The sequence below is a fragment of the Lontra canadensis genome, unplaced genomic scaffold (assembly GCF_010015895.1).
Source record: "Lontra canadensis isolate GAN:19392208 unplaced genomic scaffold, GSC_riverotter_1.0 scaffold125, whole genome shotgun sequence".
Lineage (NCBI taxonomy): Eukaryota > Metazoa > Chordata > Mammalia > Carnivora > Mustelidae > Lontra > Lontra canadensis.
This window is the reverse complement of record NW_022631119.1, coordinates 3,725,385-3,797,473: the sequence shown is the minus strand read 5'-3', so window position 1 is coordinate 3,797,473 and position 72,089 is coordinate 3,725,385. Positions and strand designations below refer to the sequence as shown.

The window sequence follows — 72,089 nt, the reverse complement described above, 5'->3', positions numbered from 1 at the left end:
GGTAGCCCTGCCCGAGGTAGGCTTCTGGAAAGGAGAAGGTATTGGCGATGGGGTCTGGTACTCTGTGTTATATTTAGAAAAGCTAATTTCCCTCTAAGGATATGGAGCTCTGCTGAGAGCCATTATCTACTGGGAGAAACCACCAGGGATGAGGGGAGCCAGGAAGGAAAAATCACTAAGGGAGAAGGACAGACGTCTTATATGTTACTGTTGAATCTTGGGAGGAGTCATCGGCGGATGAGGGGGAGAAGTCAAGACAGTACAGTCTACTCTTTGGAAAAACCGCTCAGGGAGAATATGGAGACGTTAGAATGGGAGCCCCACCCTGGACGAAACCACCCGGCAAGACAGATGTCAGAATGGGCAGTCGGCTGCAGAAAGGGTAGTTTAGCCTTTATGGGAGGAACCACCTGGGGAAATAGGGTACAAGTTGAAGTGGTTCAGACCTCTCCTGAGGGATACCACCAGGGCAAGAAGGCACTTTCTGAAGGGCTGGTGGAGGGAAATGGAGCCTTGAATTCCCATCAATCTCCGTTAGTAGACAACAATTATAAAAATAATAATGGTTTTTAATACGGTCAACGTGTGACAAAAAGTACCGAAGGAAAAATGCTATTTTTGTTTTAATTTACAAATTAAGTTTGTAAATTAAAATCTAGGTAATAATAATGTCCTTGGGATATGAATGAAGCCTAAAGTCCAAGGGGCAAGGTGCTGGGGGGGAGAAGGGGGTTGCGCTGTGGAGACACAATTCCTTTCATCTGGTGAACTCCTAAACATTCTTCAAAACCCCCCCAAATATTGCCTCTGCCAGAAAGTTCTGCCTGACAGTGGTAGGAGGTTCTATGACCTTCTGAAAGTCTATGTCATCCCAGAAGTCGGGAAAGTGTTTTGAGGGAACTAGACCTAGGCCCTGGTGTGGGCCCGCTGGGTATCTTCAGGCCAGTTATGTCCCTCTCTGGGATTCAGCTGAAAAATAGGGCCAGTTAGAGGGCTGGACTATGCTTACACCAGATCTTCCTTCTTTTCCCAAAGCCTGGTTGAAGGAATAAAATCTGTGGAAGTCTATTAGTGAACACACATTTTTACCAGAGGTCTAAGAATTACTGTTAACTTTGTTGGTAATGTGATTTTGTTATAAGACTTACCTTTTAGAGATTTATATAGAAATACTAACGAGCAAAACGATAGCTTAAAAAACATCACTGAGGGGGCGCCTGGGTGGCTCAGTGGCTTAAGCCTCTGCCTTCGGCTCAGGTCATGATCTCAGGGTCCTGGGATCGAGCCCCGCATCGGGCTCTCTGCTCAGCAGGGAGCCTGCTTCCCTTCCTCTCTCTCTGCCTGCCTGTCTGCCTACTTGTGATCTCTGTCTGTCAAATAAATAAATAAAATCTTAAAAAAAAAAAAATCACTGAGGATGGGTAGATGGATAAAACAAAAATAACAGAACGTTGGTAAATGTTGAAAGCAGGTGATAGGTACATTATGTTCGTTATGATGTTTTCTTCAGTATTTGTGTGAAAATCTCACAGTAAAAATTTAACACAAAAGGAATGTAAAAATAATTTACAAGGGAATATTATCAAGAAGAAAGCAGGTGTGTTGATAGTATCAGATTATGCAGATTTCAAAGCAAACAATATTAACAGAGATGTTCCATATTTTAATAAGATGGCGCTACCAACAGCATACAACACTAGTAACATTTATCTAACCATAGCTCTGAAATATATAAAGCAAAAAGTGGTAAAATAGGGAAATTTTGAGGAACTAACAATCATAGTAATAAATTAATGTATCTTTCAGAAACAGGTCAAATAAAAGAAAGGTAGGTATAAGTATATATTGGGATAACATAAGTAATTTGCTTGATATATGTCTACATTTTCTTTTATTTTTAACCAGAAAAAGAACATTTTTTTCAAATATACATAGGTCATAAAAATTCTCCAAAAAGTAGGACGTAAAAGACATTATAAAGCCCTCAAAATGATATCACATATGCCATACTCTCAGACTACATAAAAATGAAAATAGGGGGGCACCTGGGTGGCTCAGTGGGTTAAGCCTCTGCCTTCGGCTCAGGTCATGATCTCAGGGTTTTGGGTTCGAGTCCTATGTCGGGCTCTCTGCTGAGCAGGGAGCCTGCTTCCCCCGCACCCTCTGCTCCTCCCCTATTCCCTCTGCTGCTCCCCCATGCTTGTGCTCTCTCTCCTTCTATCACTCTCTGTCAAATAAATTCTTAAAAAAGAAAAAAAAAAGAAAATAGGAACCAACAACAGACAATAAAATATATAAAATGTTCCAAATGCATGTACATTAAAATACACACATTTGGGGCGCCTGGGTGGCTCAGTGGGTTAAGCCTCTGCCTTTGGCCCAGGTCATGGTCTCAGGGTCCTGGGATCAAGCCCCACATCAGGCTCTCTGCTCAGTGGGGAGCCTGCTTCCTCCTCTCTCTCTGCCTGCCTCTCTGCCTACTTGTGATCTCTCTCTCTGTGTCAAATAAATGAATAAAATCTTTAAAAAAAATTTTTTTTAAATGAAAATAAAAAATAAACTACACACATCTGAATAATCCTTGGGTTAAGGACAACATAACACTGGCTATTGCAAACTATTTAAATGAAGAGAAAAATGATAGATAGTACTTCCATATGAAAACTCCAAGAGATGGGCCACAGTGTGATACCCAGAAGAAAATCTCACCTAAAATTAGGATATTAGGAAGAGTGAAAACAAATTACTTAAGCTTTAATTTAATCACCTTCTACCAAAGTCCTAATAAATACTCCCAATAAAACTGGAAAAGAGGAATTGATATAAACAAATGTTAATAAAATAAGTAGGAACAAAATCCTAGTAGAGATAATTAATAAATACATGAGCTGTTTCTCTGTAAACGAGTGCAGTCATTTTTTAAAAGACTTTATTTTAGGGGCACCTGGGTGGCTCAGTCATTAAGCATCTGCCTTTGGCTCAGGTCATGAACCCAGGGTCCTGGGATTGAGCCCAGGACCTCCTGCTAGGCAGGAGGCCTACTTCTCCCTCTTCCACTCCCCCTGCTTGTGTTCCCTCTCTCACTGTATCTCTCTCTGTCAAGTAAATAATCCTTCTCCCACTCCCCCTGCTTGTGTTCCCTCTTCCCACTGCTTGTGTTCCCTCTCTCACTGTATCTCTCTCTGTCAAATAGGGGACGGAGAGAGATAGAGTGAGAGAGGGAACACAAGCAGGGGGAGTGAGAGAGGGAAAAGCAGGCTACCCACCAAGCAGGGTTTGATCCCAGGACCCTGGGGTCATGACCTGAGCCGAAGGCAGACACTTAATGACTGAGCTACCCAGGCGCCCCAAAAGTGTAGTCACTTTTTAAGAAGATTAAAAAAAAAATAGAGAAAATACACATAAACAACATTACAAAGAATATGGGACAAAATAAAATTTTAAACTCAAGAGATTTCTATGGTTATTTTGAGTAATGTGTTTGAAAGCCTTTCTAAGAAGACCTAAAGGAAGAAATTGCCACACGAAGGAAAGCTGGATAGGCCAAAAACCACAAAAGAAATGGAATTGGCACCACATACAAAAACCAACCCTAGAAAGATTAATGATTCATATGTCAAAACATAACTTTAATAAAACTGTTAGTAAAAAATATATCAGCAAATATATTTTAGACTTCATGGTAAAAGATTTCTTAAACAGAACACAAAAGAAATATAAAAGAGTGATACATTTTACTATATTAAAATTAGCACTTTTGTTCATCAAATGACAGTAAAAAAAATGAAAAGATAAGTTATAAACAGGAACAGGTAAACAAAACATGAGCCTGCAGGAACAACTCTAAATCATTAGGTAAAGCATTAACAGGGGCACCTGGGTGGCTCAGTGGGTTAAGGCCTCTGCCTTCGGCTCAGGTCATGATCCCAGGGTCCTGGGATCGAGCCCCGAATCGGGCTCTCTGCTCAGCTGGGAGCCTGCTTCCCTCTCTCTCTGCCTGCCTCTCTGCCTACTTGTGATCTCTGTCTGTCAAATAAATAAATAAAAGCTTAAAAATAAATAAAGCATAACAAAGCCCATACATATATGACAAGAGATACAAAGAGGCATTTCATAGAAGAGGAAACTCATGGAGCCAATAACATGAATATTATAAAATATGAATATTATATGAATAAAATGAATGTTTAGAGAGAGAGGGTCCAGAAAGAAGGAACTGCAGATGCAAAGACTTTTAGGGATATCAGAGAATCCAATGGAGTGTGGGAGTAGAGTGAGCCAAGATAAAAATGATAAGGAGATGAGATCAAAGAGGTGATCAGGGGGCCAGGTTGCAGACCTTGGAGACCATTCTAAAGACATCAGCTCTTACTGTGTGAGTGAGAGTCACGGAAGGATTTTAAGAAGAGGAGTGACATCATCTGATTTATTTTTTAACAGGACCCCCTTTGCTGCTTTTTGAGAACTGGTGGGAAGAAGACAAAGGAAAAAGCATGAAGATCATTTGGGAAGATTCTGCAATAGCCCACATTGCCTACGGCTGCCTCTATCTCCATTTTGCACAGGTACCACAGTTTGTACTCCTAACAGAGTTATGGTACATAGCAATCAGGACCATGGCCTCTAGTGCATCTCTTTGACACTCATCAGAATCAATTCTATGTATGTCTTTATTCTCCACATCACTCTTCTCTGAGTCAAGGGTACCTTACTTTGAGGGGAGTTTCTAGTTAGGAACCTTGGGCTCCATAATGTAGCAAACCCCTGGATATAGGGTGGGCGGAATATGCCAGGAAGCCATAAAGCATGGGAAATACCCACGACAGTCTATCTCTTGTTGCCCAGCATCAGCATGTACTCTCCTTCCCAACATAAAACAAACAAACAAGCAAATAAACAAAAATGCTCCCTCACATAATGCAACTGTAACCTGTACAGGTCAAAATATGCAGTCTCCACAAGAGTGAATCCAAGATAACATTAGTGAATGTATCCAACTTCACATTTAGAATTTCTAGGTGATGTTCTTTCATTTTCTGGTTCTGTCACAATCCCATCTTGATGTCCCGTATCTTGGGGAATAATTGGTAGAGATATCTATGAACAGTATGCCCCTTAGAAAATAACAGAGGGATGGGTGACAGGGAAAAAAATGTTCTAATAGATTATGAATAAATAAGACAAAGTAAGAAAGAAAATATAGGTAGCCAACAGCCTTTTAAAAACTCCCCCTGAGGCACCTGGGTGACTCAGTCTGTTGGGCAACTGATTCTTGGTTTCAGCTCAGGTTGTGTTCTCAGGGTCCTGGGATTGAGCCCTCAGCTTGGGCTTCTCATTCAGCTGAGAGTCTACTTGAGACTTTTTTCTCCCTCTCCCTCTGCATCTGCCCACCCCCTCAAATAAATTAGTGAAATCTTCTAAAAAAAAAAATTAAACTTCACCTGGAAAATCTGTTACCTGCCTTGTGAGTAGCAGGAACCTTATTTCCTTGTGAAAATCAGAATTTATCATTAAATACAAAACCCTCGTTATATCACGTTATTCAGTGATTTGAGGAATACCAAAATGGCTATGTGGTACTCACAATTTCTAATTCAATGGAATGAATCTGATGGAATAGTTTCTCCGTCAACATTAAGACTTCCAAACCAGCAATGCCCAGAGATGGTAATTTTTTAAATAAGAGGGAACAAATATTTTGGTAGGAGATCATTAGGTTTAATACTAATATGTGCTATCCCAGTCTCCATTTTGGGTACCCAGACCCTAAAAAACTACCATTTATTGGTTCTGATGAGACCATGTACTAGATGTGAGGACAATACCAAACTTTATAAAGTATGGTCTTGTAGATGGCACTCTCATTCAGTTTTTAAGTTTTAGAATACTGTAGAGTTCTAAAATGTCTGAACTTTGTGGGTGATGAGGTATAGAATAAAACCAGCAAATCTCAAGAGCATCAACCCATTGCTTTACTGTTTTCACTATAAAAGAAGTCCTTTGGTCCAAAGCAATGTTATGTGGGAAGTGTGATTATGAATAAGGAGTCCCTAATATCCATAGCTGGTCTTGTTGCCATAAGCATGTCAGGTAAATTTAATCCCCATGGAGTATCTATCCCAATTAAAAAAAAAAAGTATTACCTCTCTTATAATGGAAGAAATCTAGCTAACTGGTCAACCTGGTGATGGCACAATCCTGTTGCTCATGGTTGGATACTGTGGTAAACTGCTTGGGTACCAACAATTGTGAAGCAATCCCTAGTGAGGGTAGATCCACATTGTTAATACTGTGAATAACTACATGGTTCATGAGCTAGTGAACAAACATTGGGTGGCTGGGTAAAGCTAATATCCATAGAGCTTGTCATCTTAATCTCTTAATCTCAAAGTACTTCTAGAGGGGTAAGACAAAGAGAATAGGTACAAATATTCTCACTCTCTGGATACATTTCAAGGGGTCCTTCTACATACTTCTTTCCAGGCCTACTTGCTATCAATACTCCAAGTGTACCATTTTCAAATCCTTGTCCCTCAGTGCTAACCACTGGATAAGAATCAGTGTAGATATCTTGTGCTATCTTTCTTAACATAGAGCACGCATGAGGTTTAGATTTTAAGTTCTGGCCATAGGGTGAATTTTAAGTTCTGGCCATAAGGTGAATTTTCCTTCCCGATCAGTCCATAAAGCCCCCTGTGAGAGGTTATAAAGCTCCAGCAGTGTATTTCCAGTGGCCGCCAGCATTCTGCACAGCTATTTAGAAATCAGGCAACTGTTTTTTTGCAACTGGTCATACCGAACTTTCCATGAATCTGGAGTTCTGAGGGTCGTAGAAGTGCCAATGAGAGTAATATACACTGGGGATATGAGACGTCTAGGACTTTCTTGAGCCTGTCGTATTTATAGCCCTCCATTCAATGAAGAAATGTTGATCCTGCATGACTTAATAACCTGGTAGCCCAGGTGACATTCTAGTTGTAATGGGGACCCAGGTTGTAGTTGTTTGTGTAACCATAATCAGGTGTGTAGTCTCTACCAGGAACCCATAGCAAGGGAAGAGCTAGTTCATAAAAAGGATGATGATTTCTTATCAAAGTGAGTGTATCTACTCCAAAATCCTAGGGCCCTCTGCCATAGTTTATCCTACCAGGCTTTCCACAAACTCCTTACAGCATTCTGACTGGCCACAGACACTCTCAGTACTGTTGGATCCTTGGTTAAGAATCAAATGGTCAAAGGGCTTCACTCAGACCATACAGCCTTCTAAAGCACAGACTAAATAGACCCAAGACTTAAAATATGATGCATGCTCGTCTCCAGTATCCAAAGAGAACACGTATTGCCCCTCTTATGTATCTTAACTGATACATGGTGTGAAGTTCAGCAACTTGTCTTTCACCTTTGGAGGAGAGATACCCTAACATCTCGCAGATCATTGAATCTCGGAAAGTCCATGAATACAAGTCCCCGTGTAATTGGGGGCTTTATTTCCTACACTTTTGCATGCATTTAACTTACCAATGCATCTAAAATGCTTTTATTTCCTACTCTCTGGGTGTTATTGGCATGCTTTAAACTGGGAAAAGCCTTTACTGCCAGATCTAGATTTTTTTTAAAAGATTTTACTTATTTATTTGACAGACAGAGATCACAAGTAGGCAGAGAGGCAGGCAGAGAGAAGGGAGGAAGCAGGTTCCCTGACAGGCAGAGAGCCTGACCTGGGGCTCAATCCCAGGACCCTGGGATCATGACCTGAGCTGAAGGCAGAGGCTTTAACCCACTGAGCCACCCAGGCATCCCCGGATCTAGATTTTGATGGCTCTAGGGGTCAATTTGGATTAAGTGGTCTGTTCAGTGCTAATGATCCCTATGGATCAAATCTATGACTGAGAGTAGGATGCAAAAATATATATAAAATAGTTTTTAAGTGGACTCCATGGTGGGGCTTGAACTCATGAACCTGAGATCAAGACCTGAACTGAGATCAAGAGATCGATGCTCAACCCAGTGCTGGGTACACAGTGTGAAGCTGGTACCACAGAGACCTGCCACACTTGAATGCTGAAAGCCTCTCCATCCATCTCACAAGGATCAATTCTGCATGGCATGACATGCCCCAGTGGGAGATGAAAGGGAGACTGTGTGGAAGTACAGGGTAGGATGTTGCCTAAGAAAGAGGGGGTAAAAAAAAAAGCCACAATTACTGCCTGGGGATTTGGAGACAGGGTATAAGAGTAATTTCACACTAAGGATGGCAGAGCAGAATGGTGGAGCCTGGGACACAGATGACATCATGGTCATATAGAAGAAAAGGCACCATGATTTGATGAAGTATTCTTAACTGATGACTGACCAAGATAAAGTCATTCTTTTTTTTTTTTTTAAGATTTATGTATTTATTTATTTGAAAGAACACAAGTGGGAGGGCCAGAGGGAGAGAGAATCCCAAGCAGACCCAACACCAAGCATGGAGTCCCATGCAAGGCTTGATCTCATGACCCCGAGATTATGACCTGAGCCGAAACCAAGAGTTGGACACTTAACTGACTGTGCCACCCAGGCACCTTGAGAAGGGCATTCTGAGGAGGTGAGAGCAAAATCCTGACTTTGAAGAACCAAGTTATAAGGATACTGTGGGTGAGGAATATACTAGGTAAAGGACAAGTGTGAAGGAACAAGAAACAACAAGTGCAAGAAGAAGAAACAAGAGAAACCAGGAAGAACTCATGCAAGAAATAATAAGCATAGAAATTTACAAGATATTTTGTTAAGTTTAACTGCAGACTAAAAAATAATGTCTGTTTAATGCATGACTTTTTTAAAAGGTAGAACTAACATTCTTTATCTGTGCTGTCCAATATAGTAGCCACTAGCAATATGTGGCTATTGTAATTGCGCACCTAGACATGGCTAGTCCAAACTGCGATGTCCTGTTAGTACAGAAGGCATAGAACTTAATAGAATATCTTCCTAACAATTTTGTATTAATTACATGTTGAAATGATAATATCTTGGACATGTTGCATTAAAATATATTATTAAAACTTATTGCACCTGTTTCTTTTAACTTTTTAAATATCTCCACACAAAAAAAATTTAAAGTCACCTGTGGCTCACATTGTATTTTCACTGGCGCACTGTTTAGACACTGACAGTTTGGAGAGGGTGTTCAGAAGGTAGTTAAAGCACACTCAAGCCCTTGACTTCTTTATTTGGGAGGAGGATAAAGATACTGAATATCAATAAGTGTTGTTAGAAATTTTCGTGATTGATTTTTGCAGGTCAGAAATACAACAGTAATCATTAAAATTCAGTGGGGCAATACCACTTCCTATGGGGTGTTTTGGAAATTTATGGGGTGATTGATTGATTGATTGATTGATTTTAGAGAAAAAGCATGCAAGTGAGGAGGAAAGGGAGAAGGAGACAATCTCAAGCAGACTCTCCCCTGAGTGTAGAGCCGGTAGTGGGGCTCACTCCTACTCCATGCTCTCCATGGAGTCTGCTTCTATCCCTTCCCCTGACCCTCCCCCAACTCACCTATCTTTTCCTCTCTCTTGCTATCAAATAAATAAAATCTTAAAAAAAAAAAAATAGGAGTGCCTGGGTGGCCAGTCGGTTAGGTGTCTGCCTTTGGCTCAGGTTATGATCCCAGGGTCCTGGGATTAAGCCCCACATTGGGCTCTCTGCTCCACGGGGAGCCCGTTTCCTCCTCTCTCTCTCTCTCTCTCTCTCTCTGCCTGCCTCTCTGCCTGCTTGTGATCTCTGTCTGTCAAATAAAGAAATAAAATCTTAAAAAAAAAGACAAGAGATTATAGAATGGGTAACAAAACAAAATCTAGGTATATGGTGCTTATAAGAGATAAACCGTAAGAAAGTATTGAAAAAAAAAAAAAGGACTGAAAATAAAGGAAAAAATGTCTCATGCAAACTCTTGGCAAAATAAAGTAAATACGGCAATGTTAATACCACTCAAATAGTACATTAGACCAAGCACATTTATAGGAATGAAGAGTGAATACTAAATAATAATAATAAAAAACATGCCATGAAGATTTAACAGTGAAGAACCTGTATGGCTCTAGTAATATAGTCTCAAAATATGTAAGTTACAACTTGAGAAGGAATTATAAGGAGAAGTTAACAAATCTACAATCATAGATTTTTTAACATAACAGTACATAAATTGATTCATTAGTTAAAAACAGTAAGAATATATTAAAATTTAACAACACAACTATCTTGATTTACAAGGTGTATTGTGAAAGCTTCTCTGCAAAAATACTTTTTTTTAAAAGTATTTATTTGACACAGAGAGAGAGATCACAGGTAGGCAGAGAGGTAGGCAGAGAGAGAGGGAAGCAGGCTCCCTGCTGAGCAGAGAGCCTGATGTGAACCTGATTCGGGGCTTGATCCCAGGACCCTGAGATCAGCCTCGATCCCAGGACCCTGCGATCAGGACCTGAGCCGAAGGCAGAGGCTTAACCCACTGAGCTGCCCAGGCGCCCCCCTTTTTTTTATACTTCTTTACAAGCACAAACATAATATTTCCCATGCTTCAAAGACTGAATATCCTATAGTCCACCTGCTGGACTACAAGGTAATTAAATTACAAGCAATAAAGAAAGGAAGGGAGGGAGGGAGGGAAGAAGGAAGGAAGGAAAGAATGAAGGAAGGAAGGAAGGAAGGAAGGAAGGAAGGAAATCAAAGCATGTTTGGAGACCCAAAACAATCTTAAATTTTGTATAGGTCAAAAAGCAATTATAATGGAAATCAGGAAACATTAAAAACTAAAAAATAAGGAACTTTATATCAAAATGGGGATCTAAAATTAATAGCTTTAAATGCATTAACTACAAGAAAAATTGAAAATACAGCAGTTTTCTATTCAAGTGGTTTCAAAAAATAAACTCAAAGAAAGAAAAAATGAAATAAACATCAGACTCTAATGAGATAAGCAGCAAACAAAAACACCAAAGATACATTTATAACAGTGAAAACTTGTTTGGGGGAGAAACAAAGTAAAACTTTTAAAAAAAATATTTTGTTATTTATGAGAGAGACAGAGAAAATGAGCTTAAGTGAGGGCAGGGGGAGAGAGAAGAAGATTCTCCACTGAGCAGGGAGCCTGATGCAGGGCTCTATCCCAGGACCCTGAGATCATAACCTGAGCCAAAGGCTGAACAGTTAACCCAGGTGCCCCTGAACAAAACTTTAGTATAATTCATCAAGAAAAAGGAAATGCATAAAAATTAGGACTATCAGAGATTTAACTTTAGATACAGTAGGCATTAAAAATCAGTAAATAGATTTAATGCTAGCATTTTAAATACTTAGATTAAATTATCAACTTTTTCAAATTAACAAAATTTTCTTGAAAAGAAACAGGAAATTTCAATAGGCCATTAGCCATTTAAGAAAAGTAATAATGGAGTGCCTTGGTGGCTGCGATGGTTAAGTGTCTGCCTTCAGCTCAGGTCATGATCCCAAGGTCCTGGGATCAATCCCCATGTTGGGCTCCCTGCTCAGTGGGGGGTCTGCTTCCCCCTCTGCCTCTGTCCCTTCCCCCTGCTCCTTCTCTCGTTCTCTCTCTCTCAGCTAAGTAAATAAAATCTTTTTTAAAATGTATTAATAGTCTAAGAACTCTCCAGCCAAAAGACACTTTGAACAAATGATTAAAAGGGCTTTTTTTTTAAGATTTTATTTTTAAGTAATCTCTACACCCAATGTGTGGCTCAAACCCACAATCCAGAGACAGGAGTAGCATGCTCCATGGACTAAGCCAGCCAGGGATCCCAATTATAAGTAAGTTTTTAACCTTCAAGGAAAAAGTAATTTATGTCTTAAAAAAACTGTTAACACTGTTCCACTGACTAGAAAAAGAAGACTACTAATTGTACTTTGAGATTACTATAACCATAACAGCTAAAACAAAGAAAATCCAAGGAATAAAAAAAACATACACTGATCTCATTTATTATCATATAAACAAAAATCCTACATAAAATATTAAGAAATAAATTATATCTGTGAGTTAAAAGAAGGGATATTGTGACAAAGTGGTGTTTATTCCAGAAATGCAAAGATAAATTTATTTATTTATTTATTTTAAAGATTTTATTTATTTATTTGACAGACAGAGATCACAAGTAGGCAGAGAGAGAGGAGGAAGCAGTCTCCCTGCTGAGCAGAAAGCCCAATGCAGGGCTTGATCCCAGGACCCTGGGATCATGACCCAAGCCGAAGGCAGAGGCTTTAACTCACTGAGCCACTGAGGGGCCCGGTAAAGATAAATTTAGTATCAGGAAACATATCAGCTGAATAAGCTATACTATTAGATTAATGAAGACAAATCATATTCTCAGCCAAGGGAGAAAAAAATGGTTGATAAAATTCAAGATTACTTCAAGATTAAAGTGGGGAAAGCCTCTTTTGGGTAACTAGGAATAGAGGACAACTTTTTAATTTCATAAAAGCTACTTCATAAAACCCATTAAAAACACCTTGCTTAATAAGGAAACACTAGAAGTCATACCAGTAGACATAGGAAAAGCATTTGAAAGAATATTACACTGTAAGTTAACTGAAATTTAAATAAAAACTTTTAAAAAACCATTTGATTATATTAAATATAACTTCCTAATTTGAAAACAAAACAAAAATTTAGCCAGTCATGGAGTACCTGGGTGGCTCAGTCAGTTAAGCATCTGACTCTTGATCTCAGCTCAGGTCTTTGTCTCAGAATCGTGGGTTTAGGACCCCCCAGTGAGCTCCACACTGGGTGTGGAGCCTACTAAAAAAAAAAAAAAAGAAAGAAAAGAAAAAATTTAGCCAATCTGATATAGAAGAGGACATTTTTAACCTGCTAAAACATTGCTAACAAAAACCTAAAATGTATTATATACTTTAGGATAAAACACCAGAGGTATTCACAGTAAGTCTGGACAAGACAAGGACAGCTCCCAAAACAGCCCACATTCAACTGGAGTTTCTAGTTAAGTGCTACAGTAGGCTAGCCTTTAAGACCACCAAATTATTCCAGATTAGAAAAAAACATGAACTTCCAGTTCATTTTATGAAAATAACTTAATCTTAGTCCTAAAGTATGATAAAATAAGTATGACAAAAATAAGTCTTAAAGGGGCACCTGGGTGGCTCAGTGGGTTAAGCCTCTGCCTTCAGCTCAGGTCATGATCTCAGGGTCCTGGGATTGAGCCCTACATTGGGCTTTCTGCTCAGCAGGGAGCCTACTCCCCCCCACCCCACCCCCACCTGCCTCTCTGCCTATTTGTGATCTCTCTCTGTCAAACAAATAAATAAAATCTTTAAAAAAAATAAGTCTTAAAAATAAATCTTTAAAAAAATATTATTTATTTATTAGAGAGAAAGTAAGAGAGAGTATGAGAGGGGAGATGGTCAGATGGAGAAGCAGACTTCCCACGGAGCTGGGAGCCTGATGTAGGACTTGATCCTGAGTCTCCAGGATCATGACCTGAACTGAAGGCAGTCACCCAACCAACTGAGCCATCCAGAAGCCCCAAAATAAGTCTTAAAGTAGGGGAAAAAAATCCACATTTATACAGCAATTTCACTTACATGTAAAGATGCAAAAATTTTAAATGTTATTACATGATGTATAGGTTATTAAAATATTCATATATGTAGAGGAAGAGAGTTATAATTTCACATTTTCTTAATATAGAACTCTAATTACTCTAGGCCTTTCTTAGTTCTTTGTTCTACTAGACATATGTATATATTATATAGATGTGTGTTATATATGTTTATATATTATTATACACACACACACGTTATTTTTGCTTCAGTCTTGGCTGAAACTGGAGTTGTATAATGTGAGCTTCTAAATAACAGTCAATGTTGTCAGCAATAAGATGCTGAACAATTCATAACCATTTTTTTGCAAAGGCTGGAGCCTAAGAATATTAAATGTCAAATTAGAGATAAAAGAAAACAAAGAACAACAACAAAAAGAACCCCATTTATTATATTCTACTTGTGATTGTATTCTGCAAAACTTCTGGTGTACTTTTCTAATTATATATTGTATTATCACAGTCTCCAAGGCTGTCTTCTGCAGTGGAACTGACCATAACCCAAGCTGTAAATAGCTGAATTTTCCTAGAAAGGTTCCAGATTTATTATATCCTTAGCTTTGCCATTCAACCAAAATACTAAAAAGTAACTAACTCTATGAGAATCTTTGTCTTAAAACTTAACACATGGGATATTTTGCTTTCATATTATAGCAAAATAGAATTTATGTTGTAATAAAGCATACTGTAATACCAGGAAATATTTTATTACTCAGTAAGATAAAGGATAAAAATTGTATGGTTACCGCCAAAAGATGTATGATAAAACTTAGTTGTCATTTCTAATTAAATTAATATAAAGATAGAAAGGCCAACCTTTACTATGACCGAAGCTGTCTACCAAACCCCATGGGGAATATGCTACTTATTGAAATACCAAAGCCATTTCCATTTATATCTGGAAGGAGATGAGGACATGTATACTCATTTCAGTTATTAAACATGGTTTTAGAAATGTAAACCAATCAACAGGGCTAGAAAATAATTGATGTAAACACGGGAAAGGAAGAGTCAGAATTATTTCTATTTAAATCCTATATATACACATCTGGATAAACCAAGACACCGTAGGAAAACATATTTGGTATGATGACTAAATATAAGACACATATAAAAGTTAACACCATTTTCTATATAAGCTATAACCAGTTAAAAATGAATATATATATATACAGTACCAAATTTTTATTTTTATATATATATATATATATATATATATACACACACACATATGTATACACATATATATATAGTACCAAAGTCATGAAACACAAGAATAAATAAATCTGAACAAGGGGCACCTGCCCGGCTCAGTCAGTAGAGCATGTGACTCTTGATCTTGGAGTTGGGAGTTCAAACCCCATGTTGGGTGTAGAGATTACTTAAAAATAAAATCTTTAAAAAAAAATCTGAACAAGAAAGCAATGAGATTCATATGAAATACTATAAAATTTTATTAAAGGGAATATAATAAGAAAAATCAGTATCAAAGACCATGTTCCTTGATGCAAAGTTTTAATAGAATAAAAATTCAATTAATAGAAAAGTTGATATAATTCTAAGCAATAGAAGAACGAGAGAGTAGGCAGAAAAGAAAAAAACTATGGTGGGGGACTTGGCTTACCAGATTTTAAAATATTGTATATTCTAGTTACTGTAATACTTCAACAATTGAATTTAATTGGGCAAATAAACATACACACTACAACTCTTTAGACCATATAGATATACAATAGATGAATCCAGAAGTTGAGGCTAGATCATGTCTTTTGAAAATTATTATGTTTTCCTGAATTTGGGATATACAGACCCTGGATATATCATTAAGTGAAAGAGGTTAGGTCTTAGAGAATTTGAGTAAATTATCTTATATGGTAGTAATTAATACAGCGTTAGGCTTTTCTTATTAGAATTTTTATATTCCTCTTTATAAAGATGTAAAAATCCTTTACATTGGCTTTTAATATTATTTGTGTACTCTGTATTAGCTTGCTAACAATGCCATAGCAAATACCACACATTGGGTGGCTTAAACAACAGAAATGTATTTGATCATAGTTATGGAGGCTAGAAGTCCAAGACCAAGGTTTGGTTTCTTCCAAGACCTCTCTGCTTGGCTTACAGATGGCCACCTTCCTGCTAGGTCTTCGTATGGTCTCTTTGTGCAGGTATATTCCTGGTGTCTCTTTGTGTGTCCAAATTTCCTCTTATAAGGACACCAGTCAGATTGAATTAGGTTCTACTCTAAGGGACTCATTGTAATTTAATCATCCCTTTAATACCCCTATCTCCAAACAGTCACATTTTGAGGCATTGGGGGTTAGGGCCTCAACATGAATTTTGGGGAGACATCATTCAAACCACTACATACTCTTTGTCCCATTTAAGTGAGTTTTAGTGACCTCTTATATAAGTTGGTAAGCATTCTATTTTTTTCCCCCAGGCTCTGGAAGAATTTACATGTTATATAAATTATCTATTACTTGAAGGATTGGAATGCTGTATTCTTTTTTTTTTTTTTTAAGATTTATTCATTCATTTGAGAGAGAGCACACACAAATGGGGGGCAGGTCAGAGGGGAGAGGCAAAGGGACACACCAACTCAACACTAAGTAGGAGCCTGACTCAAGGCTAAAGGGGGGCTTAACCCCAGGACCTTGAGATCACAACCTAAGCTGTGGTCACCGGACCAACTGTACCACCCAGGCACCCCAGCATGCTGTGTTCTTAAAAACACCTGGTCTTTGGGGAACTTTTAAGGTGTTATATCTTTAAATATTTTAACATTTTTTCTTGTTGGTTATGTTTTATTCAGGTTTTCTATTTCTTCCTGAATAAAATTAGGTTATTCTCTTTAATTTCATGTAGATCAGTAACTGCCAACTGGGGGCAGTTTTATACTCTCCTCTACCCCAGACATTTAAATGTCTGGAAACATTCTTTTTCCTCAAAATTAGTGGGAAGGGGATAATACTGACAATCTAGTGAGCAGAGGACAGGGATGCTACTACAAACACCCTACACTACCCAGGAGAGCTCCTCACAACAGTTCTCTGATCCAAAATGTCAACAGTATGAAAATCCTTCTCTGAATGTTCAAACTTACTGGTATATAGTAGTGGAATGTTTAAGAAGAATCTCTGTCTACATTGTTATATAAAATACCTCATTCATAATGTCTTTAGTTTTTAATTTTTTTCTGGACCACACCCATATTCTGACCTCTAGAAAGAATACTTCTGGATTATGGACTAAATCTAAAATAGAGTTGACTTGGGGCGTCTGGGTGGTTCAGGGGGTTAAAGCCTCTGCCTTCAGCTCCGGTCGTGATCCCAGGGTCCTGGGATCGAGCCCTGCATCGGGCTCTCTGCTTAGCAGGGAGCCTGCTTTCCCCTCTCTCTGCCTGCCTCTCTGCCTACCTATGATCTTTCTCTGCCAAATAAATAAATAAAATCTTTAAAAAATAAAAATAGAGTTGACTTAATCTCTACATTTATTAATTCTTATCTTCTTGTTTTGGAAGTTATTTTGCTTTCTACCTTCCTGTGTTTTACACGTGGTTTATTTTTCTGTTTATTAAATTATATGCATGTATCAAGGATATACATTTTCCTATCAGTATAGCTTTGGGTCACATTACACAGCATTTGGTATGTAGTACTCTCATATCATTCATTACTAAAGATTTATATTTTGTATTTTGAGTTTCTTCCTTAAATTACCAAGCTGATAGTGTATTTTGTTTTAGCTCAACTTTTTTACTTGATTTATCATTCTATTGCTTTTCTGTCAAAGTGGGGTTTTTTTTTCTTTTGATGTTCAATATGGGATTACTTCCCCATATTTTTCATATTAAAGAATGTTTTTATAATCTCCTAATTTGTTAAATAAAATCTTTATAATGGCTTCCTACATTTGTTACATTCGTTATAAAGACTGTCTTTATTATAAATCCACTAAGTAGAATAAAGTATAAACTAAGTTTTTCCACATTATTCATATGAGTATAATTTCATGCTAATATAAATCATTGACATGATATAGTTATTATATTTTACATTCATGTGGCCTTTCTTCTGCATGAATTCTCTGATGCAAATTATAAAATACATGCATAGAGTTCTCATCTAGTAATTATCTGATGTCCCATAAGAGATTCCTTAGAAGCAAAGGATTGCCTACATTCATTACAATACTAGAGATTTTCTTTCTCTGGCATGAATTTTCTCCTGTCGAGTAAGACATGAACCAGGGATAAAGGCCTTCCCACACACCTTACATTCATAGGGTTTCTCACCAGTGTGAATTACCTGATGATGAGTAGGTTGTGCTCCTTGACCAAAAGATTTGCCACATTCCTTACAATCACAAAATTTCTCACCTGTATGAATTCGTTGATAGTGTGAAAGTTCTCTGTTATGACTAAAGGACTGTCTACATTCCTTACATTCAAAGAGGTTTGCTCTGGAATGAATTTTTTGATGTCCAATAAGATGTGAATAATAACGGAAGGATTTATTACAATTGTTACATTCATAGGGTCTTTCTCCAGTGTGAATTCTCTGATGTTGAGTAAGGATTGAGTGGTGATGGAAGGCTTTCCCACGTTCCCCACAGTCATAGGGTCTTTCTCCACTGTAGACTCTTTGATGTCCCTTAAGAATTGAGCTGTTGCTAAAAGCCTTCCCACAGTCTTTATATTCATAGCGGTTTTTCTTTAGTATGTGTTTTTTCATATCAAAGGAGGGATGAGTGGTAACTGAAAGCTTTTCTACATTCTTTGCATTCCTAGGGTTTCTCTCCAGTATGAATTCTCTGGTGTAGAGTGAGGTGTGAGCCACGACTAAAAGCCTTTTTCACATTCCTTACATTCCTCGGGTCTTTCTCCAGTATGAATTCTGTGATGTCAAATGAGATTTGAGGGGTGGTGGAGAGCTTTCCAACACTCATTACAGTCATAGAGTTTTCTCCATTATGAATTCTGTAATGTCTGTAAGTTTTGAGAAATTGCTAAGAGTCTTTCCACGATCCTTACATTCATAGCATTTTTCTTCGGTGTGATTTCTCCCATGGTGAATTAGCAGTGAGTGGTAATTAAAGACTTTCCCACATTCTCTGAATTCATAGGGTTTTTGCCTAGTATGATATATCTGATGTAGGCTATAGGATATTTGTTGACTGAGACTTTGCATATTTTCATGGGTGACTGTCACAGCTTTAAGATATTCTTCTTGATTTCTCTGTTCTATCTGAAAATGGTGATTATACTTCCAATAGTCTTGAAAAATGGAATATCCAAAGTCATGGCTTGTAATTCTTAACATTATCTTCCTTTGAGATAATTTTATTTCATAATTGTCATCCTTTGATGATAAGTCCTTTGTTGTTGCATTAGGATTTCATATCTGACAAGTAAGAAAGAGAGAAAGAGAACATGAATTTTTTTCCCAGTTCCTGGAAGAACAAAATTTCTGAAATAGGAATATTAACACAATACCTATAAGAAATTAAGGGCTAAGGGGCACCTGGGTGGTTCAGTGGGTTAAAGCCTCTGCCTTCAGCTCAGGTCATGATCCCAGGGTCCTGGGATCGAGCCCGCATCGGGCTCTCTGCTCAGTGGAGAGCCTGCTTCCCCCTCTCTCTCTCTTCCTGCCTCTCCACCTACTTGTGGCTTCTGTCTGTCAAATAAATAAATAAAATCTTTAAAAAAAAAAAAAAGAAATTGAGGGCTTGGAAAGATCTCAAATATAACCATGGAAGGTGAACGTGGACAGAGAAGGTGATTAAAGAAGCAGGTTAACTAAGTGTTTCTAAAATGTTGCTTCAGATCAGAATTACTGGGAAGTTTGTTAAAAATACAAATGGCACAAGTATCACTTCAAGGCAACTGAATCAAAATCTACAGGAACAGGCCTTGGCTTTAAGAAAAATCTCTAGTGGGTGCTTGGATGGCTCAGTCGTTAAGCATCTGCCTTTGGCTCAGGTCATGCTCCTAGGGTCCTGGGACCAAGTCCCACATCAGGCTCCCTGCTCTGCAAGGAGTCTGCTTTTCCCTCTCTTTCCGCCCTGCCCCCCTACTCGTGCTCTCTCTCTCGTGCTCTCCTGCTTGTTCTCTCTCTCAAATAAATAAGATATTTTTTTAAAAGAGAAAAAAAGGAAAATCTCTAGTGATTCTGATATAGTCTAAAATTAGAAAATCACAAAGGTTTTCCTTTGCACTTAGTATAACATTTGAAAAATGCTATTTTAACATTAACTCTAAGGTGATGTCATGACCTGGCCCTAGCTAACATATCACTGAACTATGCTCTTCCCCATTCACTATGCTCTGTTCCAAAAGCAGATAGAAAACCTTTTCTACATTAGTGTGATTTCCATTGCTGTTCTGGCAGGTACTGTCTTTGTATGGCTGGCCCCTTCTCATCCATCTGCTCTCGGTATAAATATAATTACAAATAACACTAAAAATCCCCCCTCTCAAACAGCATCAAACAACACCAAATCTTATTCCAGTGCCAGGATGACTAATCATAATCTTCATAAATTTTTCCCTCATTTATTTTTCTCATTTGCTACACTAGACTATAAGATTCCTATTGGAAGGCACCATGTCTGTTTCACTAGTATTTATTTAATAATATTTCACTATTATTTAATCAGCTTTTAGCACACAATCTACCATATAACAGGTGTTCAGTAAGTAACTATTGAATGGTGAGGGTTAAAGAAAAGGAATTAGAATGAGCATGTTGGAAAATAACAGGCAGTTAATAGGAAAACATTTAAGTTCCATAATTATTTTAAAGAATCTTTATGATGTTCTATGCATTGTGGCAAAATTATATAACTAAAGTTTCATGTTATTATAAACATATAGATTTACTGATGTGGGGAAGCTAGATGGTACCCTCCAAAGGGACAAAGGGTGTTTCGGTGGGTAGTGATTCAGAAATTCTATAATAAAAGGAATGTTGGGTGTTAGTTTATGGGGCAAGACAATGGCAATTCAAAGTGGAAAATATCCTGGTGGAAGTTCAAAGGGCTCAATGAGTCTGCTATGAGCAGATGACAAGGAGGTAGTTTTTGTGTCTAGAGTTGATACTGTGTAAAATACCATTTATTTGCTCGGCATGTGATGATGTTCACCAAGGATAAGAAACAAGTAGCTTCACCAATGGCAATAGCCACTGACAGTTTGATGGGAAAGCAACCTTCAGATAGGATGACAGAATAAAATGCAAAGTGGTATAAAAGGAAGATCCAAGGAACTGTATCAAAGAGACTGGATTTCAAGTGTCAGCTCTGCTAATTACAAGGATCGTGTCATTGAAAGAATTACTTACAATCTCTAAGTCCCACTTCCATATCTGTAAAATGATGGTAACACCTGACACAGGTTAACTGCTACAATGAAGAGTTATTTAGGAGGTGTTGGGAAAATAGTGGAAACTGTTTGAAGCTCAGTGAAAGGCACATTATTATATTATTCTCTTTACTTTTGCAAATATTTGAAAATTTCTAAAATAAAAATAAAAGAAGAGAATACTTTGGGTAACATTCCTGAGAAAAACTAAGTGGTATTTTAATAAGTGTTGATTATAATAAAGAAAAAAATATTTTCACAAAAATGATGTAAGTGGATAAGGCAAACTATTTTGAGGACATCAAAGTAGTGCCTGGCTGAGAAGCATAAGCCAAAAGGTAAACATTATTCTAGCCTCAACTTCTTCAACATTCAGAAAATCTTGTCTAGCTCCTAAATAGGTATTTAATTTTTTTTCTCTTCTCTTAATGTCCACAGCTGATACTCAATCCCAAGCATAAATGATTTCTCATACAGGGAGAAAATATTTGCAAGCCATATACTTGATAAGGGATTAATATCCAAAAGATATACAGCTCAGGGTATTAAGGAGGGCACGTATTGCATGGAGCACTGGGTGTTGTACATAAACAATGAATCTTAGAACACTGCATCAAAAATTAATGATGTATTTTATGGTGAATAACATAACACAATAAAAATTTTTTAAAAATGGGAGGACCTGAATAGACATTTTTCCAAAGAACACACACAAATGGCCGTGTCCATGAAAATGTACTCAACATCACTCATCATTAGGGACATGCAAATCAAAACCACAATGAGATATCACCTCATGCCTGACAGAATGGCTATTATCAAAATGACAGGCAATAACAAATGGTGGCCAGCATGCAGAGAAAAGGGAGCCCTTGTATAATGTTGGTGGGAATAGAAATTATTGTAGCCACTGTGGAAAAACAGTATTGGAATTCCTCAAATAATTAAAAATTGAACTGCCATAGGATCCAATAATCCTACTTCTGAATATATCCAAAGGAAATGAAATCACTATCTTGAAGAGATATTTGTACCCCCTTGTTCATTGTTGCCTCAGTCACAATAGCCAAGGCATGGAACAACTTAAGTGTCCACTGACACATGAATGGATTAAGAAAAGATGGTGTCTATAAATGGGATGTAATTCAGCCATAAAGAAGAAGGAAATCCTGTCATTTGTGATGACATGGATGAACCTTGAGGGCATTATGCATAGTGAAATAAGTCATACAGAGAAAGTGATCTCATTTATATGTGAAATCTAAAAGGCTGAACTCATGGGAATAGAAAGTAGATTGGTGGATGGGGCGTCTGGGTGGCTCAGTCACTTAAGCATCCACCTTTGGCTTGGGTCATGATCCCAGGGTCATGGGATCGAGTCCTGCATCAGGCTCCCTGTTCAGTGGGAAGGCTGCTGCTCCTTCTCCCTCTACCCTTCACCTCCCAACTTGTGTTCTCTCTCGCTCATTCTGCTCTCACTCCCTCAAATAATTAAAAAAAAAAAACTTTAAAGAACATACAATTCAACACACACACACAAAAACACAAAAATACCCACAAACAAACCAATTAAAAACTGGGCAGAGGACCTAAATAGACATTTTCCAAAGAAGACATACAGATGGCCAATTAATCAATGGAATGTCTGTTTTTACAAGGAGGAATATATGTATGTATTCCTTTTGTAATTAAAAATAATTTTTTAAAAATCAGAGAAGGGTGAAATAATTATCCAAGAAGAAAGTAATGGAGATCATGTTCTTTTCTAACAGCTTTTTGAGATACAAATCACATTCCATACAATTCATTCATTTAGAGAACATTCAACTCGACCATTCTCTTACACCATTCACAAAGATAAACTTGAAATGGATGAAAGACATCAATGTGAGGCAGGAATCCATCAAAATCCTAGAGGAGAACATAGGCAGTAACCTCTATGACACTGGACACAGCAACTTCTTTTTTTTTTTTTTTTTTTTAAAGATTTTATTTATTTGTTAGAGAGAGAGAGAGAGAGAGTGTGGGAGCACAGGCAGACAGAGTGGCAGGCAGAGGCAGAGGGAGAAACAGGCTCCTTGACAGGCTCCCTGCCGAGCAAGGAGCCTGATGTGGGACTCGATCCCAGGACCCTGGGATCATGACCCGAGCCGAAGGCAGCTGTTTAACCAACTGAGCCACCCAGGCATCCCGACACAGCAACTTCTTTCAAGACGTGTCTCCAAAGGCAAAGGAAACAAAAGCAAAAATGAACTTTTGGGACTTCCTCAAGATCAAAAGCTTCCGCACAGCAAAGGAAACAGTCAAAAAAACAAAGAGGCAACCCACGGAATGGGAGAAGATATTCGCAGATGACACTACGACAAAGGGCTGATTTCCAAGATCTATAAAGAACTCCTTAAACTCAACACCCCAAAACCAGATAATCATGACAAAAAATGGGCAGAAGACATGAACAGACACTTCTCCAAAGAAGAAATACAAATGGCTAACAGACACATGAAAAAATGTTTATCATCATTAGCCATCAGGGAAATCCAAATCAAAACCTCATTGAGATCTTTTATCCATTTTGAGTTTATCTTTGTGTACGGTGTAAGAGAATGGTCGAGTTTCATTCTTGTACAGATAGCTGTCCAGTTTTCCCAGCACCATTTATTGAAGAGACTGTCTTTTTCCCACTGTATATTTTTTCCTGTTTTGTCGAAGATTAATTGACCATAGAGTTGAGGGTCCATATCTGGGCTCTCTACTCTGTTCCACTGGTCTATGTGTCTGTTTTTATGCCAGTACCATGCTGTCTTGGTGATCACGGCTTTGTAGTAAAGCTTGAAATCAGGTAACTTGATGCCCCCATTTTTATTTTTGTTTTTCAACATTTCCTTAGCGATTCGGGGTCTCTTCTGATTCCATACAAATTTTAGGATTATTTGCTCCAGCTCTTTGAAAAATACCGGTGGAATTTTGATCGGAATGGCATTAAAAGTACCCTCTTACGCTGTTGGTGGGAATGCAAGTTGGTGCAGCCACTTTGGAGAAGAGTGTGGAGATTCCTCAAGAAATTAAAAATAGAGCTTCCCTATGACCCTGCAATTGCACTACTGGGTATTTACCCCAAAGATACAGATGTAGTGAAAAGAAGGGCCATCTGTACCCCAATGTTTATAGCAGCAATGGCCACGGTCGCCAAACTGTGGAAAGAACCAAGATGCCCTTCAATGGATGAATGGATAAGGAAGATGTGGTTCATATACACTATGGAGTATTATGCCTCCATCAGAAAGGATGAATACCCAACTTTTGTAGCAACATGGACAGGACTGGAAGAGATTATGCTGAGTGAAATAAGTCAAGCAGAGAAAGTCAATTATCATATGGTTTCACTCATTTGTGGAGCATAACAAATAGCATGGAGGACAGGGAGATGGAGAGGAGAAGGGAGTTGAGGGAAATTGGAAGGGGAGGTGAACCCTGAGAGACTATGGACTCTGAAAAACAATCTGAGGGTTCTGAAGGGGCAGGAGGTGGGAGGTTGGGGGATCCAGGTGGTGGGTATTGTAGAGGGCACGGATTGCATGGAGCACTGGGTGTGGTGCAAAAATAATTGAATACTGTTACGCTGAAAAAATAAAAAATTAAAAAAAAAAACACCTCATTGAGATATCACCTTATACCAGTTGGGATGGCCAAAATTAACAAGACAGTAAACAACAAGTGCTGGAGAGGATGTGGAGAAAGGGGAACCCTCTTATACTGTTGGGGGGAATGCAAGTTAATGCAGCTACTTTAGAAAATAGTGTAGAGATTCCTCAAAAAATTAAAAATAGGGGTACCTGGGTGGCTCAGTGTGTTAAAGTCTCTGCCTTCGCCTCAGGTCATGATCCCAGGGTCTTGGGATCAAGCCCCGCATCAGGCTCTCTGCTCAGCAGGGAGCCTGCTTCCCTTCCTCTCTCTGTCTGCCTCTCTGCCTACTTGTGATCTCTGCTGTCAAATAAATAAATGAAATCTTAAAAAAAAATTAAAAATAGAGCTACCCTATGATCCTGCAATTGCACTACTGGTATTTAACCCAAAGATAGAGATGTAATGAAAAGAAGGGCCATATGTACCCCTGTGTTCATAGCAGCAATAGGCCACAATCGCAAAACTGTGGAAAGAGCCAAGATGTCCTTCAACAGACGAATGGATAAAGAAGATATGATCCATATATACAATGGCATATAATGCCTCCCTCAGAAAGGATGAATACCCAACTTTTGTATCAACATGGACAGGACTGAGGAGATTGTGCTGAGTGAAATAAGTCAAGCAGAGAAAGTCAATTATCATATGGTTTCATTTACTTGTGGAGCATAAGGAATAACATGGAGGATATTAGGAAAAGGAAAGGAGAAGTGAATTGGGGTAAATCGGAGGGGGAGATGAAGCATGAGAGAGTATGGACTCTCAGAAACAAACAGGGTTTTGGAAGGGAGGGGAGTAGGGGGATAGGTGAGTCTGTTGGTGGGTATTAAGGAGTACACGTATTGCATGGAGTACTGGGTATGGTGCATAAACAATGAATCTTGGAACACTGAAAAAATAAAATAAAAAAAATAGAGAACATAATTCAGTGATTTTTAGCATATTTACACAGTTGTATAACCATCACCACAGTAAAGTTTAGAACATTTCATCATCTCCAAAAGAAAGCTGTATCCTTCAGGAGTAACTTCCCATTGTCCCCAATTTCCCCAACAACAACTAATCTTTCTATCTCTAAAGATTTGCCTGTTATGGACATTTTAAATAAATGGAATAATACAATATATAGTCTTCTGTGCCTAGCTTCTTTCACTTAACATATGTTTTCAAGGGTCATATATATTGTGGTATATATTAGTATTATACTCCTTCCTAGTGACAAATAATATTACATTGTATGGATATGCTATATATTTTTTATTTATCAGCTAATGGACATTTGAGTTGTTTCTGCTTTTTGGCTATTGTGAATAATGCTGCAATGAACTATCATGTACAAGTTTTTCTGTGGACAGTTGATTTCCTTGTGTAAATACCTAGAGTATAATTGCTGAGTAAAATGGTAACTTTATGTTTAACCTTTTAAACTGTCAGTTTACTAAAATAGCTGCCCCACCTTACATTCCTACCAGCAGTATATGAGGCTTCTCATTTCTCCACATCCTTGCTAAAACTTGCTATTATCTCTTTTATTATAGCCATCTTAGTAGCTGTGAGTGGTAAAGTTGTATTTTTAATAGTAAATTTTCTTAGGTAATTGCCATATTTATCATTGGGATTTTGATTAAGTACATGAAAAAATCCGTATGACAGAACACTAAAAAAACTAAAAATTGTTATCCAGATTCATGTTAATAAATAAGGGAAGTTATCCATGATACAGTGAAGTTTGCACAGTACCATCCTGTGGTTTTCTCTAGTTGATACAATTACAAGTTTGCATTTTCTTATGTTTTATAAACTTTTTTTAAAAGATTTATTTATTTATTTTAGAGGGGGGCAGGGAAAGAGAGAATCTCAAGCAGACCCTGTGCTAAGCGGAGAGCCCAATGTGGGGCTTGATCCCATGACCCTGAGATCATGACCTGGGCCAAAATCAGGAGTCCAATGCTCAACTGACTGAGCTACCCAGACAACCCAATTATTTATAAACTTTTAAAGTAAGAAAGAATAATGCTATATAGTATTTCCAAAAACAACGAGGATTTACTTCTACCAAATTGCAAATTATCTTTAAGCAAGAAAAATGTCACTTCTATGCCCTCTTTTGCTACATGCATAAACGTTATAAAATGGCTGCTCAATATATTTTTATTTTATTTTATTTTATTACTTTTTTAAAGATTTTATTTATTTATTTCCAGGGAGGGAGTGAGAGAGACAGAGTATAAGCAGGAGAAGTGGCAGGCAGAGGGAGAAGTAGATTCCCTGCTGAGCAAGGAGCCCAATGCAGAACTTGATCCCAGGACCCCAGGATCCTGACCTGAGCCAAACGCAGATGATTAACCAACTGAGCCACCCAGGAGCCAATATTTTTTTACTTTTTAAAAAAGTTTTACTTATTTATTTGAGAGAGAGAGAGATCACAAGCAGGGGGGAGGGGTAGAGGGAGAAGCAGACTCCCTGCTGAGCAGGGAGCCCAATGTGGGACTCAGTCCCAGGACTCTGGGATCATGTCCTGAACTGAAGGTAGACACTTAACCAACTGAGCCACCCAGGCACCCTTCAATTTCAAATTTAAACAAATATATGCCTCATTTAACTTCATGACTAAAATATTTGAAACATGCCCTTAAGATCTCAGAAATGTATTTTTTTAATAGAGAAAAACAATTTCTTCTCTATCTCTCATATTTCAAATGAAGAATAATTATTTGGTGACTTTCCCTTGTAATCTCACTTCTGCCCTATAAACATTTAAGGTCCTTGAAGATAACATGTCAAATGCCACAGTCTTTGGTTGCTCTTTATCCCCTTCTGTTTCTCATAGATATGTGCCACTGCTGACCGTTTTGATAATTAGGATTGGTTTTCTGGCCCTGCACTCTTCTAATCTTCAGCCTGCATATGTAAGTCATACTTTACCTCCTTCCTCAGCACACACCGTGAGGCTTTACTTGCAATCTCTGATCGTCTCCTCACTCCCACACGCCACCTACTGGCTCCACTTTGATAAATCCCATGGCTCCATCTTTAAGCCTCACTTTCTTTTGATTTCTCTGTCTGTACATTTTGGAAGTTATTTGTGGTTCCCCTATTATACAGTAAATTATTTAGCAACTTTTAAAAAAATCATCTAGTAAAGTATTACCTACAAATTAGCAAACCAGCAAATACTAACGAAGGGGAGGCATGGGCAGGGGATGTGCTTAACACCCTCCAACTTTTTAATCTAATTCTTTGGATTGCTTTCTCTGCATCTGACAAGTTTTTGGCACTTTAACTTCAAAAATAATTAGGATAGATTTTATCCTATTTTATTTTTATTTTTTAAAGATTTTTATTTATATATTTGACAGAGCGAGAGAGACCACAAGTAGGCAGAGAGGCAGGCAGAGAGAGAGAGGGAAGCAGGCTCCCTGCTGAGCAGAGCGCCCCATGTGGGGCTCAATCCCAGGACCCTGAGATCATGACCTGAGCCAAAGGCAGAGGCTTTAACCCACTGAGCCACCCAGGCACCCCTTCATCCTATTTTATAGCTGAGTAATATTTCATTGTATGTATGCACATATATATACACACACCACATCTTTAACCATTCATCAGTCGATGGACATTTGGGCTCTTTCCATAATTTGGCTGTTGTAGAAAACGCTGCTATAAATATCAGGGTACATGTATCCCTCAGAATTAGTATTTTTGTAAATATCCAGTACTGTAATTGCTAGATCATATGGTAGTTCTATTTTTAACTTTTTGAGGAACTTTCATACTGTTTTTCAGAGTGGCTGTATGAGTTTGCATTCCCATTAACAGTGCAGAAGTGTTCCCCTTTCTCCACATCCTTACCAACACCTCTTTTTTCTTGTGTTGTTAATTTTAGCCATTCTGATTCCTAATTATAGAGGCAGGAGTGGGGGTGGGTTAAATAGGTGATGGGGACTAAAGGGTGAACTTGTTGTAGTGAGCACTGGGCATTGTATGGAAGTGTTGAATCACTAAATTGTATACCTCAAACTAATATTACACTTATGTTAACTAACTGGAATTTATGTCTCAGGCTGAATTCATGGGTGTTCAGAATGCTTTGATAGTTATCTAGCTAAATTTAATGGACCAGATGAAATGAGGTCCCCTACTCTACCACCATATTGCCTCCCTTGCAACTAACTGGAATTTAAATAAAATCTTAAAAAAAATAAGTAGGCTAGAAAAAATAAATGAGTTACATATATCATCAAATGATTTTCAACAAGGATGTCAAGGCTACCCAACAGGGAAAGGATAGTCTCTTCAACAAATAGTGCTGGGAAAACTGGATATCCACATGCAAAAGAATGAAGTTGGATCCTTACCCTATACCATATACAAAAATGAACTAAGAATGGACTAAAGTCCTAATCATAAAACTTGAAACTTAAAACTCCTAGAAGAAAGCACAGAGGAAAACTTTCAGGACACTGCATTTGGTAGTGATTTCCTGATTTGAAATCAAAAGCAAAAACTCAAAAACTGGACTACATCAAACTTAAAAATATCTGCACAACAAAGGAAACAGTCCAGAGAGTGAAAAGGCAATCTACAGAATGGGAGAAATATTTGCTAACCATATACCTGGTAAGGAGTTAATAGCCAGAATATGCAAAGAATCCCTACCACTCAACAACAATTAAAAAGAAAAAAGACTGATTTAAAAGTGGGCAAAGGACTTGAATAGACATTTCTCCAAAAAAAGAAATACAAATGGCTAACAAGCACATGAAAAGGTATCACTAATCATCAGAGAAATGCAAAACAAAACCATAACAAGAAATTACCTCATACATTAGGATGGCCACTATCAAAAAAAGAACAGAAAATAATGAGTATTGAAAGGATGTGGAGAACTTGAAACCCTCATGCACTGTGGGTGGGAATGTTAAATGGTGCAGCCACTATGGAAAAAAATATAGAGGTTCCTCAAAATATTAAAATAGAGTTACCATATGATCCAACAATTCCACTTCTGGGTATATATCCAAAAGAATTGAAAACAGGATCTTGAAGAGATATTTGCACACCCATGTTCACTGCAACATTATTCATAATAGACAAGAGGTAGAAGCAACCTAATTCCACTTTTTTAAAAAAAGATTTTATTTATTTATTTGACAGACAGAGATCACAAGCAGGCAGAAAGGCAGGCAGAGAGAGGGGAGGAAGCAGGCTCCCTGCTGAGCAGAGAGCCCGATGCAGGGCTCGATCCCAGGACCCCAGGATCATGACCTGAGCTGAAGGCAAAGGCTCCAACCCACTGAGCCACCCAGGCGGCCCTAATTTCACTTTTTTTTTTACCAAGTATGTGCTATACTGAATGCTTAAAAATGGTTAAGATGGCAAATTGTTATATATGTTGTTTTTTTCTACCACAATAGAAAAATTAATGTATTCTATAATCTGAAAAATTTTAAAATGAATAAATAAAACATTGAATCAAAGAGAAACTAGTAGGGGCACCTAGGTAGCTTAGGTGGTTAAGCATCTGACTTTAGCTGAGGTCATGATCTCAGTCCTGGGATAGAACCCCACACATTGGGCTCCTGGTTCAGTAGGGAGTCTGCTTATCCCTCTCCCTCTCTCTCTCTGCTCCTCCCCCTGCTCATGCTCTGTCTCTCTCGAATAAATAAAATCTTTTAAAAAGAGAAAGAAAAACTAGTAAAGATATAGGAGCAGATTACTGGAAAGTAGCTAAAATAATATGAGTAGTGTTTAAAGAAAAGAATACATACATCAGGAGACAGAGAAACTGTACAAGACCGAAAGAGAACAGGGAAAGAACTGGATCTTAATAATAGCCAGAACACTTATCACTGGGGAAAAAAAGAGGACACCTCCCTCTTTGAAGAACAGTCTGGACAGTCTTGCCTAAGCGCTATCATCTCACTGAGCAGGTAGTCCATTCCTGCAGCAGCTTCCCCCTCTCTAAATTTCCCTCACCTACCTGAGTATAGGCCTTTTGATGACTCCTTCTCAACAAGCCAAGGCTCATTATCTTGTTCCAAAAAGGAAACCAAAGTTGGTTTAGGAAGAGAGAGTCCTGTTGACAACAAAAAAAAAGGAAATAGGACTTAGTTACTTCAGACCCAATTCCTTGGTAAAGAAGTGGAAAACTCAGAGAAATATGTCAAGATTGTCTAAAGGGTGGGGAAGATGAAGCTTTAGCCACAGTACGAAAGGCTGCCATTTCCAATTCTATAAAGTTCAAATTGCTCTGTTCAGAAGCAGAAAGTCATAATGGCATCCAGAAAATTTACAGCAGAGGTTGGAGGCATTCTAGGTAGTTTTTTTTTTCCCAGTACCAACTACTTCTATGTACTATTGTGTAAATTCAAAAAAACTATCCTATATGCATATACAAACGTTGTCTATACACAAGTCTATATATATAAAAAGGAATCTCAATTACTGGTGCGGGGGTGGGGGAGTATCCTTAGCCAATGAGACAAAGTGGCTGTAGTTCTCCAACATCACATCTCTGTACAAGTTCCTCTGCTTCAAGTCCAGAAATTCACACTCCTCTGTGAGAAGTCTACAGCCACATCCCTGAACATCACTGCTTGCTGAAAAAACAAGGCTATGTGTTACTTATGAAATTCATCATATATCTCTACTTCACTAAACCCCAAATCTGATGAGGGATGACTTCCTGGTTCCTTGAGGGAAGTGCTCCTATTAAAAGACTGAGTACAAGGTTTGCTGATCAATTCACTGATTGAGTATATAAAGGCATAAAAAGAAGAGAACGGTCTGGAGTGAAGTTCTGGACTGTGAGTCCCACCACTGTTGGGAGGGAGAAGCTTAGAACCAGGCTCTTGGAAAGAAATTACTGTAATCCTGGGAAGAAGAAAACACCAGTAACCTCAGTCATGACTCAGGATTACAAGCACTGTTCCGTTCTACTCTTTTCTTTCTCCTCTCTTCAGCTTTATTCCCACTTCCCTTAGAGACAGGCTGAGTTCAGAGAAGACGAAACTAAGGAAGGAAAAGAAAAGGCAGTGAGAAGTAAGACTTACTAAGAGCTCTCTGGATCATCAGGTTAGATATGACTCCCATCACTACAAGAGTATCTGCCTTACAATAATTCATTTATCTATACATTTATATTGTACAGTTTTTTGCATCTGTTATATTTTGCAACAAAAATTAAAAAAAAATAAAAGAGCTATCACTTTCACTCTCCTTCCTATTCCTACTTTCTTTGCTCATGCCATCTACTCAACATACATAAACACAAGGGACATATGAGGGAATGTAGAACATAATAGCTGTCTCCTACACTAAGGACCAGCATTATACTTCTTGAATGAATAGCCTTCCAAACACATAGCAAAAAAAAATTCATCATACAAAGAACTAGAAAAACTTCAACTTGTAAGGACAAAGACAACCAACAGATGCAAATGCCAAAATGACACAGATGGTTGAAATTATCAGCGACTGTAAAGAAGCTTTTATAACTCTGCTGATGAATACTCTTGAAATGAAAAAATGCAGAAGATCTCAAATTCTGGGAGATGGCAGCAATCGGTCTCCCCATCTAGACAACAATTGTGTTGGGAGAATCTGATGTAACTTTTAGAACTCTGGAGTCTGCAGTGCCTGGGAGGCTCAGTAGATTAAGCATCCTACTCCTGATTTTGGCTCAGGTCATGATCTCAGGGTCATGAGATTGAACCCTGTTGATGTAAGTCTCCACACTGGGCGTGGAGCCTGAATAAGATTCTCTTCTTCTCCCTTTGCATCCCTTCCCTCCCCCAAAATTGGGTGTGCGCTGTTTCTCTCTCATAAAGAAAGAAAGAAGGAAGGAAGGAAGGAAAGAAAGAAAGAAAGAAAGAAAGAAAGAAAGAAAGAAAGAAAGAAAGAAAGAAAGAAAGAAAGAAAAGAAAAGAGGGGTGCCTGGGTGGCTCAGTGGGTTAAGCCTCTGCCTTCAGCTCAGGTCATGATCTCAGGGTCCTGGGATTGAGCCCCACAGCGGGCTCTCTGCTCAGCAGGGAGCCTGCTTCCCCCAGTCTCTCTCTGCCTGCCTCTCTGCCTACTTGTGATCTCTCTCTCTGTTAAAGAAAGAAAGAAAAAAAAATTTAAAAAAAGAAAGGAAAGAAAAGAAAAGAAAATGAACTCTGGAGTCTACTGAAGGCTTGCAGGGAAAGGCTTGCATAATAAATTCTAGTCACTTTTGGTCAATTTCAGTTCTTAGCAAAGTAGTAAATATCCAATGACCATCCCCAGCCAAGTGGCAGGCACCTGTGCATATGTTCCTGGAGCTGCTTGCACATAGCTTCCAGGAGCCAGGATGAGAGAAAAGGACCCTGTCCTCCAAATATTGGGGATCTCTCCTCTGATTGCTGGTTGTTGCTTCTGATCGGAGAGATGCAGACAAAGAAGCAGGTTATTGTTGCTACAGTTCCTTCTTTGTTGCAAGCCCCTCCCTCTCCAGCTCAAGTGACTTCCAGGAGATTTAAAAGACCAGCATCCCTTTACTCTCTCTACGTATTTCATTTTTCCCCTTCTTGGGAGGAGACCTCAAAGTCTATGACATTCAAGAACAACTGTGTATCATGGGTTGGAAGAACAAATATTGTTAAAATGTCTATACTACCCAAAGTAATCTATAGATTTAATGCAATCCCTATCAAAATACAAACAATATTTTTCACAGAACTGAACAAACACTCCTAAAATTTGTATCAAACCACAAAAGACTGGAATAGCCAAAGCAATCTTGAGAAATAACAAAACTGGAGGTATCACAATTTCAGGCTTCAAGTTAAATTATGAAGCTATAGTAATCAAAACAGTACGGTGCTGGCAAAAAAAATAGACACCTGGATCAATGGAACAGAAAAGAAAGCCCAGAAGAGAACCCATAATCATGTAGCCAATTAATCTTTGACAAAAGAGAAAAGAATATACAATGGAGAAAAGTCATTCTCTTCAACAAATGGTGTTGGGAAAACTCAACACTACATGCAAAAGAATGAAACTGGACCACTTTCTTACTACATAAAAACAAACTCAAAATGAATTAAAGACCTAAACATGAGATCTAAAACCATAAAAATTCTCAGGGAGACCACAGGCAGTAATTACTCTGACATCAGCTGCAATAGCATCTTTCCAGATAGGTCTCCTGAGACAAGAGAAGTAAAAGCAAAAATAAACTATTGGGGCTACATCAAAATAAAAAGAAAGAAAGAAGCAAAGAAAGAGGAAAGAAAAGAGGGGTGCCTGGGTGGCTCAGTGGGTTAAGCTGAGCAAAGGAAACAATCAACAAAACTAAAAGGCAGCTTATGGAATAGGAGCAGATGTTTGTAAATTACATATCTGATAGTATCCAGGGGCGCCTGGGCAGCTCAGTCGTTAAGCGTCTGCCTTTGGCTCAGGTCATGATCCCAGGGTCCTGGGATTGAGCCCCGAATCGGGCTCCCTGCTCAGGGGAGCTTGCTTCTCCCTCTCCCACTCCCTCTTCTTGTGTTCCCTCTCTCACTGTGTCTCTCTCTGTTAAATAAATAAGTAAAAATTTTTTTAAAAGTTAGTATCCAAAATATATAGAATACATTAAGATCACAATTCAATATAATTATTAATTATGATAGTGCTTATCCACAAAGAGGAAAATGTCTTTTTTTTTTTTTGCATTATTGAGAGGGGCAGGCAAGTAACAGAAGGTGTATGTATTGTAATCTTACCTGTTATACTATAGAACCATGCAAGTAAAAATTTGGAAATACATTCTTGAAAATAATGAGTAATTCTGGATGATGAAATTATAAATAATTTGAATCTGATTCTTTATAATCTCAAGTTTCTGATTGCATTTCATTAAGTTTGTAACACTGTCATCAGAAAAACAGACTATAGGGGTGCCTCGGTGGCTCAGTGGGTTAAGCCTCTGCCTTCCGCTCAGGTCATGATCTCAGGGTCCTGGGATTGAGCCCTGCATCAGGCTCTCTGCTCAGCAGGGAGCCTGCTTCCCCCTCTCTCTGCCTGCATCTCTGCCTACTTGTGATCTCTCTGTCAAATAAATAAATAAAATCTTTTTAAAAACCCAGACTATAAAGTCATGTTTATTTTGTGGAAAAAAAAAAATTAACCAGGGATAGGATAAGAGCATCCTAAATGATAAGAAAATTATGGGCGCCTGGATGGCTCAGTGGGTTAAGGCCTCTGCCTTTGGCTCAGGTCGTGATCTCGGGGTCCTGGGATCGAGGCCCGCATCGGGCTCTCTGCTCAGCGGGGAGCCTGCTTTCTCCTCTCTCTCTCTATGCCTCCCTCTCTGCATACTTGTGATCTCTCTCTCTCTGTTTCAAATAAATGAATAAAATCTAAAAAAAAAAAAAGAAAGAAAATTATGACTAGGCTGTAAACACATGCCTGTGACAAGAATATAGACCATTAAGAAAATAAGTGTGACTGAAGCAAACACCACCAACATATTTTAGAACATTAAAAAAAATTACACAAACTCTGAAAACAATATGTATTAGTTGTAAAACAAAATTCTATTACATATCTAACCATATCCCCACTGTTTTTTTTTGGATATTATCATCTTAAAGGTCATTCCAAGACTTAGATTTTAGGCCTGGTCTTTTACTTTAAAAAAAATGTTTTTATTATTACTTTGGCATGAGGGTCATGTCCCCCCCGGTGATTCTCAGGAAACTATTGGGGTGGGGTGGTGAAGCACAAAATCAAGTAGCTGAAAAATTTGTAGTTTACAGTTTGAAGGGGATTTTCATCCCCCGGAAACTACTCTAAGTTTAATAATTAGTGCTCTAGATCACTTGAATACACTGATCATCATCTTACTTGCAAGAACCGTCACAACCTACTGCATATTTTCACTTCCCCAATCTAAAGCAAGAATCAAGTAGATGTGGCCCAAGACAACACAGACTAGGCTGCTCAACCTCAAGCCAGAACTGGGTGCCGCTAAGAATGCCTGATAAAAATTTCCTCCAAAAAAACATGCCCAAGGGGCACCTGGGTGGCTCAGTGGGTTAAGCCTCTGCCTTCAGCTCAGGTCATGGTCTCAGGGTCCTGGGATCGAGCCCCACATCGGGCTACCTGCTCAGCGGGGAGCCTGCTTCCCTCCTCTCTCTGCCTACCTCTGCCTACTTGTGATCTCTCTCTCTCTCTCTCTGTGTCAAATAAATAAATAAAATATTAAAAAACAAACAAAACAAAACCATGCCCAAGCCCTCTAAGTTCCACTCCTCCCATCAGAAGTGGAGGGATGTCAGAAGAGTCTGTCTCAGGGAAGGACTGACCAGAATCTGTCTTGAGTTACAGGGATCTCTTGGGACAGAGTATTGGAGTCACAATGGCAGTCGAAGGCACTCCATAACCATACACGCAATGCCACGGTCATGGTAACAATCGCACACTCACCTCGCATACACACAGGACACCTGTACCGTCATAGGCACCGCACACTCGCAGACACGGTTTCTCGGAGATGAACCATACCAGGGATGCACACAGTCATACCAGCAGAGTCATGGGCTCCCCACACCTACACACACACACACACACACACACACACACACACACACGCAGTCACACAACGTCACAATCATACACCCGCCACGGGGACATGGTGATTGTCAAACGCAACGTCACAGGAGCCGCACACCGTCACACACACACACCCACATCCACAACCTCTACCCCTCAGCCGGCTAGCGGCCTGAAGTTATGTACCCGCTCTGTTTCCACGCGGGGTCAAGTTGCGTCACCTCAAGCCACCCCAGGGTTAGTTCCCAACTGGCCGAGCTGAGCCACGCCTACTGCAGTCTCCCAGGATTCTCGTCTGGGAGGTTAAGGTCCAGCCCGGGTGGGAACAGACTCGGAGCTGACGCGGAAAGTTGAGTAGGGCCGCAGGACCTCTGGGAAATGTAGTCTGCAGCCAAAGTACGCGGAAAAAATGGCGCCACCTGGGACGGATTTGAATTCCTGTACCCACGCTTCAGGAATCTCGGTCTAGAATCCGAGCGAGGCTCCCAGGCGTGGCCCATCCGCCTGAGTATGTGAGCTTCTGCATCAAGAAGCAGGAAAGAACTCCCAAGTCCCTGAAAGAACTTGATATGGCAAGTTGCAGAGCTATCTGAAAACTGTGGTCTGGAGATGAGAACACCAGGATTCTGGTGAAAAGGACTTTGTAGTCCACCAAGTCTGGGGATGGGACTTGGCCTTACTAGAGGTACTCAGAGGTTGATTTCCTGGGTAGGCATTTTTATGGTGGCTGAGATCTGTGCTTAGCCAGGTGGGTGATAAACACTCGGCATTTCAGACCCTGTTTTTTAAAAAAAGCAACACAAAATTCAACTGAGTCAATTTGAAGATTTGATTGGCTTTATTGAATATTTTATCAGCAAAAGATAAGTTTATTTAGAAATGAAAGACAATCACAAGCCAAAGCGAAACCCTTACGCAAGTCCAGGGAACAAAGGAGAGGTGGTGAGCTTTTTTTAAGGAGAAAAGAGTGAGTTGGGAAGGCTGTTATGAAAGTCCGTTGGAGAAACTAGGAATTAAAAGTATGGTGGCTTCTCATTGGCTGAGCTGTTGCCCTGGGGATAAGGAAAGTCTGTTCCTTGCCTGGAATAATGTTTCTACGTGCAAGGTCAAGACAATCTCTGACGCTTGGTCTGCAACGGACTACTAATGCTAGGGCAGCAGTGTCCCTGCCTAAACCTCCTGAATACATTTTAGTTGGGTTTCCCATTGTTAATTTTCACAGAACCATTCATGAATTGGGCAGCATCCCACCCAACAAGTAAATAGGAACTCAAAGGAACTGTGGCAAAATGGAAGACATTTGTAGGATGAAAGGGGGAAACATAAAGAAAGAAAGGATTACCTCATCTTCCTTTGGCTTATGTGGCAGATTACCTCATTGGTGCTAACGGGAAAACTCCACAGTCTCACCAGTTAAGACTATATTCCTTCCTAGGGTTCTGCGCTTAGTGCAGAGTCTGCTTAAGAGTCTCTTCTTCTCCCTTGGCAACCCTCCCCCACAACTTGTGCTCTCTCTTATTAAAAAAAAAAAAAAAAAAAACAGATACTTTGTGTATACTTAATGCAGTTTCTCTCAATAGTGCCATCTTACAAAATTATTGTATAATATCACAAGGTCTAAGTATATGACCTTGATATAGTCAAGATACAAAACATACCCATTACCCTAAGGATCCTTCATGTTTCCTAGTCAGACTTTTTTCCCTCCCAACTTCACCCCCTCTTTAATCCCTGATACCCACTACTCTGTTCTCCATTTCTACATTTTGTCATTTGAAGATCTTTATACATAAAATGGAATCACACAGTAGATAATCTTTTATGCTTTTTTTTCACTCAATATAATTATATATTTATACAGGCTGTTGTGTGAATCAATAGATCGTTTCTTTTTATTGCTGAGTAGTATTCCATGGTATGGCTATACCACATCATAACCATTTATCATTGGAGGATATCTGGATTATTTCCAAATTTTGGTTATTAAGAATAAAACTGCTTTATTCATGCACAGAGTTTTTTAAAGTGTTATGAAATATACATAATATTTGCCATCCTAACTTTCTGTAAGTGTACAGTTCAGTACTGGACCACTCTCTTACACCATACCTAAAAATGAACTCAAAATGGATTAAAGGCTTGAATATGAAACCTGAAACTATAAGACTCCTAGAAATAAAAAGAGCTCTTAGTTCTTGACATTGATCTTGGTGATGATTTTTTGGACTTGACACCAAAAGCAAAAACAATAAATAGACTACCTCAAACGAAAAAACTTCTATACAGCAAAGGAAGCCATCAACAAAATGAAAAGGCAACCTACTGAATGAACGAAAATATTCACAAACTTCATATCTGATAAGGGATTAATATCTAATATATAAAGAAGCCATGTAACTCAATAGTAAAACAAAAAATTTCAATTAAAAAATGAGCAGAGGAACGGAATAGACATTTTCCCAAAGAAGACATACATATGATCAATAAGTACATGAAACTATGCTCAACCATATCAAGGAAATGCAAATCAAAACCATAATGAGATATGCCCTCATACCTGATACAATGACTATTATCAAAAAGAAGTAAGCATTGGCAAGGAAGTGGAGAAAAGGGAAATTTTATGCATTATTGATGGAAATGTGAATTGGTTTAACCACTATGGAAAACAGTATGGAGTTTTCTTAAATAATTAAAAGTAGAACTACCAAATGCAATTCTACCTCTGGGTATTTATCTGACGGAAATGAAAACACTAACTCAAAAAGATTTATGCACCCCATGTTCATTACTGCACTATTTATAATAGCCAAGACATGGAAGCAACCTAAGTGTTCATCAATGAATAGAAAAAGAAAATGTGGTATATTTGGAAAGTGGAATATTATTCAGCCACAGAGAAGGAAATCTTGCCATTTGGGACAGCACTGCTGGATCTTAAGGGCATTATGCTAAGTGAAATTAGGCAGGGAAAGACAAATACTGTATGATCTCACTTATATACAGAATCTAAAACAAAACAAAACCCAAATTCATAGGTACAGAGAACAGATTGGTGGTTGCCAGAGGTGAGGGATGTGGGATGGGTAAAGTGGGGAAAGGTGGTCAAAGGTCCAGTTATAAATAAGTCCTAAAGATGTGATATACAATATGGTGACAATAGTTAGAACTATTATATTTTGTATATTTGAAAGTTGCTGAGAGGATAGATCTTAAAAATTCTTATCACAAGAAAAAAATTTGTAACTATGCGTAGCGATAGATGTTAACGAGACTTGTGATCATTTCACAATATATACAAATATTGAGTTCTGCTGTTGAAAAAATCGGTTGTACTTATATACACTTGTAATGTACAATCTGAAAATGAAATGAAAACACAATTTCATTTACAGTAGCATCAAAATAATATACTTAGGAATAAACTTAACAAAAGTGTAAAACTTAGAAAACCACAAAACATTTGGTTAAATAAATTTTAAAAGTCTTTTTAAAAAATTTTTATTTATTTGACAGACAGAGATCACAAGTATGTGGAGAGGCAGGCAGAGAGAGGGGGGGAAGCAGGCTCCCCGCCAAGCAGAGAGCCCAACACGGGGACCGATCCCAGGACCCTGAGATCATGACCTGAGCCGAAGGCAGAGGCTTTAACCCACCACACCACCCAAGCACCCCAAATTTTAAAAGTCTTAAGCAAATGGAAAAACATCTCGAGTTTACAGATAGGAAGACTTAATATTGTTAAGATGGTAGTACTCCCCACGTTGATCTATAGAGTCAAAACAATTCCATCAGAATCACAGATGACTTATTTGTAAAAACTGACAAGCTGATTCTGAAATTCATATGCAATTGCAAGAGACCCAGAAGAACCAAACCAATCTTGAAAAAGGAAAACAAAGTAGGAGGACTTCTACTTCCCTATTTTAAAGTTACTATAAGGACAATCACACACTATGATATTGGTACAAGAATGGGAACGCAGATCAATGGAATATAATGAAGAGTTCAGAAATAAACCCATACATCTATAAGATCAATCAATATTGACAATTCAGTTGAGAAAAATTGAGCAGGCTTTTAAATAAATGTGCTGCAACAACAGCACAGCCACCTGCAAAGAATGAAGTTGGGCCCTTATCTCTCATCATTTACAAAAATTAACTCAAAATGGGTCGAACTGCTAACTTCAAGAGCTAAAACTTTTTTTTAACTTAAATTTTGCTAGTTAACATATAATGTAATATTGGTTTCTGGAGTAGAATTCAGTGATTCATCACTTACCTATAGCACCGAGTGCCCATCACAAGTGCTTTCTTTCTTTTTTTTTTTTTTTTAAAGATTTTATTTATTTATTTGAGAGCGAGACAGTGAGAGAGAGCATGAGCGAGGAGAAGGTCAGAGGGAGAAGCAGACTCCCCATGGAGCTGGGAGCCCGATGTGGGACTCGATCCCGGGATTCTGGGATCATGACCTGAGCTGAAGGCAGTCGTCCAACCAACTGAGCCACCCAGGCGTCCCACAAGTGCTTTCTTTAATACCCTTCCCCCATCTGGTCTATCCTCTACTCCCCTCCCTCCATCAACCCATCAAACCCCCAAAGGATACTTAAGTGTTGGCTGAACCTGGTATGAGTAGAAGAGGATTAAGGAAATAAAGTAGAATAAATAGGACTTGATGGAAGAAGAGTTTCATGAGAATTATTTAGGACAAGAAAGAAGAATATGAATGCAGCTATTACAGAGATGAGAGTAGAAAAGAACTATGAGGAAGAGAGTAAAATGTGAAATAAAATGGCTGGTTATGAAGATTGTATGCTTCAGATTATGACAAGCCTCAGATTCAAATCCCAGTCCTGAAAATTACCATCTGTGATCTTGAACTAAGGACATGTGCTCTATCCGCAACATGTTCTACACCATCAAAAATCTTGATAACAGTATTTTTTTCAGGAGTGCCATAAGAGGATCGTCCATGTCAGGAAGATCAAGGAAAACACATGTAAAGCTTACACAAAATAAGTCCTCAAAAGCTATTGCATTAAACACTTACCAACTCATTCTTTGAGGCCAATATTAAACATAGAGTTACTGTATGACCCAGTAATTCCACGCTTATACATACACCCAAGAACACTAGAAATGTATATTCATGTAAAAATTTGCACGCAATTTGTCATTGCAGCATTATACACAATAGCCAAAAGTAGAAATAATCCAAATGCCTATAAATAGATTAATGGACAAAGAAAATGTGGTATACCCATACAACAGAATTTGTTAATAAAAAATACATGCCACAACACAGATGGTCCTTGAAAACATTATTCTGAGTGAAGAAGCCACTCACAGAAGACAACATTGTATGTATAAGAAATGTTCAGAAGAGGCAAATCTGTAGATACAGAGGGTAAATTAGAGTTCCTTACGGTTGGCAGGGTTAGGACAAATGGGAGTGATTGTTTGTAGGTATAGGGTTTCTTTTTGGGGTGATAAAAATGTTCCTAAATTAGCTAATGTTCCTAAATTGCCTCACCTACAACAAACTGACTACCCCTGAAGTTTCGCCAATGATAAACCATCATCACCCTGGTTTTCTCCAATGGATTTTCCCTCAAAATAATTTTCCAACTTCCTCCTTTTCCATGAAAGAGTTGTTTCTCTTCTTTGTTAGCTGGACTTGTCTACCATTTTAGCGGAGGGTTCCCCTCCTGAATTGCAATTCTGTTATTCCCAACAAACCCATTCTGCTGGTAAAAATAACTTACTTTTATTTTTAAGGTTAACAGATACAAGTTCCAGAAGAGTCTTGGGTGGGGCTCCACTCTTCACTGTGGACAAGTTTAGTGCAGTCATCTAAGACAAGCTCGATAGAAGTGGCCTCACCCTTTCCACCTCTAGACTACATTTCCCAGAAGTTCTTGCGGCTCTAATCAACTTCCGTGGGAACGCAGCAACCCTTTTCTATTTCTTCAGAAACATGTGGCTCCCAGGCACGAGCAGGCCCCAGAGAGGGAGCTTAGCTCCAGGATGTGTGGGCTGTATCCTGTGGGAACCTAACTCGGAGACTGCGCGTGGATCTATAAGACCCCTTGCAGCGATCTGGAGAGGGGAGCAGGAATATCGGCTTGGCCCAGGCTTAGGCGCCGGCAGGAAATCCAAGCGCGAGGCGCCATCTTGTCTGAGCCGACCTGCTTCCGGACTACATTTCCCAGAGGCCTCCGGAGGAACAGGGCCGCTCCTTCGCTCGCTTGCCGGATCCTCGGCCTCCCCGCAAGGGGAATTACAAGGTGAGCGGCCTAAGCGTTGGGGGCTCTACCAGGCTGCGCAGGTGCATCCATGGGTTGGGGAGGAGCAGCCTGAAGGGGCGGTCTGGGCGGGTCTGGAGTCTCGGGCGCTTATGACTTCGTCAGACTGGGGGAAGGGAGGAACAGGATTCCATGTGTGCGACGGTGACCTTATGTGACCGTGCGGCACTCTGTATAGGGGTGTGATTGTCTGTCCCTGTAGTGGGTGTGTCATTGCGACTGACCATGCGCGAACCTCTGTTTGCAGGTGTGGCTGGATATCTCGGTTGTAGGTGTGTGGTTCTGTGAGGCTCCGTGTGTGTAAGGTGTGGCTGTCCCCATGGTGGATCTGTGAGTGTGTGTTCGTTTTGTGTGACATTGTGTGTACGAGATGGGGATGTAAAGAATCTGTGATTATGCGGTCATGAGTGTTATCTGAGGAGTGTATGTGTGTGTGTGGTTTTATTTGTATGAATGTTAGCACGCTAAGCCTACTGGATGTCTGACTTTATGAGGACGTGTGAGTATGAACATGTAACTTTTTGTGGCACCGTGTGTGCAGTTGGAGGGTGCCTGTGATTGTTGGCCAGGGTGGCAGTGTGTGTTGTCCCAGTAGTTGTGTGAGGTCAAGAGAAGATTTTGGTTCTGGACAGCAGAAACTTCTTCCCTTCTGACATGCTCAGACTGGAATGCTCTGAACAGCCTAGACTCTGACCTCTCTCCATCCCTCCTCTCCCTGGGAGCTGGGGTGGGGGGGGGGGGGGGGGGGGGGGGGGGGGGGGAGGGGGGTGGGAGTAGGTGTGAATCCAGAGCTACTACTGCTTTGGTCAGTCTGGGCCGCAAGAAAGGCCTGGCATCTCATGATTCCTTTTTGGTTCCTCAGCTCTGCTCTTCTCAGTTAGGTCCCCAGAGGAAGAAGGAGGAATGAATGTTGAGGAAGCCAAATAAAAGGTGCTAGGGGGTTTCCTTTTTAAGCTTTTCTTCTGGGTGGCGACGTTTAATGTAGATTCATCTATGTGACCTGGACAAATTTCCATTAAAGAAAATGATGGGAACTTCAAGGGGTGGACACACAGATCCCAACAGTTCCCTTCATTTCTTTCTACATAGTGTTCACTTACTAATTTAGAAAATAGCTCAATTTCTCCGGTGTATTAAGCTTTTGCTTCTTTTTAAACACGCACATACATACGTACACATGATTATTTTAAGGAATTTGGAAAATGGGAAGTTACAGAGAGCAAAATAAACTCCTGGCACCCAAATACAACCATTGTCAAATATTGATCAATTTCCTTCTAACACATTTCCTGTGTATACAGTATACATTATTTTCAAGATCAGAATCTCAAAGCATTTATCATTTCATATTTTATGTTTTCACTAAAATTTATAGCTATTATATAATTAATTTTTCTTGGTTAAAAATTCCTGAATATTACATATTTCCACAAAAGTGTTTAAAATATAGACATATATATTAAGTTTAAGAATTATAAAGGGAACCTCTATATAATAAAAACTTGTGTCAGCCCTCCAGAAGCCTCTGTTCTTCCTGCCCCCAGAATAAACTTATTCTCTTCACCTCTTTAGGTAACCCTTATCCTGACTTTGGTGATAATGTATTTTCTTGTTTTGTTAAAAAAAAAAATTATCATATATTTACACATCTCTAAGTAATATAGTTCTGTCTTTTTTGAAATTAAATTGTGCTGGGTAATATTGTTTTGAGTCTTGTTTTTTTACCACAATATTGCATTTCTTAGACTTATCCTTATTGTTATAAACCCCAGTTATATATTTGGACATTTGTTTTTTTCTTGTTTTGGGCTCACTTAAAAGGGTTGCTCTGAACATTTTTTTTTAAGATTTTATTTATTTGACAGACAGAGACCACAAGTAGGCAGAGAGGCAGTTGGGGGTGGGGGGGAGCAGGCTCCCCACTGAGCAGAGAACCTGATGCAGGGCTCGATCCCAGAACCCTGAGATCACGACCTGAGCTGAAGGCAGAGACCCAACCCACTGAGCCACCCAGGTGCCCTAAACATGTTTTTATATGCATACTTTCCTAGGGTATAAACATGCAAATAGAATTACCAGGCCATAGGATATGTGTGTATCTTCAAATTTCCTAGATAATCATATGATATGTGGCCTTTTGTGACTAGATTTTTTTCATTTATCATGTTTTCAAGGTATATCCACATTGTGGTGTGTTACCAGAACTTCATTCCCTTTTATTGCTAAATAATATTCCATCGTATGGATAGGTCACATTTTGTTTACCCATTCATCTGTTGAAAGACATTTAGATTATTTCCACTTTTTGGCTATTGTGAATAATGCGGCTATGAATATTCATGGACAAGTTTTGTGTGAATATACGTTTTCAGTTCCCTTCAGTATATACCTAGAAATGAGACTGCTAAGTCATATGGGAACTCTGTTTAAGAAATGTCAAACCGGGGGCGCCTGGGTGGCTCAGTGGGTTAAGCCTCTGCCTTCAGCTCAGGTCGTGATCTCAGGGTCCTGGGATCGAGCCCCGCATCGGGCTCTCTGCTCGGCGGGGAGCCTGCTTCCCCCTCTCTCTCCCCGCCTGCCTCTCTGTCTACTTGTGATCTCTCTCTCTCTGTGTCAAATAAATAAATAAAATCTTAAAAAAAAAATTTAAAAAAAAATGTCAAACCGGGGTGCCTGTGTGGCTCAGTTTCCCCCCCTAAATCCATTAGAAAACCAGTTTCCATAGGAAACAACTGCTTTATTTTTTCCCCATAACTTCTATTAAGCTTCTCTGGGCCAGTTAATTTCCTGCCTATGGATAAGTCTTTCAGTCACAGTTGGAAAATAAACAGTCCTCTGGTTACTTTCAGTCACAAAATTGGTCTAATTTTAGTAATTAGAATGTCCGTTTCACTGTACTAATCGATGCCATAAATTTTAGTTTTAAAAAGCTATAAAAGTAGGGGCGCCTGGATGGCTCAGTGGGTTAAGCCTCTGCTTTTGGCTCAAGTCATGATCTCAGGGTCCTGGGATCGAGCCCTGCATCAGGCTCTCTGCTCAGCAGGGAGCCTGCTTCACCCTCTCTCTGCCTACTTGTGATTTCTGTCAAATAAATAAAATTTAAAAAAAAGTTACACCTTGTTTTACGTGGCAAAAACATATAGGCAAAGTTGTTATTTTAGAAAAACAGCTATAGGGTAGGAATGAGGAGTGCCTCTGTGTAAGGCTGAGGTGAGGAGTTCTGGGGGGATGGGAGTTGACATACTGTCTTGGTCTTAAGAAGAGAGAAGACTTCATTAGGGAAGTCTTAGTCCTTCTGATCAGAGCATACTGGGTTCCTGGACAAAGGATACCATTTGGGTGAATTTGCTTGAAGACCTGAGTGAGGACCTCAGAGGAGGGATCTCCTCAGGCAGGTCAAAGGAGCTCTGTCTTGGGTTCACTGAAGTGGGACAAGGTCTGGCCTGAATCACTTGGCTGAGGCAAGAACCTGGCTTAATCAGATGAAGGAAAGGAATAGGAGTCTGTATTCCTTTGAATCCACTAGCCGGGATCCATTTTACTAGAGCTAAAGCCTTGGACTTCTGGGTTGAATAAGTACGATTTATCCCATACTCCCACGAACCGCAGTTACATCATAAGACCTGGAGTGATCGGCTGAAAGCCAGTGTGGTTTTCTAGAACATTTCTTTGCTTCCCCAGTCCTGCTTTCTCAGAATACTATCCTTTCTCAGGAAAACAGCCCCAAGAAGGATTCATCCTCTCCTGCAATACTGAAAGCCATGGCCCAGGTGAGTTGATGCTTTTTTCTTACCTTCCTGACATTTAGTTTCAAAAAGAAAGAAAGAAAAGAAAAAAGAAAAAAATTTTCTAATGTTCATGTGACTGTTTGTTTTCCTACTCCTAACATTTTTGGCTATCAGGTTCCCTTTTCCCCTTCAGGATCCTTGGTCTCCTTTTCCCCTCAGTCTAACCAGATAATACATCACCATTCTTAAGTGCCCTCTTCTTTTGACCCAGCATTAATATTTTGCTCTGGCATCTCTTTTCTCAGCCCTCTCCCAGGAACTATGATGGAAAGGAAATGAATTCTTATAAAAAGAAATGAGAGTAGTTTTGTAGAATGAACTTAGTCTTTCCAGTGACTTGAAGAGGTGGAGAAGCACAACTTGCTTAGGTGGGAGCAAACCCGGGTTTGTTCTATGGATCGGTATTTACCAGTGAGATAGAATAGGAAGTGATGTTGGTAGTTCCAAATGTCAGACTGTTGCGACACCTCCTGGTTTATGAGCTTGGAAGATTTTGGTCTCGGTAGCTGATCCTATAGGTCTCTGTGACTTTTAGGGCATCCATGAACAAATTTCAATTTAAAGTTGAACAGGAAGTGTGGGTCATGAGGAATTTTCATATGACTCACCAGTTTGTTTGTTTTTTTTTAATCTCAGCAATAAAGATACTCCCTAAAGGGAGATGCTTGCATCTCTTTTAGCTGTTTACAATAGAATATATCCATATTTTAATGAATATTCCTATATTGCTATCTTGATTAATCAAATTTTTTTACATCTTGTAGTTATTTTTTTGCAAGGTGTGTGTGCATTTAGATTTGCTATATTACACTCTACTTCCTTATCCCACAACAGTTATATCACAATTTTGTTTAAAGCAATGCTATTTGTGTGATTAGAGCCTTGCGGATATTCTATTCTCTACCAACCCCCTTTAAAATTTTTCATAATAATGAATTTCAGACATAGGAAAGTGGAGGAGTTAAGAACTCCCATATACTTACCATTCAGCTTCACCTCCCAGTCAATCTTGTTTCATTTATACGGATACCTGTTTCTTCCTTACACATTACCCTGCCCTCCCTCCTATATGCAGGACTATTTTGAAGAAAATACAAATTGTATTTCTAAAAGATAAGGATTATTTTTAAGAACAACCATTATGCCATTATTGCCTCTAGAGAAGTGAGAAGTAATTTGTTAGTATCATCAATATCTAGCAAGTGTTCAAATTTTCATAATCGTTGAATTCTTTAATTGTTTATTTGAATTAGAATCCAAATAAGGACTGTGCACTGCAGTTCACTGAGGTCTTTTGAGTCTCTTATTTTGTAGGTACCCCTTCCATCTATTTTCTTTCTGTGTATGTTTTTGTTAGAAAAGGAAAAAAAATGGTTTGTTTGTCCACTCTTTGGATTTTGCCGATTGCATCTCTGTGGCATAGTTTAACTGTTTCCTGAAAATTGGTAGTTAAGTCTAGATGCTTGATCAGAGTCAGTTGGGATTTTTTTTTTTTTTTTTTTGTCATGAGTATGTCATAGGTGGTGATATGTGAGTCTATCAGGAGGCACATTATATCGGGTTCTGTTCCTTTTTGTAATGTTACCCACCATTGATGGTTATTGTCTAGATTAGAGGTTGCAGAATGATATTTTAATTCCTCCTTCATAGATTAGGTGAAATACTCTTTATAAATTAAAACGTCTCATCAACTGTCTGGTTACCCTAAAGGATAGTCTGTCTAGGAAAGAATATTTGAATAATGAGTTAGTTTCTTAGAATCCTAAAAAGGTGACCAGAAGGTTTTTTAATTCATTGTTGTTACGAGCTCATGATTTAAACATTTTTTAATCTATAGGTCCATTATATTAGATCATCAAATTATACCATTTTTGGCCATTGAGAGGCTCTTCAAGTTGGTGCCTGAGTCCTTGTAACATGATTCTAATAGTTTTTGATAGCTCTCTTGCTTTCTGATACAATAGAATAGTTCAGACTCATCCTGTGCATTTCTGACTCAATCCTGAAATCATCTCTTTCCCCAAAGGACCTTGGTTCTTTTTATTTGAATATGATACTTAAGGACTACAATGTAGACACTGGGGTGTTTATTTGTACTGGATGAATTATTATTTCTAGGCCTTTTCAATAAATAGAGTCAGGAACTTGTTTGTTTTCAATATAAAATAAACTGATTACCCTTTTTGTTCAGTTAACATACAATGTTATATTTGTTTCAGGTGTACAATATAGTGATTCAGCAATTCCATATATTACTCAGTGCTCATCAAGATAAGTGTACTATTAATCCCCTTCATTTATTCCACCCATCCCCCGACCACCTCTGCTCTAGTAACCATTTGTTTTTTCTCTATGGTTTAGAGTCTTTTTTTTTTTTTTTTTTTTTGGTCTCTCTCTTTTTTTCCTTTGTTGGTTTGTTTCATTTTTAAAATTTGACATATGAATGAAATTATATGGCATTTGTCTTTCTCTGACTTGCTTATTTTCCTTAGATCCGTCCATGTTGTTGCAATGGCAAGATTTCATTCTTTTTATGGCTGAGTAATATTCCATTGTCTATATAAATACCATACCTTGTCCATTCACCTATCAATGGACACTGAGGTTGCTTCCATGATTTGAGTATTGTAAATAATGCTGCTATATAAACATAGGGGTGCATGTATCCCTTTGAATTAATATTTTGTACTCAGTAATGCAATTACTGGATCGTAGAGTAGTTATATTTTTAGTTTTTTGAGGAACTTCCATACTGTCTTCCACAGTGGCCGTACCAGTTTGAATTCCCACCCTAGGGCAAGAGGGTTCCTTGTTCTCCATGTCCTCACCAACACCTGTTGTTTCTTGTGTTGTTGATTTTAGCCATTCTGACAGGTGTGAGGTGATATCTCATTGTGGTTTTGATTTACATTTTCTGATGAACAGTGATGTTGAGCATCTTCTCATGTATCTGTTGGCCATTTGTATGTCTTCCTTGGAGGAATGTCTGTTCATGTCTTTTGCCCATTTTTTAAAATTGGATTATTTGTATTTGTTTTTAGGATGTTGAGTTGTATTAGTTTTTTATATATTTTGGATATTAACCCTTTATCAGATATGTCACTTGCAAATATCTTCTCTCATTCTATAGGTTGCCTTTGCAACCTTTATTGATTGTTTCCTTTGCTATGCAGAAACTTTTTATTTTCACGTAGTCCCAATAGTTTATTTTTGCTTTTATTTCCCTTGTCTCAGGAGACATATCTAAAAAGATGTTACAGCTGATGTCAGAGAAATTACTGCCTGTGGTCTCTCCCAGGATTTTTATGATTTTGGGTCTCATGTTTAGGTCTTTAATTCATTTTGAGTTTGTTTTTGTATATGGTGTAAGAAAGTGGTCCAGTTTCATTCTTTTGCATGTCACTATTGAGTTTTCCCAATGCCATTTGTTGCAGAGACTGTCTTTTCCCCATTGTATATTCTTTCCTCTCTTGTCAAAGATTAATTGGCCACATAATTGTGGTTTTATTTCTGGGCTTTCTGTTCTGTTCCATTGCTCTATGTGTCTGTTTTTGTGTCCGTTCCATACTGTTTTGATAATTACAACTTTATAATTTAAATTGAAGCCTGAAATTGTGATAACTCCAGTTTTGTTATTTTTCAAGATTGCTTTGGCTATTCCAGTCTTTTGTGGTTCCATACAAACTTTAGGAGTGTTTGCTTTAGTTCTGTGAAAAATGCTGTTGGTATTTTGATACGGATTGCATTAAATCTGTAGATTGCTCTGGATCCTACAGACATTTTAATGGTATTTGTTCTCCCAGTCCATGAGTATGGAATATCTCCATTTATTTGTCATCGCAATTTCTTTCATCAGTGTTTTATAGTTTCCAGAGCATGGGTCTTTCACAACTTTGGTTAAGTTTATTCATAGATTTTCTTTAAGATTTTATTTTTGGATGTATTATCTATAGCCAACATGGGGCTCAAACTTAAAACCCCAAGATCAGGAGTCACATGCTCTACCAACTGAGCCAGCCAGGCACACTCTAGATATGTTATTATAAAATAAACTAATTACTCCTGCATCTATTTTTAAGATCCAAAGATAATGATTAAGAGTGATACAATACAGTCATTCATTTGCTTTACCCCACAGTACAAGTGCAATAGTCTCTGATTATTTCTTTTATTACACAAGTAATACATATGTTTATTGTTTCAGGGATCAGTGATGTTCAGTGATGTGTCTGTAGACTTCTCACAGGAGGAGTGGGAGTGCCTGGACCCTGGTCAGAGGGACTTGTACAGAGATGTGATGTTGGAGAACTATAGCAATCTGCTGTCAATGGGTAAGGGCTTCTATACCAGTAATTTAGAGTTCTCCTCTGGCATGTTTCTTCCACAGTGAATTTCCCAGCTGCTTTTCAAGTTACCGGCTGAATTTCTCCTCCCTATTCCCAAATAAGTGGTTTGAGCTGCAATGCAAAGGAAGAGTTGGAAATGGGCAACTCCAGTGACTGTGGCAGAAGCTTCATCCTCTTTCTTTGGCTGTTCCTGTAGTGACATCTCCTCTTTGGTCATCAAGGGACTGAATCTGATTTCTGGATCTAGTTTACCCACAGCATAACCATGTCCCATATCTTTTCTTGTGAGCAGGACTTTACATTCCTAAGCCTCAAGTTATCTCCTTACTGGAACAAGGAAAAGAGCCCTGGATGGTTGGCAGAGAGCTGACAAGAGGCCTGTGTTCAGGTGAGTGAGAAGCGATTGGGCAGGAGCAAGGCACCACAGGTAAACCCAGCACCTTTGAGGTGTTGTCTAGGCTGGTGGGACAAAACCAAGTCCTCTTAGAATGAGTTTACAAATGACCCATTTCATTCCTTCTCTCACTTACTACTCTTTCTGCTACTCTTCTCCAACAACTGCCATAATTTCAAATAGGAGGGGCTCTTCACTTCCCCTCCAATAAAACACTTTTACACGGGGCCCCTGGGTGGCTCAGTGGGTCAAAGCCTCTGCCTTCTGCTCAGGTCAGGATCCCAGGGTCCCGGGATCAAGCCCCACATGGGGGTCTCTGCTCCGCAGGAAGCCTGCTTCCTCCTCTCTCTCTCTGCCTGCCTCTCTGCTACATGTAATCTCTGTCAAATAAATAAATAAAATCTTTAAAAAAAAACAAAAACAAAAACAAACACTTTAACCCATATTTTACATTCAGTTCCTTGCTGCTTTTCTTCCTCTCACCTAATGTTGTGTGTGTATGCATGCCTGCACATGCGCGTATGCACTGCCCCTCCTCCAAGTGCTGGTCTTCGTGAGTATTACTTGCCAGTGACTTGTTTTATCAGTTGGTTCTGCATTTTTCCTTTACCCAGTGTTTTTCATTTACTGATTTGTGCAAGGGAGCCTGCCAGGTGCTGTCGTTTGCTAATCATGTCACCTATTAAGAACTTGGGAGTCAAAAAGTAGTACTAAAATATATCCATGAATAACTTCCACCAAGTAGAGTCTAGTAAAGAGAATCAGGGAGCTCAGCGGGAAGTCAGAGGCTCAATATGCAGAAGTGGAAAATTCGTACTGAATGAGTAGTTGGGAGGCTTGCAAGTGATTGCCGTCACCTCCTGTGATGACGATGTTGGGGAAAATGAAAAGGCCTATAATGGAAATGAAGAGGTGGCAGCGAAGGCGAGATTTAGGATAAAGTGTTACCTTATCCTAAATGCTCCAGAAGAACATTACTATATAGTAAGTATTGGTCCCGGTGCTGGAATTACAGCATTGAATAAAACATTCAGAGGTTTGCTCTGGTGGAGCCTGTGTTCTAGAGGGTGAGGGAGAAAAAATAGATATGTTTATAATGTCAGATGGTGGGAAGTGGTATGAAGGGAGGTTAGAGAAGGCCTCTTTGATGAGGTGATAATTTAACCAAGACCTGCAGGAAGCGAGTGAGCAAATGTTGTAAGTATCTGGTAGAAGAGATTCAGGCAGAAGGAAAAGGAAGAACAAAGTCCCCGGATGAGGAGCTTTTTGGCTTTTACCATTGTGATTGGAACGGAATAAGCAAAGAGGGACTTGTGGGAAAGGAGATCAGCAAAGTAGCAGGATGTACGTGTGCTTGTGTGTTTGTGTGCTAGGTGCATGTGAGAGGTAGGGTGTACCTGCTGATGATTTGGGGTCCTGTGGGCCTTGGCTGTGGGCTTTGAATTCTATTCTGAATGAGATGATTTGAGCAGAGGAATGACATCACATTTTTAAGGAGGTTGCTAATTTTGGATTCTTTTGAATAGAATTTAGGGCATCTGTGAACTTGGATAAGAAGAAAAAATACATCTTTATATTTACTAAACTCAAACTGAAAATTGCATATCTTCCTACTGTGGTGTTTGGAACAAACCATAGCAGTATTAGTAGTTCCTGTGACTTTGACATGAATGGAAATCACAGACATTTTCATATCATCTTACTGCTAATGTAGACATATTGAAAAATAATTCGTGCTGTCAGTATTTCAGAATTACTGTAGTACTAGGCTCAGTGCTAGGTCTTACAATTTAATGTATTAAGAAAACTCCAGGGTGTCTGGGTGGCTCAGTTGGTTTTGTCTACCTTCACCTCAGGTCATGAATCCTGGGTTCTGGGATCGAGGCCCACATCAGGCTCCCTGCTCAGTGGGGCATCTGCTTCTCCCTCTCCATTTGCCCCCCACTCCCTGCCCCACCACTCACGCTCTCTCTCTCTAATAAATAAAATCTATTAAAAAAAAAAGAAAAGAAAACTCCAGATGGAGGGAAGATCCCCTGTAAAGGACCTTCTAGGAGGGGAAAGCTTGATGTGTTTACAGAACTGAAAGAAAGTGGGGTTACTGGGCCAATGAGCAAGCAAGAATGGAGTGTGAGTCAGGATTGGAGATCAGTTGGTCTTTGCCAGTGAGTGTGAGGAGTTTGGTTTCAAGCAGTGGAACACCAGGCCACGTTAATTTGGGTTGCTGAATGGATTAAAGAGTGTGAGAACTTGGTGGGGAGATGGGTTGGGAGGCTACTTCAGTGGTCTGAGTAAGAGATGATTCTGGTTTGGAAGAGAGGCCGTTGGCAGTAGACATAGAAGAGGATAGTTTTAAACGCTACTTAGGAGCTTAACTGTATGGAAACTGCTGAAATATCCTATGGGGCTAGGAAAAAAAACAGAATATGCTGGAATAAATTCCTCGTTTCTGGCTTGAGATGTTCCAACAGGCTCCATTTTGATGTCTTCAAACCATTTAATTTGCCTAAAATCCCCATTTTTGATAAGAAATTCTTTCATAATAATAGCTATTCTTTATCATACTACAGAGCCCAGAAATCTTCCCCAATGTGTATTTATTCCTCTCAGGAAGCCTTTAATGGAGGTCAAGAAATTATCCACTTTTTGTGGTACATATAGTATGACGGTTTCTTACGTGTACATACATGCATGCTTATATACATGTATGTATGACTTGTAATCTTTTCATATGCCCAGGTATTGTATGTTTACTATCCTTCCCTTCTGATTCTGATGCACATCAATATTTGAGAATCACTGTGGGTTCCTTTTTCTGTAGTCTCCTCCCTCACAATCTGTATTAGATTTCATTAATTTCAGTGCGTTTTGGGAGTCTCTCTTCAGATTAAACAGATGTACTTGAGAACTGTATGTCATTTACTGTGAGATGCTGTTTTCACTTTAATTTTCCTATTTCTATTATAAAAGTTTAACTTTTCACAAATGGGTGGTGGGAGTAGGGTGGTAAGAATATTTACCATTTCATTTTCTTTCAGATCTGGAATCAATGTGTGAAACCAAGTTACTGTCTCTGAAGAAGGAAGTTTATGAAATAGAGTCATGCCAGAGGGAGATAATGGGACTTACAAAGCATGGCTTTGAGTACTCCAGTTTTAGAGACATTTTGGAATATAGAAACCACTTTGAAAAACAACTGGGATATCAAAGTGGGCATTTCAGCCAAGAAATACTCACTCAGGAATACATACCCACATTTATTCAACAGACATTCTTAACTCTACATCAAATAATTAATAATGAAGAGAAACCCTATGAATGTAAGAAATGTGGAAAGGTCTTTAGTCAGAATTCACAATTTATTCAACATCAAAGAATTCATATTGGTGAAAAATCTTATGAATGCAAGGAGTGTGGGAAATTCTTTAGTTGTGGCTCCCACGTTACTCGACATCTGAAAATTCATACTGGTGAAAAACCCTTTGAATGTAAGGAATGTGGCAAGGCTTTCAGTTGTAGCTCATACCTTTCTCAACATCAGAGAATTCATACTGGTAAGAAGCCCTATGAATGTAAGGAATGTGGGAAAGCCTTTAGCTATTGTTCAAATCTTATTGACCATCAGAGAATTCACACTGGTGAAAAACCCTATGAATGTAAAGTATGTGGGAAAGCCTTTACTAAGAGCTCACAACTCTTTCAACATGTGAGAATTCATACAGGTGAGAAACCCTATGAATGTAAAGAATGTGGCAAGGCTTTCACTCAGAGCTCAAAGCTTGTTCAGCATCAGAGAATTCATACTGGTGAAAAACCCTATGAGTGCAAGGAATGTGGCAAGGCCTTTAGTAGTGGCTCAGCGCTTACTAATCATCAGAGAATTCACACTGGGGAGAAACCGTATGATTGTAAGGAATGTGGGAAAGCTTTTACCCAGAGCTCACAACTTCGTCAACATCAGAGAATTCATGCTGGTGAGAAACCCTTTGAATGTCTTGAATGTGGGAAGGCCTTTACTCAGAACTCACAACTTTTTCAACATCAGAGAATTCATACAGATGAAAAACCATATGAATGTAGTGAATGTGGAAAGGCCTTTAATAAATGCTCAAATCTTACGCGACATCTAAGAATTCACACTGGTGAAAAGCCGTATAACTGTAAGGAATGTGGGAAGGCATTTAGTAGTGGCTCAGATCTCATTCGTCATCAGGGAACTCATACAGATGAATAATAAAAGTTAAAGCTCTTGTTACCTTCCTGATATTTTAAACAAAAAAAAATTCATGTTTGGTAGTTACACTTTCACTATTTTTTGTTTTTAAATTTTATTTCATATTTCTTTTTAATTCAAATGTATTTCAGTCTAAGTTATGAATTAAGATTCTAAATTGACATTTGCCCATCCCATGTCCCCCAGTCTTATACTAAGGGCAGTTGTTCAGTAATTATTTTCTTGCCCCTTATTTTATTTTACCTTCTTGGTGAGACATTCTTGTTTATATTTGCTTGAATTTTTTTTCTTCTCTGATCTATGTGTTTGTGCTTACACCAATATCATGCTGTTTAAAATTGTGTGACCTTGTATTTTTTAATCGTAGAATTACAACCTTGTTTTTGAAGTCAGTATTAATCTTTCATTTCATTTCACAAATGAAAGATTCTGATTCTTTCATTTCACAAATTTCTATTTTCTTACATAAAACTGAAAATCAGAAAACCAGCAACTAAAAACCAAGATTAACAGTAATCATAGCAACTATCAATGACTACTCTTAAGATGATAGAGCAAACCTCCCAGACTTTGTTTTTAAAGTCATGGTATGCATGCGTGTTATCCCTTCACCTGTTTTTATATCATGCCAAAAAATATGGTTGCCATTTTAGTAAATACAGATTTTTAAAATGAGTTATATATACTTAATTACTTTTCAAAATGATTTGATTACTCATGTTCTATTTGCATCTAAGTGTTTGCATTTATGAAGTATGCCCTGATTTTTGATCTTTGAATGTTTCTTTCTTTCTTTTAAAACATCTATTTCAATCGCTGAAATTATGCACATTTTCTCCCTGTAAACGGTTTTGTTCCTTTTTATCCACCCCAGTCTCATGCTAGAAAGGTAATTAACCAGTTATCAATGTGTTGTTTACGTCTAGTTTTTGTTTTTACTTCTCACTTTTATATGTTAGTGGCTTTTATTTCTTAGGTATTATTAAAGATAATCATGCTATATGTATGGGTTTGTTGTGAGGATTCAATGAATTAATAAATGTAAAGTGCTTAGAACTATTCCTATTACATAGTAAATGCTTAGTAAAAGTTGTCCACTGTGTTTCTTGATACACTCATTTTCATAGTTATCTTTATTATTTGTAGAGATTACTTTTTTTAAAGTTTATTTAAGGGGCGCCTGGGTGGCTCAGTGGGTTAAGCCTCTGCCTTCGGCTCTGGTCATGATCCCAGGGTCCTGGGATCAAGCCCCGCGTCAGGCTCTCTGCTTGGCAGGGAACCTGCTTCCCCCTCTCTCTCTCTGTCTGCCTGCCTCTCTGCCTACTTGTGATCTCTCTCTGTCAAATAAATCAATAAAATCTTAAAAAGTAATAAAGTTTATTTAAATAATCTCTATACCCTATGTGGTACTTGAATTCATGACCCTGAGATTGAGAGTCACATACTCTTCCGACTGAGCCAGCCAGGTGTACACATGTTGGAATACTAGAATATAAAATCCTTTACTCAAATCCTATTTGTGCAAAGGATTTTAACCATATTGTTTACCTTTGTCTAAGAGAATTCCTAATGGAAAAAAGAGATGAATGTAATGAGATATAGGAAAGGTTTTCTTATCACTCATTATTCAGCGTGAAATTTTAAAAGAAAAAAAGAATTTGTGGATAGTCTTCCTTCAGACTCCACCTTCTATGCCTGCACAAGATTAATGCCAGACCGAAACCCTGTGAATAGGATGAATAGTTGAAAGCACAGCTATCAAAAAACAGGAAGAGGGCGCCTGGGTGGCTCAGTGGGTTAAGCCGCTGCCTTCGGCTCAGGTCATGATCTCAGGGTCCTGGGATCGAGTCCCGCATCGGGCTCTCTGCTCAACAGGGAGCCTGCTTCCCTTCCTCTCTCTCTGCCTGCCTCTCTGCCTACTTGTGATCTCTGTCTGTCAAATAAATAAAATCTTTAAAAAAAAAAAACAGGAAGAGATAAGAATATTATTCCTAATAATTAATCCCCCCCCAAAACAGAAAACATACAGGCCACAATATTTGACCAGAATGGAAGAAACCATAACAACAGGATAGCCGTCAAATATCTGAATTTTAATTTAGTGCTCCCTATTGATTAACATGGGTTAGGGAACTAAGTCCTTAATGTACATATTATTTAATGTGAGTGAAAATGCACACAATTGAAAAACCTGTGAATGGCAGGTTGTATTGGAAGTTTTATAAACCATTATGCATGTATAAAAATGCTAGAGGGGTCATTACTAAACTCAAGGAGCTTAAATAAGCAAAAACAAGTCTAAAATGTGAGTAGAGAAAGGCATTATTTATGCAGAAATAAATGAAAAAAGTGGACAAGCTGAAATAGAAAATTTGATTATTTGACAAAAAAAGACATTTTAGTGACTTGTGTGGGGAAATAAGGATGATAGATGGGCAATACTGTGAAATTGAAATGACTACATATTTAAAAGGACTTTATCTTTCTGGGTTATGACAATGTTCTGAGATTTGTGGTGTATGGTTGTACAACTTTGTGAAAATACTAAAAACTACTGAACAATATACTTTAAAAGGGTGAATATAATAGTATTTGAATTTTATCTCAAGGTAAAAGTACTATAGATATTTTTATACCATATGTGAAAATCTGGACAAAGTATGGGGCGTTTTATAAAGAAATTAAACGGACATCAGAATTGACTAGAGCAGGGTGCCTCTGCCTCGGTTCAGGTCATGATCTCAGGGTCCTGGGATCGAGCCCTGGGGCTCTCTGCTTAGCAGGGAGCCTGCTTCCCCACCGCACCCCACCCCCCGCCTCTCTGCCCAATTGTGATCTCTGTCTGTCAAATCTACCTATCTATCTTAAAAAAAATTGACTAGAGCAGAGGTGTAAAATCTTTTATTTTTTATTTTTTTAAGATTTTATTTATTTATGTGACAGAGATCACAGGTAGGCAGAGAGAGAGGAGGAAGCAGGCTCCCTGCTGAGCAGAGAGTCCGATGCGGAGCTCGATCCCAGGACCCTGGGATCAAGACCTGAGCCAAAGGCAGAGGCTTTAACCCACTGAGCCACCCAGGCGCCCCAGTGCTTATATAATTTTATCATGTGTGTAAGTTTCTTAGAGCCACCACAATATACAAAACTGTTTAATACCACAAGGCTACCTTGATGCTATCACTTTATTTTTTTTTAAAGATTTTATTTATTTATTTGACAGAGATCACAAGTAGGCAGAGAGGAAGTCAGAGAGAGAGAAGCAGGCTCCCTGCTGAGCATAAAGCCTGATGCAGGGCTCAATCCCAGATCCCTGGGATCATGACCTGAGCCAAAGGCAGAGGCTTTAACCCACTGAGCCACCCAGGCACCCTGATGCTACCACTTTATAACCATGCCCACCACTTCCCACATCCTTAAGCCCTGGTGACTATTAATCTGTTCACCATTTCGATAATTTTTTAAATTTCAAGAATGCCATATAAATGGAGTCATACAATATATAGACTCTTGTGACTGGCTTTTTTTTTTTTTTTACCCCCTCAGCATAATTGCCTTGAAATCCATCTGAGTTGTTGCATATAACAATGGTTGAGTAGTATTCCATGATGTGACTATACCACAATTTCTTTTTGTTTTTTATTTTTGTTTTTTTTTAATGTGCCACAATTTAAAAAACTATTTCTCCATTCAAGGATATGTGAATTATTTCCAAATTTTGGCTATAACGAATAAAGCTAATATGAACATTCGTGTACAGACTTTATGTAAACACAGTTTTCAGTTCTCTGGGATAGATGCAAAAGAGTTCCATTGCTGAGTCATATGGTAAGTGCATTTTGAGATTTATAAGAAACTGCTGAACTGGGGCGCCTGGGTGGCTCAGTGGGTTAAGCCGCTGCCTTCGGCTCAGGTCATGATCTCAGGGTCCTGGGATCGAGTCCCGTATCGGGCTCTCTGCTCGGCAGGGAGCCTGCTTCCCTCTCTCTCTCTCTCTCTGCCTGCCTCTCTGTCTACTTGTGATCTCTGTCAAATAAATAAATAAAATCTTTAAAAAAAAAAAAAAAGAAACTGCTGAACTATTTTCAAGAGTGGATGTGTTGTATTACTGTATAATATATACTGCAATACATGGGTGATCTAGTTCTCCACATCCTCACCCCCCTCTGCTGTTGTCGCAATATTTTAGCCATCCTGCCCCTAAAGGAAAGTAACCTTGCAATAACAAATCTGATTTTTTTTTTTTTTTTTTTTTTTGCCTAGTACAGTTTTCTTGTTCCTGCTCTCTTCTGACCATAAAATCTCTTGCTTTGTATGGCTCTTTGGAACTCCTTTTTACCTACTAGATTGAGTGCTACCCAATCAAGGAATGTGGAATAAAGCCAGGGAGATCTTTAAGTTTTGCCCAATTGAATTTTAATATAGCAGAGGTCTCTAGATGCCTGGTATCTCACCCTGGGATGATTTAGCACAGATAAGGCAGATCAGGAGATGGTTGATAGACCCTAGTTTGGTTGGTTTATATGTAAAAGACATGCTTCTTGCTAAGCCCCTTGCTAGCTCTAAGAATTGGCCAGACCTGGGAGGGAATCTCTCTCCAGGTCTGTAAGGCTCCCAAATGCCCAAACATCAGGAATACAGAAAATAAGAAAACATACTTAATGCAACTGGGCTTGTGGTAAATAGATGCCAAAGAGACACAGACAGAATCTAAGAAAACACAGAACTCATATATACAATAGAATCATACTCATCAATAAAAAGGAGTTAGCTATCGATAGGTGCAGCAACTTGGCTGGAACTTAAGGGCATTGTGCTTAATGGAAAAAAAGCCAATATCAAAAGGCATACCTTGTGTGGTTCTTTTTTTTTTTTTCTTTTAAAGATTTTATTTATTTATTTGACAGAGAGAGATCACAAGTAGGAAGAGAGGCAGTCAGAGAGAGAGGAAGCAGGCTCCCTGCTGAGCAGAGCACCCGATGCGGGGCTTGATCCCAGGACCCTGAGATCATGACCTGAGCCAAAGGCAGAGGCTTAACCCACTGAGCCACCCAGGTGCCCCCCTTGTGTGGTTCTATTCGACATCTTCAAAATGACCAAACTATAGTGACAGGGAAAAGGTGAGTAGCTGCCAGGGGACAGGGACATGGATGGGTTGAATAGGTGTGGCTATTAAGGGGTAGCAGATGGGGCTCCTCTGAGGTTATGGAACTGACTGTGGTGGTGGTTACGGGAATCTGTACATGAGGTCAGCATGTCCCGCGCTGTCAGCACACACAGACACACATGCGCGTATGTACAAACTGATGAAAATGGAGTAAGGTGTGTAGCCTGGTTAACAGTATTATACAGAATCAGTTTCCCAGTTTTGATATTGTATCACAGTATATGTCACTGGGGGGAAGCGGGGCGAAAGGTTCAGGACTGAACGTACTATTTTTGCAACTTCCTGTGAATTTATAATCATAAGAGATTAAAAAAACAAACATAATTTAAAAAGTAAAAAATATGAAGATGTTAAGAGTCAGTACCAATCCTAGACCCACCCAAGAGTCTTATTTTTGTTCTGTTTCATTTTCTTGTACAAATACCTTTTTCTCCCAATTTTCAGACTTGCAGAGCAGCTCTGGCCTCAGCCTTTCCATCCCCACAAAGGCGTCTTGGGTGTGGGGGCTGGGGCTCCTGCTCCCAGGCACAGCCATCACCGGGGAGCTGAAGACTGTCAAGACTGTTGCCATGTGCCCAGCCTCCCCTCTGGATGGCCTTGTCAGGGTGTCCTTGCAGGCCCCACGATGTCGCAGCCTCAGAGCAGGCTTCGGGGTGGACCCAGGAACTTACGCAGCCTGCGGGCAACCCGTGCGCATGCGCAGTGCTCTGACTAGGCTGGGTGGGCATTACCTGTGTGACATCTACTTGGACAAGGAGAGTAAACAGAAAATAGCTTCATTTTTGTCTCTCATTGTCACTTTAAATACGCTCAGTGGAGCTAGATCTTCCCTGATCCTGCGGTAAAATTTATTTAAAGATCATGATTTTTTCTTTTTTGATCACTTCTACCTACTACAAATGGTTTCAACTCAGTAATAAAAATGTCCAGTCTTCATGACTGAGCGAAAATTAAGACTCCTTCTTTTGCTTCAATCTGTTTGCAGTTTATGATAAATTGTTTTTTCCAGAAATGAGTGCAACTGTATTTTTGGTCCCACTTGGTCTTCCAGACACTTGCCACTTTTCCCATCAGGAAGTGCAGACAGTTTCCCCTTTCCACTGAAGCTGGGTGGGCCTTATAAATTGCGAGTACAGTGGAAATGATGCTATGTGTTTCTGAGGCTAGGCGTGAAAAGTGATATAGCTTCCAACTGGATCTTTCTTGGGACTTTTTCCTAGAACCTTGAGCTGCAGTGTAAGATGTCTAAGGCTACCACACTCTTAAGCCCAAACTAGCCCACACAGAAAGACCACATGGAGAAACCCTAAGGTTACATTAAATAAGAGAGATGTCCCACCAGCTTCCAGTGGCTTTTGGAACTCTGCACAATTTTCCAGGTTCAGCTATCATGAAAAATTTGAGCCCAAACTGTCCAGCCAGAGTGTTCCAGGATTCCTGACCCAGGGTAATTATGAAAGATAATAAATTATTGCTGTCGTTTGAAACCATTAAACTGGACAGACTGGATATTCAAACAGACAATGATAGATCATATATCACAACAGAATTCTGACCTACGAACTTTGCAGCAAGCAACTAGTTTCCAATCAGGAAACCAAACTACAACCTTGGCAGTGATCAGCCCACAACATTTAGGCTTTGGACAATGACTGCTAGCTCCTCCCCGCCCCTCACCCCTCGCCTCTGTTCTCAGTTCAGGACCAACCAGAGAAAAGCCAAATTCGATCCCCAAACCAGCCATATAATATGCAATGCTTCTTTATGCCAATAACCTCCAGTGTATTTCTGAAGCCTTCCTTTTTTCGCTCTAAAGTTTTCCTGCTCCCCTGCCTGCCTTTGAGCTCTGCCAAACGCAAGTGATGGTGGCTGTAATACCAGTAATTTGAAACAACCTAAGGATAACAAGACAATTACATAAGTGGTCTGTAGAACAAAATACTGCTGAAGTACACTTCGTGTTCAATATATATTTGATTGAAACAGCAAGTTAAGATGACGAAAAATATTCACATAAAGGATATAAGTTTAAATACAGCTACGTCTGAATAGAGTGATTCCAGGCATTTTTTAACACCTGATTGCAGACGGTGGAGGCACGTATCTGTTTTTGTGCGTTTGGCTCCAGCCCTCACCAGCGGGACGTCTCCTGCTCATAACCCGAGTTCACCTGCCCGGGTCTCTAGCCTCCGGAAGGGACTCCGAGCGCGCCCCCTGGCCTCCGCGGGGGCTTCTGGGAGTTGTGGTCCAGCCCGCAGGCCCCGCGTCCTCTAGCGCCGGGGCACCAGCTGCGGGCCTTCTGGGTCTGCAGCGCGGGTGGGCTGGGCTGGTTCTGGGAACGCGGCACATGAAGGTCTCGTGGCGGCCTCAGTGCCCAAGATCTCCAGACGGACGCCCAGAGAGGTGAGTCCCCCCGTTTTACGGGCCGAGGGCGGCGGGAATAGCGGTGAGTGCCCGGGTCGTGTGAAGGGGAACCGGGGAAAACCGAACGTTCGGGGCTCGCGGTGTCTGGGGGGAGACATAGGGGGCTTCTGGGTTCCACTGAGATGCGGGGGATGGTTACGACTGTGTGTTCCCAGGTTGGTAAGCTGTAATGCATCCTTGGGTGGGGGGGGGCGGGCAGAAACCGGGAGCCGTTGGATAAATCTCTCCAGGCATTTTGGTTTTGGGGAAAGCTGGGACATGGCAACCCCAGGCTGGTGGGGAGAGGACAGTGAGGTAGGGTATGGTGGAGTGGGGAGGATCGGGGGTGGAGACCATCTAGGTCTTCCCGTTCTAGGGTGTTTGTGGGAGTGGCTAGATCTGTGCCTTCTTAGGTTTGAGAGATGAGGGAGGAGTTAGTAAGTGGTTGCTCCTGGGTTTGAGATGTGGTGGAGAACTTGAGTCTTCTGAGTGAGGCTGTGTTTTGGCATCCCTGGATTTGGAAATGTAGCTTGGACATTGAGGAAAGGCGGCAGAGTCTTGTTTCCCCGCTTTTGTTGTAGATGTTCCTATGAGACCACCTTCACCTCTGACTCAGAGGGCTTTTCCAAAAGTGAGTCAAGAGATGGGTTATTAGAAGGATGGGCAGGTTGTTCTGGACACCAGGGTAAGCCAGACCCTCCGTGGATTGCCAGAGAACTGCCCCACTTTGCATCTAAGAAGTCCTAGAGCTCAAAGAGGTCAGTAGCTTCTTAGAACTCCCAGGTGTCATGGAGTTAAACGACCTTCTCCTGGAGCCTTGGCTCTGGGGATGGCAAAGTCAGGAGTGTCCCATCTGGTAATCACCTGCACAGATATCTGCAAAAGAGAATTCTCCATACTCTTGGCCAGAAAGGCTATAGGGGTGTTGTTTTCACTTTGTTGTCTCAGTGGAAGCTATAGGCCCAGACGTTAAAGGCGGAGTGCCCCAGTTGTGAATTTGGTATCCCAGGCGACCCCTGAGTCACAGCCTGGTTGTATCTCTCCAAAGCCCCTCTGAGTGCAGAGATTGCGGGATACCTGTGTTCTATGTTCTTCATGGTCTTGCAGGTGACGTTGGTTCTTGACGCTTTTTTTTTTTTAAGTTTTTATTTTAATTCCACTTAACAAACTGTGTTATACTAATTTTACGTGTACAATATAGTGACCCAACATCTCCATACATCATCCTGCACTCATTAGGACAAGTGCAGTCGTTAATGCGCATCACTGATTTAACTCATCCCCCTAACCCCCTTCCCTCTGGTAACCATCAGTTTCTACTCTATAATTGAGTTGGTTTCTTGATTTCTCTCTCTTTCTTTTTGTTTTCCCTTTGCTTGTTTGTTTTGGTTCTTATTTCTACATATGAGTGAAAGCATATGGTATTTCTTTTTCTCTGACTGATTTTATTTTTTTTTTATTTTTATTTTGCTTAGCATTATACTCAGTAGTTCTATCCATGTCATTGCTAGTGGCAAGATTTCATTCTTTCTTATGGCTGAATAATATTCCATTGTGTTCTTGTGTGTGATACCGCCTCTTCTTTATCCATTCATCAATTGATGGACACTTGGGCTGCTCATATCTAGCCTATTGGAAATAGTGCTGCTATAAACATCAGAGGGCATGTATCTGTTTGAATTAGTGTTCTTGTGTTCTTTGCATAAATACCCAGTAGTGTGAATGCTGGATCATAAGGTAGTTCTATTTTTATCTTTCTGAGAAACCTCCCTGCTGTTTTCCATAGTGGCGACATCAGGTTGCATTCCTACCAACAGTGCAAGAGGGTTCTTTTTTCTCCATATTCTCACCAACACCTGTTGTTGTGTTGTTTTAGCCATTCTGACAGGTGTGAGGTGTTCTCTCATTGTGCTGTTCATTTGTATTTCCCTGATGATGAATGATACTGAGCATCTTTTCATATGTCTGTTGGCCATCTGTATTTTTTCTTTGGAGAAATAGCTGTTTATGTCTTCTGCCCATTTGTTAATTGGATTATTTGTGTTTTGGGTGTTGAGTTTTATTAGTTCTTTATATATTTCTTGGATACTAGCCCTTTATTGGATTTGTTTTTTACAAATGTCTTCTCCTATTCTGTAGGTGCCTTTTGGTTTTGTTGATTGTTTCCTGTGCTGTGCAGAAGCTTTTCATTTTGATATAGTCCCAACAGTTTGTTTTTACTTTTGTTTCCCTTGCCAAGGAGAAAGAAATTGCTATGGCCAATGACAAAGAAGTTACTTCCTGTGCTCTTTTCTAGGATTTTTATGGTTTCAGGCCTCCATTTAGGTCCTTAATCCATTTTGAATTTATTTTTGTGTATGGTGTAAAAAAGTGGTCCAGTGTCATTCTTTTGCATGTTGCTGTCAGTTTTCCCAACACCATTTGTTGAAGAGACCATCCTTTTCCCATTGGATAGTCTTTCCTGCTTCATCAAAGATTAATTGACCATATAATTGTGGGTTTATTTCTGGATTTTCTTTTTTTATTTTTAAGATTTTATTTATTTATTTGACAGACAGAGATCACAAGTAGGCAGAGAGGCAGGCAGAGAGAGAGAGAGAGAGGAGGAAGCAGGCTCCCTGCAGAGCAGAGAGCCCGATGTGGGGCTTGATCCCAGGACCCTGGGATCATGACCTGAGCCGAAGGCAGAGGCTTTAACCCACTGAGCCACCCAGGCGCCCCTATTTCTGGATTTTCTATTGATGCTTTTATTTTCCTTTTAGGTGAGGTTGGATCTGCACAGACTGGCTATGAGGATTTCTGGCATGTGACTCAATTCCCATTTCTCCCAGCTCCCTATTCTGCCTACTTTGGACTCTGCTGGCCCAGAGTGATCTGTAAAAAGAGGAGAAAATGGCCCCCAGGTTCCTGGCAGCAAGACACCCAGCAAGTGAGATGTAACCTCTTTTGTGCAGTAATCCCTGTCCCCAGCCAGGTGACATATGTTTGTTCACTGCCTTGCAGAGCCCACCAGGACTCTAAGACAAACATGAAACATGGCACAACTTTAAGATACTCCAGAGAAAAGCCCACCCTCCCTCCTCAGTGCACTCCCCCTACCCCACGACCATATCAGAACTGTGGCACACCTTAACCTTCCATTAATTTAGGTCACAATTTAGGCCACAAATGGTCCAATATCTTTTCCACAAGCCCCAGTGTCTACTCTGGACACTGAGAAGTGCTGTCCTTCCTTGAGGGCTTTGTAGGCCTTGTTAAGTTTTTTGGTTTTTGCTGCAATGGATTTTAAAATTTAAATGGCACCAAATTTACAGAAGAACTGCAATAATAGTACAAAGAACTCCAGTATTGCCTTTATTCATATTCATCAATTGCCAGGGTTTTTTTTGGCCACAATTACTTTATCATTGCATCTCTGTGTATTTATCATTTTCTAAATCATTTGAGGGTAAGTTGTAGACATCATCGTGTCTTTCACCTCTAATTACTTTGGCACACATCTTCTATAAGCAAGAACAGCCCCTTAAATTACCATAGTATAATTTAGAAAATTTAACATTGATACAGTACTTTTATCTGATCTCCAACCCATAATTAAAATTTGCCATTTCTCTTAATTACTTTCTTTACGGCTTTTTTTCCTTTAGTCTTCTTTATTTATTTTTTATTTATTTTTTTAAAAGATTTTTTAGAAAATTTTTATTTGACAGAGATCACAAGTAGGCAGAGAGACAGGGGGTGGGGGAAGCAGGCTCCCCGCTGAGCAGAGAGCCCCATGTGGGACTCGATCCCAGGACCCTGAGATCATGACCTGAGCTGAAGGCAGTGGCTTAACCCACTGAGCCACCCAAGCACCCTTGTTAGTCTTCTTTAATCTGGAACACTTTCTTTAATCTTTCTCTGTTTTTTTTTTTTTGACTCTTTAATTTCATTATATTTTTTCAGTGTTCCAACATTCATTTTTTATATGTGCCCTCCTTCATACCCACCACCACGCTCACCCATCCCCCCACCCCCCCCTCCAAAACCCTCAGTTTCTCAGAGTCCACAGTCTCTCATGCTTTGTCTCCCCTCTGATTTACCCCAGTTCACTTTTCCTTTCCTTCTCCTAATGTCCTCCATCTTATTCCTTGTTCTTCACAAGTAAATGAAACCATATGATAATTGACTCTCTCTGACTTATTTCACTCAGCATAATCTCCTCCTGTCCTGTCCATGTTGATACAAAAGTTGGATATTCATCCTTTCCGATGGCTGGGTAATATTCCATTGTATATATGGACCATATCTTCTTTATCCATTCATCCATTGAAGGGCATCTTGGCTCTTTCCACTGGCAGCTGTGGCCATTGATGCTGTGAACATTGGTTCTTGATCTTTGTTTATGATGAGTGAAGGCTCAGCTATTCTGTAGAATGTTCCTCAATTAAGATTTATTTGATAGTTCTTGATTAGATTTAGGTTTTACACTTTTGGCAGGAATGCTGCAGAAGTGACATGTCCTCAGTGTGCCATTATCAGATAACATAAAATATTGATTTGTTCATTACAAGTGATACTAACTTTGATGACTTAACTAAATTAATGTAGAGTTGGCGCCAGTCAGTTAAGTGTTCGACTTTTGATTTTGGTTCATGTCATGGTCTCAGTGTCCTGGGATTGAGCCTGCTTCAGGCTCCATGTTCCATGCAGAGTCTCCGTGGGAATCTCTCTCTCTCCCTCTCTCTCTGCCCCTCTTCCCACTTGTACTGCCTCTCTCTCAAAATAAAATAAAATCTTAAAAAAAAATTAACGTAAGGCCTGCCACATTTCTCCACTGTAAAGTTTCTATTTGAGGGTTGGAGTGGAAGAGGCAGGCCTCTTAAGCCAGCTGTCACTGTCATGTGGAAGGTTTATTGAAGCCTATGAGGACAGTGAAAAGATCAGTGGTTACCAGGGTTGACGGGAAGTGGTGGGTAGGAAGAGTGCAGAGGATTTTTAGGGCAGTGAAAATACTCTGTATGATACCATAATAGTGGATACATATCATTATACATTTGTCCAGACCCACAGAACGTACAAAATCAAGAGTGAATGTGATGTAAATTATGGACTTTAACTAATTATGATGTGCCCATGTAGGTTCCTCAGTTATACTGCATGTACCTACGGGGCACGTTGAGAATGAAAGAGGCTATGCATGTGTGGAGGCGGGGCTTATTTGGAAAATCTTGTAGTTTCCCCTCAGTTTTGCTGTGAACCTTAAACTGCTTAAAGTCTTAAAAAACTTATATAACATCAAATTTCCCATCTTAACCATCTTTAAGGGAACAGTATGATAGGGTTAACGATATGTACATTGTTGTGTATTTAATCTTTAGAACTTTTTTATCTTGCAACACTGAAACTCTACCCATTGAACAGTAACTCCCAACTCCCTCCCACCCCCCACTCAGCCCTTCACTTCTTTAATCATGGTTTCCCTTAAGTCTGCGAGGATGGCTGTCCTTTTGAAGTCTTTTTCTGATGAATCTGACACCTGGTCATTGTCATAGGCAGTTTCTGTTTTGCTTTTGCACGGTGTGGGTCATACTTTCCTTTGAATTTAAATGCCTCATCGTTTGTGGTGACACTGGACATTCCAGATAATATATCATAACAACTCTGGGTACTGGTGTTGTCCCTCACCCCAGCCAAGGCTCGTTATTTGCTTGCTAATTTGCAACATGCTCAGAAGTTCGAGGTCATAGACTTACTTTGTTTCTCAACAGAAAACCACTTTCTAACAACTTACAGAATGAGATATTATATTAAAAGTTGTGATATATTGTTCCTTGTGCTGAGGAGTCTAGTTCTTTAATTTAAATTCCAGCTTCTACTGAGAGAGCTGGTTGGCTGGCTCTCTTGCAAGGCGGCTTTTATGTGCATAGAAAGAAGTGGGGGTGCCTGGGTGGCTCAGTTGGTTAAGCAACTGCCTTCAGCTCAGGTCATGATCCTGGAGTCCTGGGATCAAGTCCTGCGTGGGGCTCCCTGCTCAGCAGGGAGTCTGCTTCTCCCTCTGACCTCTCCCCACTCATACTCCCTCTCTCTCATTCTCTCAAATAAATAAATAAAATCTTAAAAAAAAAAAAAGAAAGAAAGAACTGGGATTCACATGGTTTGGGAGCAACTGTTATCAGGCGATAATGAGTATTATCTTGGTAGGACTTTTCCATTGGGACAAGTGAAGTCCTGCTTTTTTATTATAAAGTAATGTTAGTTTGGCCCCATTATTATTGATCTATTTCTTATGGCTTTTAGAGTTAGCCCTACAGTTGGTAGTGAGGTCCATTTGTATCAGTGGTATTTTCACCTGGACTCTATATACTATCTACAGGATGGTTCTAATTTGAGTCATCTGTATCCCTTTGGCTAAAGTGCATATAGGTATATCCCACTATCCCCACTCTCAAATAATTGTAATTTGCTTGTATAGTGGCCCTTAATGACTAATATGCTACCTAGACACATGTTCTACTTAAATAAATTAGAAAAAACCACTGAGGTAAGGGTATAGAATAACTAGGTTATTTTCAATTATATGACATTTTTATTTATCTATTTTATCTTTGTATTTTTTTTAAAGATTTTATTTATTTATTTGACAGACAGAGATCACAGGTAGGCAGAGAGGCAGGCAGAGAGAGGAAGGGAAGCAGGCTCCCTGCTGAGAGGCGAGCCCTGACCCGGGGCTCGATCCCAGGACCCTGGGATCATGACCTGAGCCGAATGCAGAGACTTTAACCCACTGAGCCACCCAGGCGCCCCTGTATTTTATTTTTAAGTAGGCTCTACACCCAGCATGGAGCCCTACATGGGGCTTGAACTCACAATCCTGAGATCAAGGCCTGAGCTGAGTTCAAGAGTCAGATGCCTAACCGACTGAGCCCCCGAGGCACATGACATTTTTAATAATATAAAATTGTATATACATTAATAAGTAACTGTTTTCCTTTAAAAATAACCCATTGAAAAACTGTTTGACTATTCCACAAAACCAGCCCGTACTCTTCAAAAATGCTAGTGTTGTAATAAACAGAAGCAGATTATAGAACACTAAAGATAGGTGGCAATAAATTGCAGAACTTGGTCCTGAACTGGGTATTCTATTAGGGGAGAATATTTTATAAAGGATATCATCAGGACAACTGGAAATGGAATATTGTTGATTGATACAGTGTTTTCTTATGTAATCTATGTGACATTTCCTGCTTTTGGTGATTGCACTGTGATGAGATATGCGAATTGCCTTGTTCTTGGGAAGTATATGCTGAAGCTTTATGGGGAAAAGGTGTATGATACATACTTTCTGCTCTTAAATGGTTCAGAAAAAAATTGCGTATTTGTGTCGAGAGTGAGACTGGACAAGCAAGTGTGGCAAAATGGTTTTTTTTAAAGGTGAATCTGGGTATATGGGAGATCTTTTTTATTAATTTTATTTATTTATTTATAGAGTGTGTGCACAGCAGTGGGAGGGGTTGGCCAAAGGGAGAGGAGAGAGAGAGACTCTTAAGCAGGCTCTGCATTCAGCTCAGTGCAGTGCCCCATGAGGATCATGACCTGAGCAGAAACCAGGAGTTGGACCTTTAACTGACTGAGCCACCCAGGCACCCTATGGGAGATCTTTATACTATTCCTGTAACTTTTCTATAAATTGAAATTACTTTCAAATAAGATTTAAAAAAACTCAAAATAATGGTGTATTTTGTTGATGGAATACTATACAACCACAATGAAGGAAGATGAAGCCTTTTAAGTAATATGGAATAATGTGAATATATTTAGGAAATCTTGATTGATTGTGCTGGTGGTTACACAAATGTAGATGTTTTCCAAAACTAATCAAACTGTACCTGTAAAATGGGAGCATTTTATTGTATACAAAGTGTACTTCAAAGTTAATTTTTAGGGCACCTGGTTGGCTCAGTTGTTAAGCGTCTGCCTTGGGCTCAAGTAAAGATCCCAGTGTCCTGGGATCAAGTCCCATATCAGGCTCCCTGCTCAGCGGGGAGCTTGCTTCTCTCTCTCCCACTTTCCCTGCTTGTGTTCCCTCTCTTGCTGTTTCTTTCTCTCTCTGTCAAAAAAAAATAAATAAAATCTTTTTTAAAAAAGTTAATTTTGGGTGCCTGGGTAGATTAGTTGGTTAAGTGGCTGCCTTAGGCTCAGGTCATGATCCTGGAGTCCTGGGACTGAGTCCCGCATTGGGCTCCCAGCTCCATGGGGAGTCTGCTTCTCTCTCTGACCTCCCCTCTCATGCTCTCTTTCTCTCTCTCTCTGTCTCTCTCAAATAAATGAATATAAAATATTTTTTAAAAAGTCAATTTTAAAATATATATGGTTGGAGGGAATTGCAGACCACTGTGCATAATATGCTATTGTTTATATGAAGATGAGGAAAAAAGAATATGTGATTTGCTAGAATGTAGGGAAGGATACATAACAAGGAAGGATACATAAAAATGTTTAACAGAGGAGATTTAAATGCACATCACTAAGTGAAAGAAGCCAGTTTGTAAAAAAGTTTACGTATTGTATGATTCCAACTGTACTGCCTTCTGGAAAAGGCAAAAACTATGGAGACAGCAAAAAAAATCAATCAATCAATCAATCAATCAGTAGTTTCCAGAGTTGTTTGGGAAGCAAGGGATGATGAATAGATAGGACTTCTACGGCAATGAAAATACTCTGTATGATCCTGTCATTGTGGATACACGTCATTACAAATTTGTCCAAGTCCGTAGAATGTACACCACCAAGAGTGAACCTTAATGTAAACTATGAACTTTGTGTGGGTATGAGGTGTCAACGTGGGTTCATCAGTTGTGTCAAATGTAGCACTTTGGTGGGGGATGTTGGTAAGTGGAGGCTGTGGGGAGGGGAGCAGGGGTTATATGGGAAATCTCTATACCTTTCCCAAGTTTTGCCATCAACCTAAAACTGCTCTAAATATTAGTCCTTTTTTCCCTAAGTTTAATAGAAGTTGTCTCCAGGGAGAAAAGATGGGAAGGAGACTTATCACTGTACATACTTCTACACACATGAATATATGCATGTATAATACCTTTTCAAAAGTGAAAAATAGGGGTGCCTGGGTGGCTCAGTTAGTTAAGCATATGCTCTTGGCTCAAGTCTTGATCTCAGGTTCCTGGGATCGAGTCCCACATCAGACTCCCTGCTTGGTGAGGAGTCTGCTTCTTCCTCACCCTGCTTGTGCTCTTT

General features: G+C 39.4%; 1 protein-coding gene across 5 annotated transcripts; it reads left to right on the top strand.

The window, feature by feature from the left end:
• Positions 1–42,346: 42,346 nt before the first annotated feature.
• On the top strand, positions 42,347–56,379 carry ZNF383 (zinc finger protein 383). Of its 5 annotated transcripts, none has more exons than XM_032842130.1 (6): positions 42,347–42,505; positions 43,386–43,453; positions 46,237–46,293; positions 50,516–50,642; positions 50,950–51,045; positions 54,090–56,379. In XM_032842130.1, exons 3-6 carry the CDS (start codon positions 46,285–46,287, stop codon positions 55,283–55,285), a joined length of 1,428 nt encoding a protein of 475 aa, XP_032698021.1. In that variant the 5' UTR covers positions 42,347–42,505; positions 43,386–43,453; positions 46,237–46,284; the 3' UTR covers positions 55,286–56,379. The 5 variants fall into 5 exon arrangements, with proteins under 5 accessions (XP_032698021.1, XP_032698019.1, XP_032698018.1 ...); XM_032842128.1 differs by having other exon boundaries at positions 46,205–46,293; XM_032842127.1 differs by lacking the exon at positions 43,386–43,453.
• The last annotated feature ends 15,710 nt before the right edge of the window (positions 56,380–72,089 follow it).

Coding starts and splice junctions, on each gene's coding strand:
- ZNF383 (XM_032842127.1), top strand. Junction 50,643..50,949: donor TAGCAATCTGCTGTCAATGG/GTAAGGGCTTCT, acceptor TCTTGTGAGCAG/GACTTTACATTCCTAAGCCT. Junction 51,046..54,089: donor GACAAGAGGCCTGTGTTCAG/GTGAGTGAGAAG, acceptor ATTTTCTTTCAG/ATCTGGAATCAATGTGTGAA.